At 33.9% G+C, this 57,077-nt stretch overlaps 7 protein-coding genes across 10 annotated transcripts; 2 read left to right on the forward strand and 5 right to left on the reverse strand.

The window, feature by feature from the left end:
* Window positions 1-32: 32 nt before the first annotated feature.
* On the reverse strand, window positions 33-1,447 carry LOC107458328 (uncharacterized). Its single transcript, XM_016076541.1, has 2 exons — window positions 835-1,447; window positions 33-487 (listed from the first exon to the last, which is right to left on the reverse strand). Exons 1-2 carry the CDS (start codon window positions 1,445-1,447, stop codon window positions 33-35), a joined length of 1,068 nt encoding a protein of 355 aa, XP_015932027.1.
* A 1,856-nt stretch (window positions 1,448-3,303) lies between these two features.
* Window positions 3,304-7,112, forward strand: LOC107496952 (mitogen-activated protein kinase kinase 2). 2 transcript variants are annotated; one of them, XM_016118292.3, is made up of 10 exons: window positions 3,304-3,424; window positions 3,614-3,758; window positions 3,895-3,979; window positions 4,640-4,780; window positions 5,332-5,556; window positions 5,654-5,836; window positions 5,932-6,161; window positions 6,397-6,442; window positions 6,523-6,618; window positions 6,898-7,112. In XM_016118292.3, the coding sequence occupies exons 2-9, from the start codon at window positions 3,679-3,681 to the stop codon at window positions 6,610-6,612; spliced, it is 1,080 nt and encodes a 359-aa protein (XP_015973778.1). In that variant the 5' UTR covers window positions 3,304-3,424; window positions 3,614-3,678; the 3' UTR covers window positions 6,613-6,618; window positions 6,898-7,112. The 2 variants fall into 2 exon arrangements, with proteins under 2 accessions (XP_015973778.1, XP_015973769.1); XM_016118283.3 differs by lacking the exon at window positions 3,304-3,424 and having other exon boundaries at window positions 3,451-3,758.
* A 342-nt stretch (window positions 7,113-7,454) lies between these two features.
* Window positions 7,455-10,776, reverse strand: LOC107496931 (protein phosphatase 2C 50). Of its 2 annotated transcripts, XM_016118271.3 has the most exons (7): window positions 10,633-10,776; window positions 10,069-10,157; window positions 9,681-9,917; window positions 8,926-9,548; window positions 8,472-8,828; window positions 8,277-8,382; window positions 7,455-8,043 (listed from the first exon to the last, which is right to left on the reverse strand). In XM_016118271.3, the coding sequence occupies exons 3-7, from the start codon at window positions 9,772-9,774 to the stop codon at window positions 7,703-7,705; spliced, it is 1,521 nt and encodes a 506-aa protein (XP_015973757.1). In that variant the 5' UTR covers window positions 9,775-9,917; window positions 10,069-10,157; window positions 10,633-10,776; the 3' UTR covers window positions 7,455-7,702. The 2 variants fall into 2 exon arrangements, with proteins under 2 accessions (XP_015973757.1, XP_015973742.1); XM_016118256.3 differs by having other exon boundaries at window positions 8,926-9,917.
* Window positions 10,777-13,081: 2,305 nt separating this feature from the next.
* Window positions 13,082-22,891, reverse strand: LOC107496920 (uncharacterized). The gene is made up of 16 exons (XM_052251404.1): window positions 22,594-22,891; window positions 21,471-21,539; window positions 20,347-20,872; window positions 19,995-20,271; window positions 19,119-19,414; window positions 17,886-18,028; window positions 16,990-17,764; window positions 16,808-16,902; window positions 16,664-16,723; window positions 16,485-16,573; window positions 15,737-16,288; window positions 15,482-15,556; window positions 15,060-15,130; window positions 14,872-14,929; window positions 14,239-14,500; window positions 13,082-14,151 (listed from the first exon to the last, which is right to left on the reverse strand). Exons 3-16 carry the CDS (start codon window positions 20,745-20,747, stop codon window positions 13,448-13,450), a joined length of 3,858 nt encoding a protein of 1,285 aa, XP_052107364.1. The 5' UTR covers window positions 20,748-20,872; window positions 21,471-21,539; window positions 22,594-22,891; the 3' UTR covers window positions 13,082-13,447.
* Window positions 22,892-27,747: 4,856 nt separating this feature from the next.
* LOC107496912 (protein ALP1-like) lies at window positions 27,748-29,551 on the reverse strand. The gene has a single exon (XM_016118241.3). It carries the CDS (start codon window positions 29,461-29,463, stop codon window positions 27,931-27,933), a length of 1,533 nt encoding a protein of 510 aa, XP_015973727.1. The 5' UTR covers window positions 29,464-29,551; the 3' UTR covers window positions 27,748-27,930.
* A 6,175-nt stretch (window positions 29,552-35,726) lies between these two features.
* On the forward strand, window positions 35,727-38,144 carry LOC107496902 (glyoxylase I 4). Its single transcript, XM_016118230.3, has 5 exons — window positions 35,727-35,923; window positions 36,645-36,816; window positions 36,918-37,001; window positions 37,102-37,305; window positions 37,686-38,144. The coding sequence occupies exons 1-5, from the start codon at window positions 35,873-35,875 to the stop codon at window positions 37,778-37,780; spliced, it is 606 nt and encodes a 201-aa protein (XP_015973716.1). The 5' UTR covers window positions 35,727-35,872; the 3' UTR covers window positions 37,781-38,144.
* Window positions 38,145-38,345: 201 nt separating this feature from the next.
* On the reverse strand, window positions 38,346-42,436 carry LOC107496886 (U-box domain-containing protein 34). Of its 2 annotated transcripts, none has more exons than XM_016118214.3 (9): window positions 42,206-42,436; window positions 41,895-42,016; window positions 41,669-41,784; window positions 41,184-41,311; window positions 40,839-41,092; window positions 40,626-40,727; window positions 39,975-40,403; window positions 38,875-39,627; window positions 38,346-38,782 (listed from the first exon to the last, which is right to left on the reverse strand). In XM_016118214.3, the coding sequence occupies exons 1-9, from the start codon at window positions 42,387-42,389 to the stop codon at window positions 38,591-38,593; spliced, it is 2,280 nt and encodes a 759-aa protein (XP_015973700.1). In that variant the 5' UTR covers window positions 42,390-42,436; the 3' UTR covers window positions 38,346-38,590. The 2 variants fall into 2 exon arrangements, with proteins under 2 accessions (XP_015973700.1, XP_015973706.1); XM_016118220.3 differs by having other exon boundaries at window positions 41,895-42,042; window positions 42,206-42,343.
* Window positions 42,437-57,077: the final 14,641 nt, after the last annotated feature.

Raw genomic sequence — 57,077 nt, forward strand, 5'->3', positions numbered from 1 at the left:
AGCCACCATGGCAAGGCTTGGTAAGAATCCTCTCAACCATCGAAAACGTTGGCTATGGACTTCTGCTTTGCCAACCAAGCCTTTCGATAACTGATGGTATAGTTGAACCTTGACTGGACTTCCGCAATTATAGATTTCACCTTGATGGACGGGTCCGTCTCGACCAATGGCCTTATAGCATCGGTAACTGTATCTGAGTCCAACTTGGAATGATCTTGTGAAATCGTTCCGATCGTGCACGTGTGCCTACCGTTGTAGCTTCGTATCTCCCAACAACCTTTTTTTCGTATCAAGCTAGCTCGGATAAGCCAGTCACATCCACGCCCGTACATCTTGCATTTTGCATAGAACGTCTGTGGCTCAGACTCATACACCTCATAGTCAACTCCTCTAGCAATAGTGAAACTTCTAATCGCTGCGACGACCGACTTTCTAGAACTGTATTCCATTCCAATCCGGAACTCCCCGTCCTCAGCATCGGCAACGCCTATGTCAAGAAAATAAAAAAATAGTAAAAAAACTTAAAGTTAAAATTTATAATACATATCTTTACTAACATTTTAAGAATATTCAGCTATTTTAATTTTCAGCGGTTCGATTAGACCGGTTTACCGAGTTTGACCGATATTCATCGGTCATTTCCGGTTTGACCGATTCATACCGGATCGTTTCCTTATTCGGTTTAATTAACCTCCCGAATCGGTTTTACGTTTGGTTCACCAGTTTTCGGATCGAACCGGCTGGTCCGGTCCGGTCCGCTCCGGTTATGACAACACTGTTTATTGCTCAATCAAACGTATAAACTAACAAACTTATTATTTAGTCACCACGTACCTATGTTTGTATATTCCGGAAACTCGGGGGCATGCATGGCCTCGAGATCCAACTCACGCATAAAAGGTGGAACGTCCATCGGTTGACTGCTCGGCGGACGAACCACTACATTCTCTGCTGCTACCTCAACTACCACATCACCATCCTCATCTTCGTCGCCGGCCTTATAAGTGGCTTCGAAGTCCTCTTCGCTGTCACTATTCATTCCTTCGTACACTACACCTCTATCATCATGTATATCTATATCATTCTGAACCGCCACTGCCTCTACAGTTTCATACTCAACGTACACCTCAAACTGTGGGTGTCGCATCTGAGTTTGCCGGTGAATTTGAAACATGTTCTGCATACTCGTTTCATCAGTGATCGGCATGACATCAAACTGTATTAGACCATCGAAAATTACAATCGGATTTCGGTACAAAATTCTGCTCACTCTTATTAACGTACTGTTCTCCATGCTTTTACAGAGGCTGTTCTGCAGCTCCATTAACGTCATCGTGCATGGAACTACAAATGAAAACGGATTCTGAGACACAAACCTCACTCCCTCATGAGTATTATGTATTATCTCACCGTTGCTATACACCACCAAGTTTGCAGTGCCCTCCATTGCACTAACAGTAGCCTCAAAGAACACTCAAATCTTCTTCAGCATGCAAATGCTTTCGAGCTTTGCCTTATATAGAGAGGTGCACTTAACACGCTCCCCACGTGCTGCCTGCCTCAACCAATCACGCTTTGACACGTGTCAGAACGCCCCCCGCGTGCTCATTCAGCACGCCCCCCACGTGCCACCTCAGCACGCCCCCCACGTGCTTCCCAACCTATCAGGTGTTGCCACGTCAGCACGCCCCCCTACGTGCTGATTCACCACGCCTCCTGCATAATTTCCCGTCTGGTCCATCCATGTATCGCCACGTCAGCATGCCCCCTGCGTGCTGACTCACCACGCCCCCTGCGTGCTGCCCTATTGGCACAACCACATTCTTACACGTGGTTTTCACGCCCTCCACGTGGTTCAGTGTTGCACTACCATCTAACACGTCTACATTCTTGCAATACACACAGTATACTCATTTTCAGCCAATACACCAAAATTTTTCTCATAACTAAATTAATGAGCCAAAGAAAGTCTTTGGAAGAATAATTCGATGGTCGTGGCTCCTTCTCATCATTTTCCAACCACGTGTTTCTATGTGCCTTCCTTCAAAAGATCTTTCTCTTCATTTATTCGGCAGCGATTTACTACCTCTTTCCTTTTAAGAAAAAAAAAAAAAAAATTTATATAGTTGATTGATATTAGCTTAAAGATAAGATAAATATAAAAAGATATTAATCATTTAATATTTTCTTTTCATAATTTTTCCAACTCAAGTCTAGTTTCCATGTGTTACTCGTGAATTTAAACACGAAACTAAGTTCCCAATGGCCGCAAAAAGAAAGAAGAAAAACCAACTTGTTTGTAATAACTAGTCAGATTGATGAACAAGTGTGAACCTGTGTTCCATTTTTTTTCTGGCGTCAAAAAACACAATGTCAAACAACAAGTACAATTCTTAGCCCCTTTGGATTTATATTCATAGTCACCACACAATGACATTAGGTTATTAGTTAATTAGTAACAACACGACAAACATTGAATATTCACCATTTGAAACTTAGAACTATAGTTCTATTTATGTTGAAAATATCAATACTTCTACAAATTTAATATATACATAGCTCAATTTGACTATATTTAACTGCTTAAACTTTTATTCTATGTCTTAGCAACTTAGTATTATATTTAAGAGTTTAAAAATGTATGAAGAAAGCATCGTAAAAAGAGACGGCAAAAAACCTTAAAAGTAAAAACCGTTTCAGTTATTAATTTATTATTAGATTACATTACTATATTAGTGGATACATTTGTACACTCACATATACTAAATATAACACAATAATTAAGCAGTAGTTATAAACACAAGGTGCACCTAATAACAACAATTTTCCAGGTATAAAAAAAATTATGTTTTATTTCTTCTTAAATTCTTATCCAATTTTAAATTAATAGCATAAAATAGTACTAAAAAGAATATAAATTTTCTTCTAATAGTTTTAAAATAGAATTTAATTTTAATGTATTGTCAACGTAAAATAATTTTACGCCTGTATTTAATTACATAACGTCACATAATTAAAAGTTATTATGTTATGTGTACACTAAAATTAACCATTAAAATATACTAAAATACAAATATATATTAAAAATAAATTAAATTACACATATATTTATACACAAATATATTAATAACTAATTTTAATGATTAATTTTAGTATACAAATAACATTTCTTAAATAAAAATAACTATCTCTCATATTAATCACCTAAATAATTATCTAAAAAATAAATATATTTATATGAACTGCATAAAATACTTTATATATTTTTCACTGCATCAAAATTAAACTCTATCAAATTTTGGAAGTGTGACAAGAATTAAGAAACGGAGAAAGAGAACAAACAAAAAATGATGAAAAGTCAACAAACAGTCTCCATCTTCAAAGCTGCTTCTTTTCCATCTCCCACCCTAGTTGCTCGTCAATGGTGACTGCTCTCTCACTCAACCAATCATATCATTTTCACAAATTTATTTTTTTCTAGTACCTCAATTCCCCAACAAAGCTCTCATTTTTAACTAAAATTTTAGCATATATAATGTTTTTTTAGCTGTTACTATTTATATAGAGTCTTTTACTATTAAAGTTTATTTCTTTTCTTCCTTTAAAAACCAAGTGAGAAACTCTGAAAGAGGTAGTGAGTTATCTCCATCATCAGAGAGTGCCATAATCATCATCACTATGAGGAAAGGACTTCTGGGCCCCAGTCTCAAGCTCTCTGTCCCTGCTTCATCTGATCAAGCTTCTTTTTCCAAGTTCCTGTGAGTCTCTCTCTCTCTCTCTCTCTCTCTCTCTCTCTCTCTCTCTCTCTCTGCATATGTAATTGAATGTGATTGTTATGTGTTTGTGTTTTTGACTAACTGGGATTTGTTGTATTATGGGATGTGAAAATTGCAGGACTGAAAGTGGAACCTTTAAAGATGGGGATCTGCTTGTCAACAGGGATGGAGTTAGAATTGTTTCTCAGAGTGAAATGGAGCCTGTAACTTATTTCTCTATCTCAAATCTTTTCCCTTTTTTATTTTTTATTTCTATATGTTCTTATCTTTGCACCTGATGTGTTTGTGTTTGTGTGGTTTTTTTTCCTTGAATATAATATCCAATTGGATTGGTTAGTTGTTTGTCCAACTATTCTGCTGCATTTCATATATTGGATCTATGAATTGCCTTCTGTGATGTGAAGGGATTCCTAAATTTTCTATTAAGTTCCTTGTTTCTAGGCTTCCAAACCCAAATGGAGCATATTTCTTAGCTTTTGCTACTGTTTTGAACTGAAGCAGATATTGTTACATAATTTAATTTCTGTTATAATTTCTCCTCTTGATTTATGCATTTTGCTCAGCTGAAGTCACTCAATTCACGAGCACGAAATAAACTTGTTCTAGACCTTCATTTCAATTCCATTTAAACTTTTTGAGTGTCTCAGTTCAAACTTGTTCATGTTAAACTCCACACATGTAGTTATAATGAAATCTAACTCCCAGAATTATGCTTTTTAATATAATGAGGGCATGGTTTAAAGATTGGATTCCTGCACTTTTGTTTTGTCTTTTCATATTTTTGGCACAAATGCACAATACATATGCTGGCTGATTTCTCCCACTCTATGTTAATATATGGCCATAATATGTCATATTATCAGCCACCTCCAAACCCGATCATGCCGATAGACAACCAGCTAAGTTTGGCAGATATAGACACAATCAAAGTGGTTGGAAAAGGAACTGGAGGGGTTGTGCAGTTGGTGCAACATAAATGGACTAATCAGTTTTTTGCATTAAAGGTATACTCGATGCATACTGCTACTTTTTTTCCTTTTATCTTATTGGTTTATCTTTTTGTATTGGCAATGTCTAGTGCATAACATATCATCTTTCCATCTCCAACATGTTGATTTCGCTGAACACTGGCATTCAAAACTTGCTATTTTCATTCAATTTCCATGCCACTTTAGGGGGCATGCTATGTTAAATTTCAGAAAATGTTATTTTCTTTAGAGTATGATGATTTAATTTCATCATGGGTAACTCAATTACATTCAAGTAGTTGGTTAAAGCAATGATTGGGATTTGATATTCTGGGACATGAAATAGGGCAAGTGATGGGGTAACATATCTCATGTAATGGTTTCCCTATTTGCTTTTTAGTATTTTTTAAATTTCAGTCGTTTCTCTGCATGCTTGTAAGTTAGCAATCTAGTTTAGTAGCTTGAAATGCTGCTGCTTCTATATAATAATTTTTACAAAGTAATTGAACTGATGAACTAACTTCTTCCTTAATGCTGTTATCCACTATGGTCTATTATCACTTATGCATGATTTCTTCTCAATACAGGAAATTCAAATGAATATCGAGGAGTCTATGCGAAAGCAGATAGCACAAGAGCTGAAAATTAATCAATCAGCACAATGTCCTTATGTTGTTGTCTGCTACCAGTCATTCTATGCCAATGGTGTTATATCAATCATCTTAGAGTACATGGATGGAGGGTCCTTAGCGGATCTTCTGAAGAAAGTCAAAACAATTCCAGAGGCTAATCTTGCAGCCATCTGTAAACAGGTGAGGAAGTCAGAAACTATACTTCAGTTTTTCCCCCAAAATTCTTTTCTCTGAATCCCGAATCTGATTGCGTCCATTTCTTTTATTTTTTATGTAGGTGCTAAAGGGATTAATGTATCTTCACCATGAAAAACATATCATCCACAGAGACTTGAAACCTTCTAATTTGTTGATAAATCATAGAGGTGAAGTAAAGATTACTGATTTTGGTGTGAGTGCAATTATGGAAAGTACATCCGGTCAAGCAAATACTTTCATCGGCACATTCAACTATATGTCTGTAAGTATTATATGCAATATATTTGTCATTTTTCTCTGATCACCAAGTTGTAAACTGTTGCATGGAATTTAACATCCGCTCTACCAATTTTACAGCCGGAGAGGATCAACGGTAGCCAGCGTGGCTATAACTACAAAAGTGATATATGGAGCTTGGGATTAATATTGCTCGAGTGTGCTATGGGGAGGTTTCCATACACACCACCAGATCAAAGTGAGAGATGGGATAGTATTTTCGAACTAATTGAAACCATTGTAGATAAACCTCCTCCTACTGCTCCATCAGAACACTTTTCTGCAGAATTTTGCTCATTTATATCAGCATGGTATGTGATACTTTTGACTAAGTAACATGCCAAAAGAGAATAAAATAAGACATTAAATAACACTAGTTTTTTCTTAGAAGTCATCATGAAATTAGCTTGGATGCTTGAGGAGCCTATAATTTTGTAGAATGTCTATAAATGAATAACAATAGTAAGAGTTTTTTCTTAAATTTCTTGTCATTGTGTGATTCTTATGAGACTTCTAATCTTCCTTTTCGATCTCCTCTTCGTTTAGCTTACAGAAAGACCCGAAGGATAGACTAACAGCTCAGGAACTTATGGTAGGAATAAATCTTGATTCTTAGCTTTTACCATGCACACAATCATCTTCCTGACACAATATATCTGATTGAAACTCCAGGGACATCCTTTTGTCAGCATGTACGATGACTTGCATATAGATCTTGGAGCATACTTCTCCAACGCAGGGTCTCCACTCGCAACCTTATAAAATTTGGTATGCACTAATCCTGGACTTAATTATAAGCAGAAGAGATATTTTTTTCCTTCTATATTGTTGAATTGGTAAATATATACATGGTTATGTTTTCGAGCCCTTATCTTCAATTAGAAGGATCTTTTTTTATGAAAGCATGTCCTAGTTTGCCCAGGAGGCTGAAACATTATTTTTTACGGCAATATAATTCTTTTTCAGACACAGTTTCATGGACTACAAATGATGGGATTTTAGAAACTGATATTTCATTATATATTAATGTATTTATTTATTTTGTAGGGTTGCTTGGCATATGGGCAGTGGTAGCAGATGATTCAAATTAAGAGGCAGTTCCTGAGTCATGTCTAAAAATTCTGTATTTTATTATTGAGTGATTGAATTTCAAGAGTTTGTTGAGAAGCTCTTTATGTAAGGGCCAAGAAATTGCAACAGTTGGCTGTTCATGAGGAATTTTAATTCTGAAATTCAAGTTTTAGGGATCATTTGCAACAAAATGTTTGACCTCCTAATGATTTTGCAACAAATCATATCACTAGGATTTACCAAAACTGTTGAAATTATATGGCGCTCAAACTTTTAATACACATAAGTTCTCTCGGGCTGTGCTAATGGAAATAAGAATTAAAGATATGAATTCACAATGCTTTTAGCTATTCTTTAGTCTTTTAAAACCTGCACTTCTGGCTGAAGGTTCATTCAAGCTATGTTTGTGACTTTTGTATTTGGTTAAACCTTATCAAATTGTTCGGAAATGCTTATAATCAAACAAAAGTGTGGTTGCTGCATAAGTTTAGAACTACGTTCTGATCATTTGAACATCTATGAAGAAAAGTTAGTAATTAAACTTCTCAAATTTTTTATTCTTGGAAAGCTCTGATAGTCATAAAGATAACTTATCCAAGGTGAAGGTATCATTGTACAATGCAAATTTAGCATACATAACTTACTTAGCCCTGTGAAAAACTGGCGGGCCAAATGTGTTAATACTTAATACTGCCAAAAAAAAAAAAAACTGAAAATCAATAGGATAGTAGTTGAAGAAATTACATATGTAAAACTTAATGCTAGATAACATGTATTTTGCTTATGCTTTTCTCTTAATTTTTCTTTGAGCCTTCAAGTCTATCACAATTACAGATATGTTATCTTTGCTTCCCCTTTGGAGGGCAAGTCTAGAGAGATACTCTGCAGCAGAGTGAGCTGCAGGGTCAACTCCTTCTTCAACTTGTTCGGTCATTGACGCATTCTCACCATACTTCTTGTGCCAAAGAAGGATCCTCTTCCGTGCAACTTCACAGGCTTCTTCATTTGTCACCACATCCCATAAACCATCACTAGCTAGAATAAGGCACTCGTCATGTTTCTCCCGTTGCACAAACTTCACTTCCGGTTCTGGAATAATACATGGTTTCAAGTACCTATCACCTATTGGACAAGAACTAAGATGATTAGACTAATTGCAAGGAACTAAATGCTATATTTTGTAGCAAAAAAAGAAATACTTTTTCGTAGTGTCCTATAAAAAGGCTGTACCATTTTATTCATTTTACTAGAAACCATAACCCTTAACAAGAAAAAGTTTACAGTAACTAGCATCACTTCAAATCCAACTACATTGACATAAATATGCTGCAGAGATGCCAAAGGCAGATACATACCTATGGATCTTGACATTGCCAAAACGCCAAGAACTCGGTACCCTTGCCAATGTATGACCCTTCCTCCTGCAGCTTCTATCCTTGCCCACTCATCCTCCCTGTTTGGCTGCAAACATGAAGTAAAGTCTCCTCTATCAGATGGCTCCAATTTTTAACTCATGAAAAACATTGTGAAAATAGAAAGAAGTGCCTTACTTTGTGGTCAGCAGACAATGGAATGGCTTCTTTTCCACGATACAAGACGGCTCTTGAATCCCCACAATTTGCGACTATTATGTGTGATTGACTCAATATGGCAACCACTGCAGTGGAGCCAGCAGTCTCAGGAGCAATTGGTTCAATCGTAGACTCTGCTCCACCACTGTTATTTCTGCCATTACCAGCTCGAATTCCTCCAACTTCATCATCTACTTTCTGAAAGCAACTTACAAATGCTTTCTTCCAATGGTCCTGTAAAAAATCTCCTAGTTCTGTTTCTGCCAAACTTGATTGTGCAGCTTCTATCTCCTCAATCAAAGCCGAATGCAGGCGTTCCCGGCAGTAATTGGCAACCTACCAACCAAAAAGAACAAAAAAATAAAATCCAGTTAGTGTCAGACTTCAATAAAAGTTGTATAATTTTATTTTGATAGTGATTTTTAACTAATACCTGAAAGCCTCCATGTCCATCATAGACACCGAAAAAGTGGGCTAATGAGCATATTGTGTTATCGTTCACATGGCTATCTGTTAGCATCTTTGAAGGAACTTGAAGAAGTTTAGGCTTAACAGCTATAGCATCTTCCATCTCTGGTCTTTTTCCACAGATTGATGAAAAACCACAGAGAACACGACTACTCACTTCCGAAGCATTCGGGTTGCTTGTTCTGTTAGACTGATCAAGAGGTGCAGCACAAAACTTTGGATCAGACCCATCCAATCCCCTTGGATCTTCACTCTCAAGATCCATTGCAACAGAAACTGTGTTCTCCTCTGGCTGCAGTGCTGGATGTGTCTTGTTTAATCCATACTCAGCATAGATTTTATCATCAACCCCTATGATAACTGGCGAATCTATCTCAGAATAAATGGCCTTCAAGGATGCAGCTTCCTCCCCAGAGGGGCTGCATTTGTCATTGGAGCTTGAACTATGTAGACAATGAAAATCCACAGCCAGCATGAATTCATCTTCCTTCCTTGGTGGGTTATGGCTTTCTCTCAAGACCCAATTACTGTCACATTCAATAACCATTTCTGAGACAACGGCAGCTCCAACTTCATTCTCCTTCATCTCTGCAGATACCGTAATTTGATGTTTGAGACTAACATCAGAATGATTATCACTTCCAACAGAATATGGTTGGCAACCTTCAACTGAAGGATTTAATATTAAAGCTGCAGCAGTATTTGCCATAAGCTTTATACCAGTTATCTCCACGTGGGTTGCCACTGCTGACTCCTTCTGAATCAAGTTCCCAATTGTAAATGGCACTGCAACACTAGAAGATATTTCCTCCATTTGTTTACTTTGCCTTGTAGCAATAGCCTTATCCTCTATAGTATCCAATAAGCTATGCAAGGCCTTTAACCACTTTTTCCCTTGCTTTTCCCTTAATCCTCTTTTCTATGGCTCAATCAGCATCAAAGGCACCAATAAGGCTCCTACGACAAGTAATCAACAAGTTTAGAGACAACCTTCCCTAGAGGCACTAAAATTAAATACAGTGTAACAAGACTCATTCAAAAGGCTACATTTATTGAAGCAGAAAAGCTGATGCAAGAATAACACACTAGATCCTTTTGTGAAATTCACCTGATTTTGGCCTTGATCCTATAATGTAAGAGGGCACAAGTGGTGCTCCAAAACCTTATATTCCTAACTCCACACCAGCCCTCTGATCCCTGGAAGGATACACAGGCAATTTATTATTTATTGAACCAGAATCATCATATAATTGACAAAAGTCAGTAAATGTTTTGTCTCTCTCTCTCAAACAAAAACAGGAACAAAGGAAATGGGGTCATTGGAAACAAAAATAAGAAATAAAATACGAAACAAATAGCAGAAATATGAGAAGAGAGAGGTTCCCTAGATCTGAGATATCCAACATCAGCCATTGAACATAACTCCCCATGGTATCGACAATTATGTTCCTTTCATGTGTCAACTACAACAAGACCACCTCAACCCCTCAAAAGCATATTGATTGCAAATATTGGTCATGTCAACAACTCCAATCCCACTAGGTCCCTTCGTTATATCTATCATGAACTATTCCTAGATTTCATTCCTTAGTGCTCTTAGATTTATCTCTAAGGAATAAAAACAAACAGTTAAAGGGCATAACATATTAGTAATCTGAATTGTTTTGCTTACCTTCTCAAAATGAAAGGTAGTGCATGTAAAGCCAAGGAAGGGAATGAAGGAGGAGGAAACAGAACAGAAAGCCTCAAGTATATGCAGTTATTGTTATTATTGTTGTTGTTATTGGTTATTTAGTAATTAAGTTAGGAAAATGAAATGAAAGCACAAAGTATTTATTTCCTTCAGGAGTTTTTTATTCTTTCTGATAAGAAAAAGAAAGGAGTTTCAGCTTTGGAAAATAAATAAATTTAGAAACATAAATAATTTAATACGCAACACGTGTCTTATTTTTCCTTATGTTGGAAATTTTCAAAATTCTTTAGAACGAAAAAGTAAAAGCAAAAAAGTAAAATGTATTATGTAATTAGGCATGACATTATTTTATTCTCTTTCTGCTATGGTAGGATTATGCAAGAAATTGACACCTAGCCCTATCTTTTGTGTTTTGGTTGATGAGTTTGGTTACATCATTATTTAAAGAAAGCATTTCTTTAAACTACCAATACAAGATTAAGACGTGGAAGTCATTCTAATCTTTAAATTCAACCTCTTCTCTCTTTCATCCATTATGGAGGGACCATAGTATCTTTTATTATTACAAGCATAGTCATCATTAGCTAATTTATTAATTAATCAAAGATCAAATGTTGAACAATCGACAACATCGCTTTACTTAAATACATTGCTAATCAATAATTATTTCTAATTTTTCATTAAAATATATTACTTCTAAAAACCTTTTTTTATTTTAAAAATTTTTTATTATATCAATTATATTATATATACCAGTACGAGGAGGCCACGTGCATGGGCGAGAGAATCGAGAAGCTCAGCACCAAGGGAGATGTACGAAATTATTATATAATAAAAAACAATAAAATAAATATATAGGTGCAGATGGGGTGCGTGCAAATGGAAAAAATGGAAGAAAAAGGTTTGCTGTATATAGAAAAGAGAGAATGAGGTAATGTTGTAAGAGAGAGATGCATGAACTGACAGAGACAACAAAAAACTGTGAATTATAAAACCAAACGTAACAAAGTGAAGTGAAGCAGTGACAGTTGACGCGTACAACATTGGCATTTGCCACTCCCATGCTTCCAAGAAGATATATCCTACAGATTCTAAGTCTTTAACCTCTTTCTCTTCAATGTAAGGTTGTTGGAGAAATAATTCATTCTCCTAATAATAAGTCTTTAATTATAATTATTATGAACATCTCCTAAGTTATTAAATAAAAAAATAATGTTTAAAAGTTTGTTGTTAAAAATAAAAAATATAAATATTAGAATTGTTTTTTTTCATATACAGATGATGATGATGTCATCATTCCTTAATGCTGTTAGCATTATTTATGCATATAGGTTTGTGCCGAAAGGCAGTGACAGATGAAGAGAGGTTCAACAGCCTTCAGTTTGTCTCCACGTGTTCTCTCTCTCTCCATCTTGGGAGCTGACCAACCGACCATATCATATTCACTCCTCCAATCATTCATCCCTTTCTCTCTCTTATGTCTTCTCTTTCTGCATGTTACTATGTTTAATGCCATTAAATTGAAATAAAGATTTTGCTAATTGAAACAAAAAAAAAAAAAGAATATTATTGGATAGTTAACAAGGAAGAACATGATCCCTATGTCTGTTAGAAGAAACACCAGAAAGATTCTTCAAGGGTTTCTTGGATAAATGTCAAAGGTTCTGACAGATTCTCATCAAGTCCCAATATATAGAGCAAAAACCTGACTCCAGCAGCAGCATCAAGTCAAATATATCATGAGGAACTCAAGTGTAAGGAGAAAGACAATCATGTGAGTGAAGTCATACATGGACAACATACCATCCAAGTTAACTTGAACATTTATGTTCCAACCGAATTTTTCTACAAGATCACAGCAAGATTGTTTAACTAAAATCATATCAGAACTTAGAAAATGATATGAAATTGGGAATTCCATGAAGGATTCAGCTTGCAGCTCAATTACTTAAATAAAAAAATTGTCCAAGCACTAATCCTGCCAAGAATATCTGAGTTTACTTACCAACAAGATGCCTGATTAATCTTCAACATCTTGAGTCAACAAGGATATCTGAACTCTCAATGCTTTGTAATGATCTTTTATGATTATTAAAAGATCAGGCAAAATGTGTAAACCAGGTTTACTTTCAAAACCTTTAATTGAAAAACATAGAAACAGAGCGCTTTATTCTTGCAGATAATAAATCCAACACCCTGATGATGAAAGTTAACCAGAATCTGCTAATCTGATGAAGCATAAATGCCACCGCTTTTCTGCACAAAAGTTAAAAATCTGGACTGCACCTGGATACATAAACAACTCAACTTCATATCTGCAGAGCTCAAAGTACCAACAAAAATCCTATGCTCAGAATAAAATGGAAAATGATAAAGGGAAGAAGGGGGGAAGGGCTTGAAAAGGCCAACAGAAGATTTCAACCTGATGTTACTGCAGAAAATGAAAAGCTGATTTTATTAGAAATATTAAATGTATGTACAAGGGGCCTTGTCTCTGATTTGTAAGAGCTACAACCAGGGTACTGTGGCTAACATATAATCTACTAGAAATACTAAATTGTACCTAGAACAAAAAGATCTTTACAGTGGAAGTCACGAATTTCGACACGAGCAAAATCTGAAACAGATGGAAAGGTCACTCAAAACCAACTTGGAGAGTCTACCAAAGAATCTATATAACCTAATTGTGGACAGGATTAGCCATAAGACTATCCTATGTGACTAGTCATTTCTTATAAGTACTTTGTTCCTTTGTTATTGGTATAATGAACAGGACTATACAAAGAAAGCAGCTTCAGACCATCATATTCAAGTCTGAAAGGTCATCCATGGGAATTTCAAGGCCCATGAAATCGTTATCTTGTAATCCATCGTCATCAATATTCAACCATGAACCAAGATCCTGACCTTGGTCAGCAAGATCGTCAATTCCTGGTAGCTGTAGGTTGGACAAATCTATAGGCTCGTGTTCATCCAAACCACCCAAGCCATACTCATCCTTTTCCTTGGCATTGCTATTAGTAGACGTTTCATTTGATTTTGAACTAGATGGGAATGCTGCTTTAGGCTGCTCTGATAACTTGCCAACGAGGCCATTGACTGAAACAGAATGCTGTGTTGCTTTCTGCTTAGGCTTTGCTTTGGATTTTCTTTCTCCCTTAGCACTGGATGATGCAGGCCTACCAACTTTTGTAGTTCCATTTCTAGATAGCACCTCTCTGCCATGTCCCTTTCCATCTCTATCCCTCTCACTTCTCTTTCCTTTTGCACTGCTTGTTAGAGAACTTACAATGCCAGGAGCACTTGAAGTACCTATTGTACCACCAACATCATCAAGGGACAATTCCCTCTTCTTCAACCTATTTGACCAGAGGTCCTCCTTCCCACCATTTTGTTCAGATGAATGATTTATAGCAGGGAACATATCTGATGAACTTAGATCATGATTATCTAAATTCTGACTAAATTGTGAAGGGCTCTGCTGTGAACCCATGGAGGCTGCAAAAAGAAACAAAATGATGGCACTTAACACAGCCAACGCAAGCAGATTAGAGCAGCTATTAAATAAAGTAATGCAGAACGCACCTGTTCTTGCTTCCAGAGTAAGGGGAGAAACATATGGTTTTGAGGATTCAGCCTCCATTCCATCTAATTGCCGGACAGCATTAAGCTGGGTAGCAGCAGCAACGAACATATCCTTGAACGAAGACTCACTGAAGCAGCTCTTGCCTGTATCTTCAAACTGATGGCACCGTTCCAATGTCCGCTTAACAAATCCCAATGCAGCTTGCTTGGCCATTTTGTTGCTTGAATTTCGCCCACCCGAGGTACCAGGACCCCAACAAGCCTGTCAATAAATCATTTGTCAGTACACTTTGCCATATGACCTAATGGTCACAAGTTTTAGGCACAGAAACAGCCCCTTCAATCACAGGTAAAGATGCATATCCACTGCCTCTCCAACAGGAAGTTTTTTTTTCCTAATGATAACATAAAAAGGTAATCCAAACCATCAGTATACAGAGTCCACTGAATTCCAAGGCTTGAGCCTAGTTGGCTACCACAGGTAAAATTCCCCTAATGCTCGTAATTCCTTGGAATATGTCAATATATCATGTCTGAATTTATATCTTGATATTTACTCCCTCTTTCCAGTAGTAAATGGTAATATTATATACTATGAATAAGGGGAATCACACTATATGTTAGGAAGATTACCATGTATTTCTCATAAGCCATTACAATGAGTTTTTCCATGGCACGTCGTTCAAAATCCCTGTTAACCAGAAATTAGCATTTTCATGAGCGTATTGTAGGCTAAAAATGCTTAAACTAAGCAAATGATAAGGGTATAAGTAACTTTTTTTTATTCAAAACAAATAAATCATAAATGACGCTGCAATTACTTTTCTAGAAGTTCTTTTCCCACTGTGGCAGAATTCAACAATCCATCTAGCATGCCTTTCTTCTTGGAAACCTGAATATTCAAGAAGCAAGATCAAAAAGTGAATTGCATATTAAAAATGAGGTTAATTTCAATGTTGAATGAAACTTCTGAGCCAAGCCCACATATTTACAATAAACTTGGAAAATGATAGTCCCATGTCAGTTAGTATGTGGGGAGAGTGGCATGGTAAGAATAAGATTCCTAAAAATTCCCTTCATATTAATTTCCTTTCCCTTCCCTTCCCTTCTCCCGCATGCCCCCATAAGGGCCCCGCTTCTGATTACCATCTTACCAAACTAACATAAATATTGAATGTATAACTATTACAAGAAATCCTAAGTATGGGTAAATATATAACTTGGCCTCAGCTTCATTCAGTACCTGTCCTTGGTAAAGCTCCTCTACCCTAGCAATCTCCTCCATTATTCGTTCATCATCTGTGTGTGACATTTCAGGCTTGAAAAAGAAAAGCAAATCAATAAGCATCATACTAGCATGCAAAAAGATTTAATTATAAAAACCAAAAACATCTTACAATAAATCCAATGGTTACATCAATAAGAAGACTTCCAGTTGGAATGCAGAACAAACCAGAACAGTTTAGTTAAATTCATCGGATTTGGCAGATAAGCTTACCACTGGTTCCAGGGCAATTCCAATGCTTTGAAGCTCCAAAAGAAGCTTATCATTAATATCTAAGCTATCATATTGCAGCTCTGAACATCTTGATTCTTTATCATGGAGTAACCCATTTACAGAGTTAGCAAGGCTTGAATTTAACCCAGTTGATGGAATACGAACTACATCATTTTCACCTTCATTATGTTCTGGATTCCCAAAAATCCGATAACCATTATAAGCAGAAGGAAAACAAAACTGAAAATCAGTACGTGATCGATAATCCAAGCCACTCAATTCAAACTCCCCGTCGGTCTCAAATTCAGCATCGTATGCATCAAACTTGAAATCTTCACCTCCACTATCACAATCCTCTGAGATTAATGCTGCTATAAGCCTTTGATAGAGAGGAGTTGAACTATGATCTCCTTTAGATGGTTGTAACTGCTCTGCAATAATTCCAGTACTCCTTTGAGCATCAAGGCCAACATCTCTTTCGAAGCCATTCAGCCCAAATCCATTACCAATGGTTTCATCAGTGTGCATCGGTGTGCTTGATTCAAGATTTTCCTACATGCCAAATGACATGTTAAAAAGTATCAAAATTTGATTAATTTGGTCCTATTACAAGCTTTCTCTCAAAAAATCCAACTTTTCGAGTAAATTTAGTTATGCTTTAATTGACAACAAAAAGTTTATTTACAGACCATTAGAGCATTATAAGCAAAAGAAACTTTCCACTCTTTCTAAAGGTGAAGAAAAGTACCTTCTGCTTCCAGTTAGCAATATCATCCTCAGATATTAAACTGAAGAAAGGCTCCATCTGCTTCCAGAACGGGCTGGAAAAGGCACGAGCTGCACCAATATTTTTTTTCTCTTCAAAATTACTCCACCAGAGGAACACATATGGGCAACAAATAAGATAGTATAAAGTAAGACACATACCAGAGTTGATAACAGCCTTTACAGCAGCCAACAGCTCTTCATGTCCATCTTCTGACCCAACTAAACCATTAAAACCAAAGGTGAATAACTACATGCAGTCACAGTGAAAACTTTAGTCAATTGATCTTAAACAGGAACTAGTACCAATAAAGTCTGCTGCTGCACTAACAGCAGTAGGCTTCTGACGTGCATAGGCTTTACGGTCAGAAAGTTTCCTAGTTGGTGGACGACCTGCCTTGCTGCAAGGATTCATAAAAGCAATAAAACGTTAATGTGCAACCAAAAAATCACTGAACAACTTAAACTATTCAAACAGAGAGTTTAACCTCTCATTCTTCTCTAGTCTTGCACTTCTAAGTTGTTTTGCAGTTCCAATATTTCCAAGCTTTTCAGATGTCATTGGCACCAGAGACCTTGAGGCAGTAAAACCCCGTCCTGTCCTTCCCTGCCTTCGAACACCATCTCCATGTTCTTCTCCAGATATAATCTTATTCTTTCTTGTTGGCAAGACCAAGTTAGACACCTTTTGAATGTTTTGTCCACCTTTCTGTTCAATCTCTTCTGATTTCCTGCTCTTCTCTTTTGGTGGTTTAACCTCAGCCATCCCTGACTCTTCACTTTCAGATAAGGCAGCTGAAGATGAAGTATCGCCTTTTAATTTATTTTGTTGCGAATTGCCAACCAAGCGTCTAGCAAATCCTAGCCCAGCATCATTACCAGCCACATCAGAGACAGCATCCGAAGAAGGAGCTTCATCGTTATTTGAAGCACTGGGCATGAAATTTGTTCTTCTAGCAGTGCGAGAGCTCTTTTGCGGCCTTTGCCAGTGAACAACAGGTGGGGAAGATGACCGTGCTGATGCCACACGTTTGCGATTGTTTGTACCAACACCAGCAGGAGGCTTTGTGGTGCAATGAGACAGCTCCCAGTCATTAGGAACAGCTGCTCTATGGACAACTGGTGACAACTTGGGGGCAACTCCTGAACTTGATCGTGGGGCCCGAATAGCAGAATTCATCTTTGTACCAGAGGTGGGGCTAGCAGAATTAAATTCATCTCGAACAGTTGCCCTGTGCATAGAACAAAGCATAGACATTGAATAAATTACAAAATAAATATCAAAAGACATTTGAACAATAGTCACAAGGCGTCAGAGCACACAATGAAGAAAAAACTGAACAACCCTACACAAAACAAGAAAATTAGGAGAAAGAAAGTGAACTAGCAGGACGACCCCGCCTCTCGTTGACAAGGGAACCATTATCTTGGTCATTTCTAGGGGTAGAGGTACGGATGGCCAACCCAGTCTGTTGAGAGATGCCATCTGATTTTCCACTTCCAACAGTTCCATTAGATACCCCCGGCCTACAGAAAGACAGAAAAATATTGTATTTTTAGGCTAGATCATATCAGGATAATCAAAACGGAATTGAATCATTAAAAAGAAGGAAAAAAAGCTCCTGCTCATAGCAAGAAAAACAGTACATGATATGTTCAATATGCGAATTTTGATCTTTATAATCAGAAACAACCTAGCAAAGTACTCACAATAATAATCAAAATCATGTGAGTTTTGAAGTAAATCCTTTTGCATATACACTATCTGGAGACAACCCCCAAACAGTTGTCTCCTACAAATTAATTTTATTCTTCAATTAATATAGATATCCATAAAAGGAAAATTTTAACAAATTAGCATTAACCAAAAGAAGGGGTCGCTATTCAATTTGTATCCGAACACAATAGAAAGATTCTTACCATATCAAATTTCATTTACTTTTACCATTTGATTTGACCACCTAATATCTAGCATTAGAATAAGTGAATGGCAAAGAACCTTTAAAAGAATAATGGTGTATACAATGCGGGAAAAATGTAGAAGTTTAAATTTACATTAGCAGAATAAGGTGCAAGTTCACAGGTAAGGCATTTTTATGCGCTGTATTTTCAGCATGGTTACCAATGGATCTACAATATGATGTACAGTAGTCATGGCTACCCCACAAATTTTTCTTAATTTTATAAGAAAATAAAAATAACCTTCTAAATATCGAAATGAAAAATGTATTGAGTATTTACTTTTCATCTGCTTTTAGTATATACTGTGAGCATAATTTTGTTAGTTATATATTTATATATTGCCTGTTTTGAAAAATTGGAGTTACATAGATATGTCTAGAGCTTAATCAAACACAAATTTTTGTGTATGGCACAAATTTGACACATCCTGCCAACTTACCAAGAGAACTGCTAAAAGTATTTTATTTATTTATTTTTGCCTTCTTTTTGTTTTCTTGCCTTCCAGCTCTTTTGCTTTTATCTTTTGAAGAGGATTTCATATCTTTCCACAATACATACATTTTTGACATCATTCTTTAATTTTGAAAAGAATATATTATATTGGGGAAAAAAATACTACAAGAAAACTGCCTTAATGTACACAACATATTCATACCTGAAAGAATGAGAATCGTTACTCAGTTTTGACCGGCCATCAGCAACAAGTCTTTGTTGCATTCCCTGTTTAGTTTCCTGAAAGGTGTTAACAGGTTTTGTCAATGTGTTTGGAGAACCATCTAGTTTGATGCAGGAACGCTTCTTCTTCATTTTTGACTTTTCCCAACCATCACCTCCAATAGGTAAAGTTCGTTCCTCACCCTGAACAGCACCACTGTTGGTAATCCGTAGCATTTCCTTTTCTCTATCAACAGGTCCAGATGGCCTGACGAGAGAATTGGTTCGCACATCCATCTGCAATTCATCAAAAACAAATCGGCTTTATTCAACAAGTTTTAAGGAATTCCCATGCCAATATGAAAGCTGACTCTCCATGGAAAGAATAAAGCTATAAAGCCACAACACACATATGCCATCTGAGAACAGAAAAACAGGGGGGAAAGAAAAAAGAAAGACAGAAAGAATTCTCTGTATTCCATCTTTCAGAGAACAAAAGCGAACGGCAAAAACCAACTCAAAGCACATGAAGCACTACATACAAGCTTAAAAGGATAGCAACACAATATATTAACACACAAATACTTTCATAAATTATAATTACATACAAGGATGATATCTTCCAGAGCACCAAGAAATAAATGCTCTATTAAGCAAGCTTCGCAGAGATAGACTTCAACAAAAGTAGTTTTCCATGTATATATGAAGAACAAATGTTCCAAAATAGACTACTAGAGCTCATACCAACTATAAACATGCAATATTTACTTTAGAATAGTAAAGAACGGGATAAGCAATAGGAGCTACTTAAAGGAGTCAAATCCGTTCAATGTTAATACTGGCAAAAAAGAATGGGAGGCGGACCAAAAACACATACCCTGACATCAAGCATAGAAGTTCGAGTGCGCTTGTTAGGAACAGGATTTTTGGTCCGTTCTTCTGACTTTTGCTGCTCAAGTTCAAAAGTACCTGTGGCCGCATGACCTTGAATTCCGACCTTACTTATGCTTGGCCCCAAGACTGTCCGATCACTTAAGATGGCATTGGATCGATCACTAGAAAACCCTTCAGCCCGAGATCTCTTCTTTGAAGTTATACTTGGGAAAACCTTGTGGAATACGGATAAGGCGTCACTGAACATTTTCACACGTTCCCTGTTGAATAATCAAATATCAGTACTTATTTATACATGCATAACTTTAACACATAGCAAAAACCTACAAAACTACCTCGCCTTCAAATGGCTTGCATACAAGGTATCCTTCAGTCGTTTGATTTCTTCTGGTACTAGCTTGCCTTTTGAAGAACTAGACGGAGATTCATCAGGTGAAATTCCAAGTGCAACATTTACATGACGTTTATAATCTATTTGACGATTAGACTTGTGCTCTCCCGCTAACAATTTTGAATCAAAGTTCACACAATTGAAGAAGTTCACCACATCCCCGTGTGTTGCTGAAGAGCTGCTTCTTGACATGCTTGTAAGAGAAGACAACATAGGACTTTCCATGCTTTCACGGAAGCTACCTGATCTATCTAATGAAGCAGCCATGTGGGATCCACGCTGCCCAGTGTACAATGGTCTATCTGGGCTACTGGAAGTTGGATCAAACTTGCTAGATGTTGCCATTGCACTAGTATGCACACAGCATTTGAATAAAAGTTACAAGACACAGAGCAATGCATGACAAAGATATGGCACTAAGCCACATAAAGGGCGAATCCAAATCACCAGAAATCAATCGGACAAAGCACCTGAAATGGTCAACATAATCTCAGACAAAAATCAAACTCTTCTTAATGAGATACAAAGATACTTATGTAATATTTTCAAATGAATGAATGTCTTGCAACTGCAGATCAGGACTTGACGTAGTAATTCTCAAAAGTACCATTCATAAAATGAAACAAACTGCAACCACATTGCTCCATTGTATTTTTTCTTACTCTTTTTTTTCAGAAATAAGAAAAACCATATTGTGGCAATGTTCATAAAGGTATTTCCAAACATAAAAACCAAACCACAGAAATCTCAAAGTTAAGAGCAACCGGATTCTCATAAAAAAAACTACTTAAAACAAATACTCAAAAAGTCATCAAAAGGTATACCATTAATACTTATGAGTCCACATCCTTAAATCACTATTTTATCATCTCTGTACAGTATACACCTCCCCAAGAGTTGAGACGAAAAACTCACTTTTAATGAAACATATAGCACAAGACGATGACCTAATGTTCTCATAGCAACTCTCTTCACAGTTCACATTACATAAACAATTTAACTACCTCAATCACAATGGAATGAGAAATACCATGAATATTCTTTCCAGGCGAGATGCAAAGCACTGACCTTTTAAGTCTTAGCAGCAATAATATGTCATCAAGCACTCTCTGTTGTGAGTGTAGGTATCTTTTGATGCTGCAGATTATTATATGAAGGAATATATTGTTAACAAGGACACCCATGTAAACATTGAAAAGATGAACTGAACAAACCATGAGTATAAGTTTCTCCAAATCTACATAAGCCAGTATTGTGCTCTGCTGACAAGCAAGCCCATCCCAAGCAAGTCACAAATGCAATCACAAGCAAGTCCGATTGACAGAACTTTACCAAGCATCATGATCATACACAGGAACATAGTTTAACAGAAATAAATGCTCAACTTAGAATCATGGAAAATCTATATCATCCACATTCTAAATGTTACGGAGATTTATTTACAGCATACCACATGGAAACCAATGACTACACCCAATAAACGCTATCACATTAATTATGCTTCATTAACATAAAAACAGACAGAATGCAAATCATTAAAATAATCAGCACAATTTCTAACCCCACCTAAAAATATTACCAAAAAAAGAAGTTAAAAGACCCACTTTCTCAATGTCCAGACAGTAACATCAAATGCATTCTGCTGCTTAAAATTTTTCCTTCCAAAATTCACCCATCTTCGTACTCTTATTCACTACAATACATTATCTACTAATCTATTACCCAATGGCCGCACATTAACAAAAATTACTATGCACTCTAAACTTCAATAAATTTTTTTAATTTATGAAATAGTAAAAAAAAGTATAATATAATATATAATTTTGGTAAATTGTTATCCAAAGTGGTAATCCGATAAAAATCAACAGAAAAATAAATTTGCATCTATCAACAGCATAGCTCGTGTTGCATACAGTGTAGCAACTCCATGCAAGCAAACACCCCTTCCCCCTTATATTCTTCATCTCAATTTGCTTGGAAGCACAATTTAAAAAATAAATAAAAATTAAAAGTAAGAGACGAAACCCTAGGGGTTGAATCAACCAAAAAAAATAAAAAGCAATAATAATAAATAACAAACTACCTCCACGACCCAAGTAAAAGCATTCAAAATTGCATGAGACTAAACCCTAGAAGCTGAATCAAAACTGGGAAAAAAAAATAAACGGAGGAGGAAATCAAAATTGAACACCTTTTGAATCGTTGCAATGATGAGAGAGTGGTATTGGGGAATTTTGGGTGAGGATGGAGAATTTGGGTAATTTAAGGAATCGAGGGTTTGGGGTTTTTTTTTTCGAATTTGGGAAATTAATGTTGCGAAGAGTTGAGTTGCCTGAGTTGGACCTCCAATTTCGTACGAAGCGAAGCCATGGAGGACGAGGAGACCGGTGTTTTGATCGGCAACAATTGGACCAATTTGATATTACTCTTTTGCCCATACATTCTGTTTTCCGGAAATTTGTGTTGCCATTTTTGCAGGGGCTTTTTGGAGATACCGACCTTTTAATACGGTATATATAACTGGCAATGAGTTACCAACATGTGATGTGATTATTGAGATGGTGTCACATAATCATATGCAATGTGCTATAATATGATATAATAAATTTAATCTTTTGGTATATCTCATGTTTCTATAATTCTTTAGGACTCTTAATTAAAAGTTTAGTTGAATAATAACTTGTTTACCAATAGTTTAGATGATATACAAATTAATTTAGTGCTGCTTTTTTATGTATATAAAATATTTTTGTTAAATAAAATAATAACCAATTCATTAGAAAATATATAATGCCAAATATTTTTCGGTAAATATTAATACATTATGGAGAAAGTGAAGAATGCACTTTTTAAATTTTAAAATTTAAATTATAAATACTAAATTCTGAATTTTAAATTCTAAATGTCTTATATCTTAAATTTAAAATTTAAGACATTAATGTAAAACATAATAAATAGAATATTAAAATGAGAAAATCTAGGGCCAGCATTTTTTGTATTTTGTAGCCAAAATTTAACCATCAAATTTCACACCATTAAAAATACTATTGAATTGATGGTTACAAAACATAAAAATTGTTGCCACTAACACTCTTCTATTAAAATTTATTTAATCGATAAAAAATACATGACTCCTTACTTAATAATAGAGCAGAAGAAGTCATAAATTGACTGTAAAATTTGGATAAACAACTTAAATAAGTTCTTTTGAAAAAAGAGGGATTAAAGTATAAGGATTTTTATTAATAGTAACTTATAAATAGGTTATTTTGTGTTTGGATTTTTAGTTATAGAAGTACTTATTTTAAAGTTGTAGCGTTTCGATAAATAACTCAAAATACTATTTTTTTTCCATAAAAAATGGATATTAAAATAACGATGATAACAAATACTTTTCAATATTGAATGTTGATTTTCTATAACCTAATCACTAAGATTACAATTGTTTAAGCAATTAATTCTTTATTTGCTCTCTTATTAGTTCCATTTTTTAGGTAAAAACTAGTTTTTCTACTTCATCTTCTATGGCAATAAATAGTAATAAAACTTTAATTCATAATAATCTTGATGGCAATGCCAAAGAAATTATTGTATAGTTAGTGTTTGCTGTTTTATTGTGTATGATATGGTAGATAAAAATAAAAAATAAATGTGAAATGTGTGTTAATGTATATTTTGTTGTTATTTTTTTATTTATTTTTACTTCTATTAGAATTTTCTCCTCTTTTATTGTGGTCAAGAATCTGCTATAACTAACTATAAAAATAATAACAGCTATATAAAAATAAAATTAAAACTGATATTTTATACCACACACAATGTTAAATACAAATTTAATAATAAAAATAGAGTGGTAAAATGATACAAAAAAAACTAGAAGAAATATATGCAATAGATGGTTCATATGGAACATTATTTTAAAATAGTGGTGGAGGGTCAATATTTTTAATAGATAAATCATTACCTGAAAATGATGATGGAAGGTCAATGCTTCGAACAAATGAAATCTTGGGTGAAATGGTATTGGGGTCGTATTTCCAGTGTTTTTTTTAGATTTTTTTATGTAATTTTTTTTTTACGGAAATGATAGAATGACTTCTCGAGAAGGAGAATTTATATATTTATACTTCTTCAAAAAGCTATAAATTAACTTTTCAAAAATTTAAAAGTTTTTTTTAAAATAGTGCCAAACACAGGTACTGACTTTTCATAATTCAAATGTTAGAAAAAGTAGCTTCTGCTACTTCCAAACGGGTTCTAAAAAGCTGAATTTGTCTCACAAAATTAAGATTTTTATTTGAAAAATTCTATATGGCCGCCTTTCAGTCTTTACTCAGATTCACTGTCGCTGTTCATCTACATCGTCAATATGTCCCTACTGTCAGAAAATAACAGAGACGATCACTTACTGTTTACTTAACTCGTTAAAAAATGCTGATCGAAATCCTCAATTGCTTGCTATGCTAAAAAATATGCAACCAATTAGTCTTTAAAGACTACACTTTAATATCATCTGTTATATTCGCAAATTCTGCCAAATTGCCTCGTAAAATCTAAAAAATCTCCATTTAGCTTGCAGTCCCCGTGAAAAAAATATCTTAGTTTTACTTAATTTACTTTATTATTTTCTTTCTTTTAACTTATATTTAATTTGACTATACACTATTAAATGTATATCATTAGTATACTTTTTAAAAGATTTTATTTTTTACTATACTATTCTGTTTTGGACATTCTTATATTTTATTTTTTATTGATTAATGAAATATAATCTACTTAAAAAAAATGCACCTTTAAGGAGAGCCATATTGACAACAACAATATAGTGACTAGTGTAAGTAATATCATCATCGTCTTAAGAGGTGTTCAAATATAATGCAATCAAAACCGTTAAGAAAATCTTATTCAAACTAAAATTTGATTGAAATTGTGAAGAATCATTATATTGGATTGATATTTGAATATAAACTTAAAAAAAAATCAATTTGAAACAGTTGAATACCTATTCGTTGCTTGTGATTATATGTAGCTGGTGTGATGTAGGTGGACTCAAAAGTTTAGTAAACATTGCTTGTTATTCTGTATTATAAAATAACACTCTGAGAGATGAATTGCCGCCCCAATGAAAAAAGAAGCTATAACGAAGTGGTTATTGGTTTTTATGTTATAATTTAGAATGTCTAACTGAGTAAAAATGATGGAAGTTTTTGACACTTAAAACGATAGATGCAAAAGTAAAGTATTTGTAGTTAAGTAAAGTGTATAAATTCCACTTTATTATGTTAAGACCTTAGGATTTGTTTGTTCTAAAAAAAGATATTTTTTAATTTTTCTAATCTTTTATTATTAATTTTTTTCCAAAACACACTAAAAAATATTTTTTTAATAAATTAATGGCATCTAAACAAACTAATCCGAAATTCCATGTTATCATATGATTTCAACTTTTTTACTCAAATAATTTTTTCAACTCATAGGCGTCATCACAAATTCATAATTGCTATTCTTATGCGCTTATAAAACTCTTACAAATGTGAAGAAAAAAGTAGTGAGTTCTTTTCTTATAAAATGTTAAAAAACACAAGTGGAATCATATAGTACTTTCACAAGAAATTCTGACATATGTGGTGAGCTTTGATAATTGTTTAGGACGAAAAATAGCATAGTTTGAGGATACCCCGTTCTGAAGAACATGACACAAGAGTTAAGAGTAAAGAGGCATTTGAAGTGTTAAAAGTGGTTGTGTAAAACAAGCTAAGATGTTGTTAGGGTTGGTGGTTTAAGAAGACTTTAAGGTGAATATGTGAAGTGGAATATAATGTGCTTTCATTATGATTGTCATTTTATGATGGAATAAATTCTTATTTCATCGAAACTCTGCATTTTACAAAGTACACTTTTGTTCCAAGATTAAAATAAGGATAATGCTCCATTCTATTATTAACCATCAATCCAAGCATAGGTTAAAGCAAAGTTATGTGCCTCTGTGGCTGTCCCTCACTAACACTAACATCTCTTTGCAGTGGGACAAGTTTGGTTGGACCTGTGTCTTGGTAGAAGCCAACATTGATCTTTTGGGACCAAACATGTGTCTCAACTCTTTGTCTTTGGTACTATTATTAAGTAACCAAACCAAAGTCCTAATCCTGCTGTGGCCTATTGACTTTTGGGGTTAGTATTCTATTCTATTTGCTGCTGCTGCTAACTTAGGACACCAACCAGATTTAATACTTTACGGCGTTGACTAAGTTATGTTGATCAGGTCCTTGTGTGTTGCATCATTCAATGGAACCATGAACTGGATTTGATGAATTTATGTGAGTGAGTGACAAGATTGACTTGAGGTGTTGCTTCTATTTGTAGTGTTTTCTTTTGCAAACTCCAAGATCATGGTTGTGCACAAAGACTAAACTATGTCTTTGAAAAAACCATGGTCTTGAGAGATTATAAACAGGAAGCTGAACATTTTATCAATGCTTCTACAGTTCTAGTACTAGCTAGTGGTAAGAGGGAGGGGTAAAATAAAATAAAGATTAAGTTTACGTATACTTAAACTACTACAAACTACAGAGTCAAGGTCAATGCACTTACTATGCATATTAAATGTCTTTTGCAATTAATAATGGGACGCCTTAGTCAACCACAATAGTCAATGCTACCTTTGATAATGTCTATGTCATCAGTTTGCAATTTCCAACCATGGTATTGAGGGGAATTAATTTAAGCCCTGAAAGCAAAGTGGGAAACATCCCCATTGGCCAATCTCTTCAAAGAGATTGAGCTTTCTGGTGTGAAAAGGTTGGAGCAGGGTGTGAATGAAGCAGAGAAAAAATAATAGAAAATTTTATAATGTTTACAGTGGCAGATGGAAATTTAAACAGAGAGTGGTTGGTATATAAAAAAAAAAAAATCAATCCAGCTGAAAAATTATTTACATATATGACTGTTCAAAATGCTTGCTGAATCAATGATACAATAAGTAGATATCACCCTCAGACATGACTCTTTTGGTAATAGGTACATTTCAACATGCAAAATTACCAATGATAATCAAGTGCAGATATGAAAAAAGACAATAAGTGAATAAGCAATCAACTTCAACTTTAGACATGATTGTCTGAGATTGGAAACCAAGCAAGACAAAAGCCAAAAGCACATCAATTAAGTTTCCATCTTCATATAGGGTCAAACATTGTGGGACAAGGTAGAACAACTCATAATAACGGAATCAGATATGAAGGTTAACACATGCCATGCCAGTTTTACTATCAACTGAGTAGAAAAAAGAGAGGGGGTGGTGAAAGTGAAACTTTGCCAACATAAGGAAGAAGAAGGAACAATCAAATTCAGTATCCAAACTTTTCTTTTTCTTTTTATATATTGGTTGGGCCTATACATAGTGCTACAACATTACAATATTACAACCTTTTTTATTTATTCCCAAATGTGACTATAACAAAACATAGCCAAAAGAATCAGCAATAATCTAGAGAAAACAACTAGAAATGATGATAAACAAAGAAAGCTTCTACAAGAAAGTGGTGCCTGCCCGGCCATGGTGTAACAGATAGTGAGCAATCTGATCCCTAGCCTGCACTGAAGCAGCAGACCTAACACCATTCTCTGCCACCATCTCATCATCAAAGAGATCAAAACTCCAATCAGGATCCATCTCCTCATTCCTCATCTCACATATATTGTGAAGAACACAACAAGCACCAAGAACAACAGGTAAATCCTGAAGCTTCACTTCAGTCCTCTTCTGAAGACAAGACCACCTACCCTTAAGCCTGGAGAATGCACCCTTAGCTACCTTTTGTATGTCTCCAATCTTCTCATTGAAAGCATGCTGAGTCCAAGTTAGATTCTGGTGAGTGTAAGGTACCAAGATCCAATCCATGAGAGGATGTCCAGAGTTTCCAACAACCCAAACATCCTTCAAGCTTCCCTTGCTAGCTCTCTGAAACAATGCAGATTTTTCAAGAACTTGATCATCAGGCATTGAACCAGGCCAACCAATACACACGTCAGTGAAGACTCCTCTTGGATCAACCACTCCTTGGACGGTTATGGAGTAAGAAGTCTTCTGGTTCCTCTCCGTATGGCGCTTGTTGAAGTAAGCAGCTACATTAGTCTTTGGAGCAATGATCGGAACATGTGTAGTGTACATTGATCCACCAACATCAGGGATCCCAAAAACCGATTCGAATTCTTCCTTGTTCTTCTTCATAACAGACTCATCAGGCCAATGAAGGAACTTAGGCATCAGAACCGTTTTAATGGCAGAACAAACCTCAAGAACAAGCTTATGACACGTGGATATCCCGAGTCCGAACCGCTTCGACACCAGTCGGAGCGGGTCACCGGTGGCGAGCCGCCAAATGCAGACGGCCACGCGCTGGCGAACGGGAATCGCGTCGCGAAGCATGGTGTTCTTCTTCGTAACCGCGGAATCTAACTCTCTGCAAATCATCTCGAACGTTCCTTTGCTCATACGGAACGATCTTCGGAACTCTTCTTCTGGAAAATCCGGGTGGCTGCATCGCTCCCACCAGTCCTTGGACCGGTCCTTAACCCATAGCCTCCGCTGCGGCCCCATGGAACTCGACCCTGCACTCGCCTGCACCTGATTATTATTATCCGGAGAATTCGCAGATCGCCGAGCCTTCTTCGTTGGTGAACCAGAATAATCATTTTCCAATCCTTCAACTTCAAGCTTGAATTCGTTGAATTGACCTTGGAATTGCGACGCTGTTGCGAAGTAGTTATGATGATTAGGATTGAACGGAATCGTTGGCTTCATTTCTTCTGGATCCATCACTTCCTTGTTATCAAAGTGAATTAGGGACGAGAGTAAATCGTTAAGTGAAGAACCGGTACTATTATTAATAATATTAATATTATTATTAATATTAATCCTTCCTTCTCCTTCTTCTTCTTCTTCGTCTTGTTCGTTCCTGTGACGTTTTTTGTTGAGAGAGAGAAAATTAGAGTCCATATCGGGGAACAAGTAAGAGTAATCTTCGAGGGTAAGAATTGGAGGTGCTGACCCAATTTCCATGTGAAAGAAAGGATTAAAAGGTGGCGAAGTTTGGGAGTGTGAACAAAGAATGTGAAATGTGAATGGTGAAGAATTTAATTTTGGAAGAGAAAGAGGGGGTTGGTTTTACTTTTTATACGAAGCAACAAGAGAGGAAGCGTGAGTGCAAATGTGAACGCGTTCTGCTTAGTGAAACCTGCTTTGACCTTCTGACTATGACTCGCGTGTATTACTACTCGGTGGAACAAAAAAGAAAAAAAATGAAACATGGTGGTTTTGGAGTTATTTATATATTCGGATCCGAACGCGTTCGAAATGAAAAACGTTGGGATAAGGGATAATAAGAAAAGGGGGAGAAGCTTCGGTCAACTGGTCAATGGGGAATCTTGTAAGGTGGATGAGGCAAGCAACTGTAAGGAATTATAAGGATGAGGACAAATGAAGGAGTTGCGAAATTCAGTTTCTTCTTTTTGGATCTTACTAATTACTATAGCTTGTACTAATTGCTAAAATGCTAAGTTTTTAGTTCTCTTGGTTATTGTCATGGCTTAACTTGTAACTTTTACTCGTTTTTACTTCTTTTAGTCTTTTGTACTCTTAAATATACAAAATTTCATATGAAAATAATATTTCAGACTCGTTAAATTAATTGACATATTTGACTAACAATTTAACATAATATTTACTAGAGTGAAAATATTTTATTAGAGTGACACTTGAGATTTTTTATTTTATTTTACTCTTTACAGTAAAGTATCGTTTTTGTCCTCAACGTTTGGGGTAAATTTTATTTGTGTTCTTAATTTATTTGTAACCCTAATATTTATAAAAAAAATTTAATATTATCCTGCCGTCAATTACACATCATGAACGTTTTAGTACAAATATCTCGAATAGAATCGATGATCCACTCCGAAAAATAATTTAACTAATTTCTACAAAATTTACATAATTCACTTTTCTAGAGACATAATTGAATCTAAACACAAATAGTGTGTATAATATTAAAATTGAATCCATCTAACTGAGACCTAATTGAGAATGAATACATCCAAGTGAGAATAATTAAAAATATAATCTGATTTGTTAGTATAATTGATAGTAGGATAACATTGAATCACTTTTATAAACGTTAGGGATACAAATAAGACGATTTAAACGTTAAGGACACAAATAGAATTTACTCCAAACATTGGGATAAAAACGATACTTTACTCTACTTTTTATTTGTGTGTTATCAATCAGAGTCCTGCTAGTAAATTATTGGAATATTTGTACTATGTATACAATAAACAATATGAATTAAAAAATGAACATCACTCATACTATTCAGAGTTATTAGGGATAATAAACATCTCATTCCAAAAGTTTAAGTTAATTTTGAGATTCATCTTTATTATATATATTGTATAGATATTTCATTAACTCTCTATATTTCTTCTATCAATAATGAAGGTGTTGACATGTGTCAGCTACGCTTATTGTTATGGGAAAGATCGGGGAGTATCGGGAACTTGTGGGAATATTGCTTTTTTCAAGGGTTGAATTTTATTTGTGCGAATATTGATCAATCAGTAAAAAGAATCATGCATACCTCCGTGGAAATTTCGTGCCCGTTTTCATTTTCACTGTTAGAACATAAATCAACTATTAGTAAATTTAAAATTTAAATAATCAGTCATTGTTTACTTATTGGATCATATATATATATAATTTTTTATATTTTAAAGCATTTTGGTTACTCAATATTGACAATAAGTTGCTAGCAATCAATATCAATACGGTTAAATTATTCTGTTAATTTTTATAATTTTATCTACAAAAATTCAAATAAAAAAATATAAAAACCTAATTAAAAACTTTAAGAAATTATAAAGACCAGCAAAATAGTTAAACCCTATACTAACTTGCTTTTTAGAAAAGAAAACATAATTTGCCATTAAGGTTTTTCTATTATGAAAACAATATCATCTAGCTTATGGGTATTTTATATGATCAGTTTTCAATGTTTTGATTATAATTTTATAATTTATCCTTCACTTTTATATTAGAAATAATTTAATTTTGATATATTAATAAAAATAATTATATTTTATATTAATGATGTGAATATAATTTAAGAAAATAATTATAATTATATAATTATATAAAACATTTTATATTATCACTACATCAAAATTAAATTTTTATATTATCCATTCATTATGATATTTAATTTTTATAATAATTTCCTAAAAAAATTATGTACAAAATATAATATCGTTTATTAATGATGTTATAATTATATTGACGAAATACCAAAATTACCTATATATTTATTATTTTAGTAAACAAATAGTAACTAAATTAATTTTGTATAATAATAATATTAATAATATAAAGATTATTTTAGAAAAATGGTATAAAGTCGTTAAGTTGTATTTTTAGTCGTTTAGATACAGGTGTGTATATTTTAATATGATACAAAAAACAAACAATTAATCATAGTCTAATGGTTAGAAATTCTGTGTAAGCAACAACTTTCATGATTCAAATGTATTATAGTTTCCTACTATACTTAATTACCTATTTTGAAATGGTTCATAAAAGCTTATAAAGGAGTGAGGTTCAATGGATTGACCGAATTAAATCAGTTCACTCATATTTATGACCAATTTGAATAGGTTTATAAATAATTTTTTTAATTTTTAATTTATAAAAAATTATAATATTAATATTTGATGTAATTTTTTAAATTAAATTATAATTTTTTAAAAAATTATTTAAATATTTATAAAAAGATTAAAAAATAACTTTTTTATAATAATTTTTTTATTTTTTTAAATAAATATTTTTAGGACTAAAAATCAAAATATAAAATAAATGTAAAATTCATCATTAAATCAAACCTAACTCAATATTATACAATTTATTCAAATAAAAAAATATTACATGAATTTTTTCAATCACCTCTTTATGTAAATCGAATGAGTCAGATTAGATTTAGTTCTTTATATAAATCTAATAAATCTATTTCGATTTATGCAAGCATATATGATTATATGCTGTCCTATACTCCTAGTAAATCAAAATAAAGTGATTAGATTTATTAGGACAGTATGCATGCATAAATCAAAATAGGATGATTAGATTTATTAGAATAGCATGTATGCATAAATTAAAATAGGCTGATTATATTTAATTATGTTTTTTATTATTTTAATTATTTTGATTTATGTATTTTTTTATTTTGATTATTTTTTACTTAAAAAAAAAGAATTTTATTCTAGTAAGAGAAATAAATATAACAACTTTAATCCCTTTGGACGTTGATTTTCCTATCGTTTCTCACCTTTGTCTTTGTTTGATTGCATTTTTTGTTTCTTTTAGATAGAAACTTTGTTTATTTGAATGTAGACCAAAATAAAGTTGTTGGAGAAATTATTTCATTCTAAAATATTTGTTTAATTATTAAAATGAAAATTTAAACTTTAATGGTAGAACTTGTATTTTGTTATCCTTGTTAAGAAAAATTCAAAAAAATTTTGTCGAGAAATATATTTAGATAGTATATGAGTTCTGATTAGATGTATTAGGACAGTATGTATGCATAAATCGAAATAGGATGATTAGATTTACATAGAGAGCTAAATCTAATCTAACTTGTTAGAAACAAGAGACTAAACTGGAGAAAAGATTTGTGTATTATTGAATGTATTCAAGTTGTCTGTTCAAGTTGTCTGAAATAATACAATATGAAAGGGTATTTATAGGTACTAAGAGAATCGTAATAATAAGGACGTAATCTCCTATAATAAATATTCAGATGTACTAAATAATATTAATTATATTCTAACATCCCCCTCAAACTCAAGTGACAACTTGAGTTTGAAACTTATTTAAAACAACGAAATAAAGAGAAAAAAACTGCATAAATTGATAAAACGGGTGCAGACGAAACTGTCAGAAAGAAGCGCAGACAGAACTGCAGCTTGTCTGAAGGAAGCGCAGACGGAACTGCCGCTTGTCTGCGTAGATGGAATTGCTGCTATCTGAGGGAAACGCAGAATTGCCACAAGGAAACACGCAGACAAAACTGTCACAAGAAAAGGCAGACGGAATTGCCACGAGAAAACGCTGACGGTACTACCACGAGAGAACGCAGATGGAACTGCCACAAGAGATTGCAGACGAAACTGCCACAAGAGATTGCAGACGAAACTGCCACGAGAGGAGGCAGACGGAACTGCCATGAGAGAATACAAACAGAACTGTCACGAGAGAACGGAGACACAACTGCCAAAAGAGAGCGAAAACTATATGATTTCTTCATGAGAATAGGTAAACAACGGATGACAATGGTGTTGATCATTCGACTCGAAAAAAATACAAAACAGAAAAAATAGGCTAGTCGGTGAGGTGAAAAAACAGTAAAGGAGTGACAAAAGAGAGAGAAGAATGTCATTGAGAAAAAAAAATACAAAGACTACGGTGATTTCACCGCAAGAAAAATAACCTATCCTCTTCAAGGAGGATACCATGGCTCTGATATCATGTTAGAAACAAGAAACTAAACTAGAAAAAAGATTTGTGTATTATTGAGTGTATTCAAGTTATCTGTTCAAGTTGTCTGGAATGATACAATATGAAAGGGTATTTATAGGTACTAAGAGAATCGTAATAATAAAGACATAATCTCCTATAATAAATATTTAGATGTACTAAATAATACTAATTGATCCTAATTGATCCTAATTATATTCTAACATAACTTATATAAAGAGGTGATTAGAAAAATTTATATAATATTTTTTTATTTGGGTAAATTATGTAATATTGAATTAGACTTAATTTAATTGTGTGTTTTATCTTATTTATTATTTAAACTTAAAAAAAAATCAATTAAACTGTTTATACAAATTAAACTTTAATCTGATTAAATTTAGTGGCTTCGATACAAAAGATAATTTTCATTCTATATATTAATGAATTAATAGATACTACTATCCATCTTTTTATGTGCTAAATGTGGATAATGATAATAAAATTGAAATTAGTCAAGATGGTAAAAATATTATGCTGAAACCAAATGTCATGGGTTATAAGTTAATAAAATATTTTTGTATAAATTATATATGATGAAGAATATTTAAAAAAATTATACATCAATTCTCTTTAACGCCCACCCTTTATATCTTCGTTATATATAATAAAAATAAATGTACATATTAAAAATACTTGAAAACTATAATAAATTACTTAAATCAAAGTATCAAAATATATTAAAGGCCTTGAAAACCAAACTAAATAATGTAGGAAGGAACTTCAACAAAATAATTTTAGAAATATTTGAACCTAACTCAAATTTGTTTTAACTTTTTCTTTTACAAACAACAAAGCTAAAAGTGGCAAATTTTTAGGGAAAAAAAACTATTTAAGCCTTCATACTTTAATTTAAAATTTGTTGCAGTCAAAAGACTATTTCAAGCTTCAACAACTAAAATCTTTTGAATATTTTATTTTGGTACTATGATATATTATGTCAAGTGTGAATGATTTTCTCATATGTGAGAACCAAGAAGAAAATCAAACTTTAGGTCTATTAGTAGTAGGAACTAGGAAGTAAGTGGTCGGTAGCATTATATTACTAGCAAATAAATAAATCTTCAAATGTTTGAACATCAAAAAAAAAAACATTCAAATGTCAAAAATTATTTTTAATATAAAATTAGAAATGGTATTTTAGTTGAATATTAATATTTGAAATGTATTACAGTATTACAGAAGTCATTCAATACGTTTCTCACGTGTTGACTAATATGCTACAACGTGTTTAACACGCTTCTCACGTATTGGCCAAAATACTGCCACGTCTCTAACATATTCCTCACGTATTGCAACATATTCCCTACATGTTGACTTCTCAAGTATAAAATTCACCCATCTGTAATTATACTAAATAATCTCATTTCTAAAAAAAACACCAATATATTTTTCATATAAAAAAAATCAGCGTTCAAATGTTTAAGAATCTGGAGCTGAATTTTGACCTTATAATAATTGTAATAAATAATCGTAATCACATGCATGCTCATCATGAGTGAATGTCTTCAAAGTTCAAACCGCGGTTTGAAAGAAAAATGATCTATCCCAAATTCCCAATGCTGTTGTCATCATTGCCTACGTCATCCAACGTCAGCATATTTTATTTTATTGAAAAAGGAAGTATTTTTACTAATTTATGAAAAAGTACCTGTAATGTTTTGATTTTATAATTGTGCCCCAAACCCGAAATCAGTGGCTGGTGTTTACTGTTCTTCAATTTTCACTCTGGAAATTTGTGAGCCCCAGAAAGCAAGGAGGGCACTGTGTCCACTCGTTCCTCAATATCCCCGAACATTCACAGAATCATAGGCCACACTAGCTTCAGTTGTTGTTCACTTGTTCTGCCATGGCGTCCCTTCTTAAAGCACCTTCCTTTGTCTCTCCTCTGCAGCAAAAGGTGATTTTTATTTATTTATTTATTTGTTTTCGGAGTTTAGTTATGTTGCTTGTTGTACCCTTATTGGGATTTTAGCAATGTGGCCTCGAGTTGTAGAATTGCTTTATCTAATAAATTGGTACAAAGGGGTTTTTAGTTTGTGTGTTTTGTGCCCTAATTGAGGAGCTCTATTATAAGATGCGAATTGGATTCTTATAATGCTAAGTTACTCATGTTGTTTAGCTATTTTAATTTAACGTTCCAAGTTTAGGAAAATCAGGAAATAGATTACTATGTAAGAATCGGAATCTGATCATTTTGGATTTCGTTGTATGTGGAGATACTCAAATAATATCATGAAAGCTTGAGTTTTTAGGTCCTTATGACATGCTTTGATGTTTATTGTCTTCTCTGTTCTTCGTAGTAGTCATGGTTGTCATAAAAAAAAAAAAACAAGGAGGTGAAAAAGTGAATGGCGGTAATTTTGTAACTTTCAATTATCTGTTTGAGGAAAAGATAAAAAAAAGAACACATGTTTTGGTTGGTGTTTCCCAATCAGATTGGTAAAATAAATAAGGCATCAATGAATGGATCATGAAAGGAGGTTTACTCCCAAGTAGATTGGAAGTGAACTTGTCAAATACAACTTTAGCTTGTAATTGCAGCAATTTCTTATGAGTGAGCCTTCAGCCTTGGCTCTGTATGTCATGTAACATGCTTTATTGACTCTCTTTTGTTCCAGTTGAATTATGCCAGCTTTTCACCCATGACCACTAAAATTCAATCCAACTCTTGTCATGCTAACGTGAGAAATGGGAGATGCCATGTTCCTAACATGACGATAAAAGCTCAGATGAGCGTTGGAGGAGATGTACTTGACAAAGAATCAGTTGCTACTAACAAAGACGAGAACAGTATGTTACTTTTCATTTTCAGCTTTATTTTCATGTTTAAGGGTTGTTTTTGCCTATCTGTCTTTTCCCCCCTTAATATTTATTTTGTTGCTGCTTTTCAGATTATGGTGTTGTTAGCATTCACCATGTTGGAATTTTATGTGAAAACCTAGAAAGATCCCTTGACTTTTACCAAAACATTCTAGGTATGCCATCTCTTGATTATTTCACACTAAAATGTGTTGTATATATGTACCTGTGTAGCAAGAAAGAAGTTTTTGAATAACTAGATTCAATGAAATTTAGGCCTCGAAATAAATGAAGCAAGGCCACATGATAAGCTTCCATATAGGGGTGCTTGGTTGTGGGTAGGCTCTGAGATGATTCACTTGATGGAGCTTCCAAACCCTGACCCGTTAACTGGACGGGCAGAACATGGAGGGCGAGATCGTCACACGTGTATTGCAATCCGGGATGTTCTCAAGCTGAAAGCAATCTTTGATAAAGCTGGTATTCCTTTGTTCCTTGCTTAAATTTTAAATGCTCATACTTCATCATAGTTCACTATGATTTGGAGCTTTTGAAATGGTAAAATTCCAAAAGAGATCAATAAGAATAACTAAGTCTTATCCTACTAATGGGGGCCAACTATATAGATCAAACAACACCGTAATGACTTCTCAATCATATTTACATCAAGAATTACCAAAGATATGCTCCATATTTAACCTTCGCTTTCTTATTTGAATTTAATTTTGATACGCTGAGTCTTTACATTATTATTCAATCAAATCCTTCTGTTCGTATGACAATTCAAGTAGTGGATATGAGATTTTTTTGTTGATGTGTGATTGATAGTGTGCTAAAATTAAATTCTTTTTATTTTATAGGTATTCCATACACACTTAGCAAATCCGGAAGACCGGCAATCTTTGCACGCGACCCTGATGCAAATGCTCTTGAGTTTACACAAGTTGAAGGCTGAAGGTTTTGGGGTACCATTTGCTATTTCTATACCTTCTAGTCACCAGGAAGCAGAAATAAATGTACAGATTATTGTATATATGCAGTGGCACTAGCAGCTAGCAGAGTACTGCTTGATATAACTTTTCTTATTTCCAAGTGCCAACTCAAAAGAGATGATATTGGCTTATACCAGCAAAATGTAATGAAAGGCAGTGTTGAAAGTAACAAGATTGAGCAGAGTGATTTTTCACTCAGAGCATCAGAGAGGATGATATATATAGATACGCACACACAGGAGAAAATGATTTTAAGAAGTAAAATTGAAGGTTGTGTTTGGATTGCTGATAATAAAAAAGGATAAATTCTTACTTGATTTTGATTTATGGTAAATTGGTTTATGTTTACATATCTTATCCAAAAACAAACTTTTAAAATGATATTATACTATAAACTTTAAAATGGCAATGAAATAACAAACTTGTTCCTAGTAATATTGAAATCATATTACATTAAACAAATACGAAATAACAGTCCATTATCTTATGATTGTTATATTTTGTCGATGGTAGCATAATGGGAAAATGTCACGATAATTACAAATATCATAATATTTTATGCATCATAAATCTGCATCTTGTCCAACACATCTCTATATTGATTTGAACTATGTACGCTATAATCCAATGGGGCAAGGAAAGTTTATTTACAATTTTTTTGTATAGGGAAAAAATGCTTTACCTAAATTCCAAAAAATGTTATATAAACCCTTTGTGCAATTCAAATGCTAACTAACGGTTTCAATGCAGCAAGTAAAAGTCATATATGTTTTCTAATCAAATGAGGACACTCCTGACTTCCACTCTTGAATGGCAGAACGTAAAGTATGGTTCGGAATCAACATAGAATTTCTGAGTTTATGCTTTGTCACCGGTGAAACGTTGTGTCTGCTAAGCCATGCTTTGATTGCTCTGTACTCATAGGTGAAACCATCCGCAGCCACGTGCGGATCATCCATTATTTCCTGCGTTACAACCAAGAAGGATAATGTATATCTACATACAAATATCAACACTCTAAACATATATGTTCATCAGATAAGTGAAGTTCTTTTACCTGAAGGATTGGACAATAATACTGGCTTGGTGTGTGTATACTCTTTCTTCTTCCTATCCTTGCACCTGCATCTGCCACAACAGAAAGTCTTTCAAGCTGTGGAAGAACTTCAGTGTCAAGATCTGGTCTATCCCTGCATCTAAGTGCAACACATTTAAGGGCAATTTGGGCCAATTCCAATGTCTCATTGAGAGGCCAATCACCAGCTGATTTATCTAAAATATCACCAAGGGAGCCCTTCATAACTGCATCTTCAGCAGCCAAAATGAGTCCACGCGCGTGGCGAGAAGTAATCAGCTGAAGAGTTATAAGTCCAAAAGCATATACATCTGATTTTGTACGGACTGTGCCAGTCCTCTGATACTCTGGATCCATGTAATGGAGAGTACCGGCAAGCATGGATTCTCTGTACTCTGTGACATTGTCAGGCACGACATCTGAAAGGAGTTTAGCCAGCCCTACGTCCGCAATTTTGCTCACATAATTCCTGTCTAACAGGATATTGCCAGGTTTGATATCTCGATGAACAATAGGCTCTGGCTTTGTGTTGTGTAAGAATGAGAGCCCACAGGCCATCTCAAAAACAATATGGAATCGAGTAAACCAAGGAAGAGGCTGTTTCTCATTTCTCTTGAAAATATAGTCTTCTAGACTTCCATTGTCCATGTATTCATAAACAAGGCAACCGGTATCAGGACAAGCTCCAAGTAACAAAACCATGTTTGGATGGTGTAGTTGACTAAGAATCTCAACCTTCAAGAAATGGGAGAGAATAATATGAACGACTTATATTTCTTTAATTGCAGCATACAAGTATTACATTCATTTAATGCGTTAAAAACTACTACTGTTCAAGACAATTTAATGAAAAATAATGGGTCAAAAGCTACGAGCTTGAAACTTTTGAATAATTTATCAGCAAGAATCAAACGAGGGCTTTTGGATACTTGGATTGCTAATGCGATGTTCACAGTTTAAACCTTTAAAAAGTGTGAAGAACTGGGTTAGATGGAATAACAATTTAGTAAAGAATTTGATTTGTATTAAAACTCTTCTAATATAAACAACTTAAAAAGGAAGAACTAAAGAACAAGGGAAACCTCTTTCAGAAACTCCTCTTTCTTGTTGATTGCATCTGGATGGAGAACCTTTACTGCTACTGGTGTGTGATCCAGAGTGCACTTGTAAACTTTCCCATACCCTCCTTCACCAATTACCAAGTCCTCAGAGAAGAAATTTGTTGCTTCCTTGATTTCATCCATGGTGTAAATTCTGTATCTCTTGTCATGTGAGATCAATGTATCGACTATTCTCTTTTTTTCTATGGATTCTTTAAGGACATCAAGTTCAGCAATCTGTCTTTCATACGACTCTTTGGCAAGCACGTTTTTTGCCTCCTCAAGTTCCTTCATAACTTTTAAATACTTCTCTTTCTCTTCAGCAGCAACTTTTCTCAAAGTCTGCTCGTTTTCAAGGGAAGCATGTACTCTTTTAGCTTCTTCAAGAGATTCAGAAGAAAGTAGAAGGGTCTGCAAGTGAAGGCATGGATGTAAACATAAGATACTTAACAATTAGTACCCTATGTTTGAAGGTAAAACCTTGCATTTTCTTTCACCAAGTTATATTCAGTGATACCTTTTGTTGGCACCAGCTTAGGCATTGAAGTTGGAAATTAGAAATGATTAAAGATTGAGCAGAGCTAGAGAGGATTTCAAACTATAAACAAAGAAAAATAAATATTATCATCTCACCTTGTTTCGAACATGAGCTAGGTCTTCACAGGCTTGTTTGTACATAGCAATAGTATTCTGCAACTCCAGCTGTAGCCGATCCACTTCTTCTTGCATTGCTAACTGCATAAATACACATCATGTGAACATCACTGCTCTCATGTGAGAACTGCGAAATCTAACAATTCCCGGTAAATCACAAATCATTCATCTGCTAGCAAGAGAGGAAATTACCTGTTCACGTTGCGCAGAAGTTACATAGTCGAATGAGTGGAGGCTAATAGCTTCAAAATCATCACCACTGCTAGAATTATCAAATGAGCTCCTGCGACTGGATGTTTGTAGACCAATATAACTACGGTCTGATATCGATAAAAATCGAAAATTTTTTAGAATTGGAGTATTAATTCCGGACATTTCTCTGCAAATCCCTACACCACTTTCCCCTTTATTTTCTTGAGAATTCACAGAATACCTTGAACTACTCTCTGTTGGAAGAAAAATATGATAATGAGAAACTAACAAATTCTTCAATAAAGAATGACACAAAGATCTTAAAATGAAATATTTCTATCATACCTTGAGAATTAAAAGATGAAGAATCAGCTAACTTCGACATAATTTTATCTCTAGCTACAAGATATACATCACAGCTGTCAGGAGCACTTCTTAGAACGGTCGCTGATATCCCTGGTCCTTTCAATTTTCTGGGACAAGGGCCAGAAAAAAAAAAAAGATGAAGAAGTTACTTTAATCTCGTTTATCCAGGAAAAGATTTTGGTTGTCAAACTACTGATTGCAATAACTCAACTAGAAAAGATGCAACCTACAAGAATTTAAAAATCCAGTTGATCTATTATAGAATAAAGCTAATTCATATTTATAAATTATAAGTTCCATTCAAGATATATTATCTAGTAGCAAAATTTATGAAACCTGTCTTTAATAGACACAATAAGATACTGCAAAATTATCAAGAGGGTACTAACAAGAAGAAAACCGAAGAATTAACACATCTGGTTTTTCAACCCTGAATATTTAGAACACATATGTATAGTACATGCCTTGTAATAAAATTTGAGGAGTCAGGACCCATCACTAGTATCTGGATGCCAGATTCAGAGATAAAGCTTAGAAGTGCATCTGCAGGATTGTCATCTTCTAGTAGCAAGGTTTCCATCTGCAAGATTCCAGTTTAATTTGGTTTCGGTCACATAATAACTTTCTCAATGTCAAAGTGAATTTAAAACAACATTAAAACAAAAACCGAAAACAAACAGAGTAACTTACCCTGCTTGATTTGCATAGTTCTTTGAATGGAACGAAGATTTCTTCAGATTTTTGCTTCACATCCTGCACATAAGCTGCTAAGACATCCGAATCTGCTTCCGAAATCGGAACACACTCTCCAGCTGGGAATTCCAAAACACCACCCATCCTTGTTTTCAGTAATTCAGTTATCAAATTCAAAAAAATAAAATTAGAATACAAAAATCTTCAACCTTTTTTTAGCTAAAATTTTGAAAATTGTATCAATTGCAGTGAACAGCACTAATCAACGGCTGAAGAATCCAAAAGCGAAAAGTGAAGGAAGCACATACATGGCGTTGGAATTGAAGTGACTCTAGGGATGACGTGGACTAAGATGAACCTATCGGCTTGAGGCACTAGATTCTCCGCCGCCCATTGCACGGCTCGCCTGCTTCCCCTGGCGCAGCCGGAGCTTCCACTGACGGCGACAGCAACCGATCTCATTTCAGCACCGGCGACGGCGAAGCTTGACATCGGAGGAGAAATGGAAAATGGAAATATGTATTATGATTATTATCTTGTTGGTTATTGTTTTGGTCAAATTATGTTATGCTCTTGGTCAAAGCAAGACTTGAATTTAATTGGTCCACGTTTCTCACTCATTGAACCACTTCTTTAGTTTCAATTTACCGTTTTCTGTTATATTCACACTTTACACGTCCTGGATAAGCACCCTTTTGTTATTAATAAAAGAAATGTGGAAAAGCGCATGTATTATTGTGAAATTGATACATAAATATCTTAGATAATAATTTAATTAAATATATTAAGTTATTTAATAATTTTTAATTGTATCTGAATTTTTACATAAACAATTATTATTAAATTGGTAATCTTTTAAGTTGGTTGAATAAATATTTCCCTCAATTTCATGCCATGCATTTGTTAGTAGGATGCACGGTGCTAGGAAATAAAGTCCAATGGATATTCCAGTCCGCCAATGATCCTCAGCCCATTAGACCCAACAATTTATTGGTGTCTTTGGAGGAAAAGAAAAGAAGAAGAACTAAGTCTGAAAAAAAATATAGTAAATACTGTTTTCGATTCTTGTTCTTTTTTTTTGTCCTGACACATATCGCACCTTAATTATTCTTAAACTTTAATCAAATCTACCCATCAATAAAATTAGACAAATCAATTTGTGCAGGCAATAAATTGCCCGTCAGATGAAGTATGATGTGTCAATGTCAAGTATTAGGTGTTAACTTTAAATGTTTATAAAGACTTAAAAATTCTTCCCCGCAAATAAAAAAAAATAACAAACAAAACCCCTCTTTTCTCTTCTCTTCTTTTTTTTTCTTTCTTCTCTTCTTCTTCTTTCTATTCGACCAGTCACCATTATCTCCATCACCATCGTCATCAAGCTTCACATTCACAACCATCACCATGGCATCACCATTGCCAAACCAACCTCTCTTTTCTTCTTCCTTTTCTTTTCCTTTTTTTCTCTTTTTCTTTTTCCATCGTGTCATCTCTAGAACCACCATCTTCTTCCTCTGTTTTGCCACCAACAGTCACTACCACCGTGGTTCCCTCTTCCTTCTCTTCTTTTCCTTCTCATCCTCACCCAACCTCCCTCAATAACTCACTCCAAATCTTTTCGGCGTTACTAAGATCCTCGTTGTCCTCACCGTCCTTTAAGCTGTCATTGCTAACAACTCCCTCCCCTGACTGGTACACTGTCCAAAGCCTTTTGCCCTGTCTCGTCCTCCGCAAGCGCTATAAGAGCCCCACATGGCATCTGGTGAGACATTAAAGTTCGTCGCCGAGGCCTTTTGGTTGCCCCCCAATTCTTCAATTATTGTCTTCTTGTATATACAAAGTGTGTGTTAAATTCTTAATAATATATGAATTACTAGTTGATTTAATTACTCTGTTGGTCCCTAAAGTTTCACCAAATTTTTAATTAGGTTTTTATACTTGTTTTCCTTTCAATTTAGTTCCTACACTACTTTTAATTTTGTAATTACGTCTTTTTTATGTTAAAAATGTTAAAATTAACATAATATTTTTACCAAAATACATGTGGTTGAACATTCAATTAAGTTTTTAATTATAATGCATTCAATTTGCGAAAAAAATATTCAGTTAACTCTAATATTGTTTATACTAGGAAGGACTTAATTACAAAATCAAAGCAGTGTAAGGACTCAATTAAAAGAAAAAAATATAGAGACCTAATTAAAAATTTGGTGAAACTATAGGAACTTACAGAATAATTAAACTTTACTAGTTTTATGATATTGTCAAGGTTAATGCAGAAAGAGTTTTAAAATTGTGGAGATAGATAGTAATGATAATAGGTCTAAAAAAAAGAAAAAAGAGGAGGAGGAGGAAGAAGACGGAGAGGAAGAGGAGGAGGAAGAAGTGAAAGGATTTTTCAGTCCCAATAATCATTTGGAGTTGACATCTAGCACTTGGTATTGATACATTATACTCCACTTGATACATCAAACAGGCAATCCATTGTCAACTAGTTGCAAGGGTCAATTTGTCCAATTTTACTGATAAGTGATGGACCTAGTTGAGATTTAAGGATGATTAAGATGCGATATATCTCACGAAAAAAATGTCAAGGACCAAAAAGAGTATTTATCTAAAATAAAAAGAAAAAAAAATTATAAGAAGAATAAAATGTCACCAGATTTTAATTTTTGCTTATGGGTAACACATTAGTCCAATCATAAAGGAAATAGGATAAATTTGTATATTTTCTAATAATATGCATAAATACGTCAATGCTAGCAGATTAATATTTTTATTTTTCTAATCTTATATTTAAATTAGTATTAATTACTTTTTTTATATTAAAAAAAATCGATCCTCTAATATTCTCCTATACATCTTCATTTTATAATTTAAAACATAAAATTTTTATTTATTTATTTTTATTTCTTTTCCATCACTTTTCTTACCAAAAGTGAAAGTATACAAAAACATTATGTACAAGAATAGTAGTTATACATTTCTGGTAATTCAATACAAGAAACAAATGTCACAAGCAACTTAATTGCAATATTTAACTACGTACAAGGTTTAGACATTTAGCACAAGTAGCAGTAAAATTCATGATCGGTCTGGATCGGAAATAAAGGGGAGCTTAAATTGCAATAATACTCCTCAAAGCACAAGATTCTCAATCCAAAAATATCTAGCGCCATCACAACACCTCACCATTATTATTCATAACGAATCTATATATATAATGAAAAAATATAGGTAAATAATTTTTAATTAGTCAATTTTAAATAATTATAATTAATAATAATTAATTAATATATAGTGTAATTCAATAATATTTATTAATTTATTGTTAATTAGATTCTTATTAATTATCTAACAGAACTGATATATAATTAGTGCAACCTAATCCGCTTTATGCTTTCCCGTTAATGCAACCCAATCCGCTATACTTAGTGCTGGCGATTGCAGTAGGAGAATTTTATTTTGGAAATTACTTTAATAAAGATATTGAAAATATCTTTTTTTAAAAAAGTAGTGATAATAGGTGAGTGCCGAAATTTATGTGAATGCAGAAATAATAGTGTTAATCGATACTTCTTAATACGTGCTATTTAGGTTTTTGGTCGCTTCGAACAAATTCATTCCTCTCTTTAATATTTTTTTTTCTTTCAATTTTTACTTATCTATTTCCAAAACATGAATGTTAGTACAAATTACTTTTAGATTTTGTTGCATCTATACAAACAAGTTTTAGAATTTTAATTTATAATTTTAATATGTATTTTTAAGATAAGTAACAAAAAAATTAAAAAATAAAATATTTTTATTACCATGAAATTAATGTCAGAAACAATTTTCAGAAAAGTAGTGGTGATCAGTGAGCACTAAAATCTATGTTAACGCAACAACAATGCTAGTCGATACTTCTTAATACGTGCAATTTAGGTTTTTACTCGGAGCAAATCTATTTAATTTCTCTCTTCGATATATTTTCTTTTCTTTTAACTTTTACTTTTCTTCTCCCAAAATATGAATGTTAGTACAAATTATTTTTAGATTTTGTTGTATCTATGCCAACGAATTTTAGAATTTTAATTTATAATTTTAATATGTATTTTTAAGATAAGAAATAGATAAATTAAAAAATAAAATATTTTTATTATGATGAAATTGATGTCAGGCCCAATTTTTAAAGTAGTGATGACTGATGAGCACTAAAATTCATGTGAACGCAAAAAAATGCTAATTGATACTTCTTAATACGTGCCATTTAAATCTTAACTCGATTCTCTCGAATTCATTCCTCTCTTCAATATTTTTTGTTTGTTCTTTTAACTTTTACTTTTTTTTTTTCAAAACATGAATGTTAGTACAAATTACTTTTAGATTTTGTTGCATCTCTGCAAACGAATTTTAGAATTTTAAATTATAATTTGAATATGTATTTTTAAGATAAGTGTTTGATAAATTAAAAATAAAATGTTTTTATTATGATAAAATTAATGGCAGGTACAATTTTTAAAAAAGTAGTGATGACTGGTGAGTACTAAAACCCATACGAACACAAAAATAATGCTAGTCGATACTTATTAATACGAGCTATTTAGGTCTTTATTCGTTTCTAACAAATTCATTCCTCTCTTCAATATTTTTCTTTTCTTTTAACTTTTACTTCTCGTTTTCCAAAACATGAATGTTAGTACAAATTACTTTTATATTTTGTTGCATCTATCCAAATGAATTTTAGAGTTTTAATTTATAATTTTAATATATATTTTTAAGATAAGAGATAGATAAATTAAAAAATAAAATACTTTTATTATGATGAAATTGATGTCAGCCACAATTTTTAAAGAAATAGTGGTGACTGGTGAGTTCTAAAATCCATGTGAAGCAAAAATAATGCTAATTAATATTTCTTAATACGTGTCATTTAAGTCTTTACTAAAGTCCATTCCTCTTTTCAATATTTTTTTGTTTTTTTTTTTTATTTTTACTTCTCTTTTTCCAACGCATAAATGTTAATACAAATTAATTTTAGATTTTGTCATCTATGCAAACGAGTATTAAAATTTTAATTAATAATTTTAATATATATTTTAAGATAAGTGAGAAATAAATTCAAAAATAAAATATTTTTATTAAGATGAAATGGATGTAAAACATACACAATTTTTAGTCAAAAAAAAAAAAAACATACACAATTTTTAAATAAGTAATGTAGGAGAGTTTTCCATTTCTTTTCATAAAGTTTCGAGTGTTGTGTAGAAGTTAGTAAAAACAAAGAGCCTTGCTTTAATTCATATATTTTCTCTTGGAGTTCGACAATGCAAAAAAGGTTAGTATATGAAAACTTCTCACGAAGGTGAAGAGAAGAGGCATTAAAGAAGTAAATTACACTCTAAATTATGGATGGTGACAAAAAACAAAAGAACTAGGAGAGGACAAGATTGTTATATCTCTCCCAAATAGAGAACAAAGGGTCATCAGAAGAAGGAAGAAAAATTGTGCCGGTAAAGAATCCATATGTTTTTGGTAATTATTTTTAGGTTCTTACTTGGATGTATGTAAAAGAGACTAATTGGATTTTGAGAGGGGTTGACATCATCCATAGTAGATAAGGTGAAATATTAGAAGAGCAAAGTTGAATGGTTCAATTGATTATTTTAATCTTGTATGGCCAACAGAGCTACTAGAAACTTAGATATCATAATAAAATTGTAGGAGTATGTAATAAAATCGAAAAAACACGTAAAGATAACTATATATATACACAAAAAAACAAAATAAACTTACAGAATTTTAAATTTTAAACTTTTTTATAAACTTTTAAGGTGGGGGATTTAATACAAATAACATGCCGTGGCTAAACAATTTTTATCTCCTTACCTGAATGCCAAATCAAATGGCAGCCGTCATGAAGGGCGAGGCCGCCGCAGCTGAAGCGAGACTCCCTAGCTGTCAATGAGTTATTAATACCTTATATATTATGTATTTTTTATGTACTCTCACTCTAAAAATATTAAAGAAAATAAATTTACATCTACTATTGATACAAAAAAATAATCTTAGGTAATAATTTATTTTAAAAAGAATAAGAACTCTTTTAAAAAATATTTGTTGAGTTATTGCACCTTATACCCTATATATTTTTTATATGTTTTCATTATAAAAAAAATTACATCTAGATAACAGAATGCAATCACTCTTTTAAAGAAACTCAAGTGTTAAGCTCTTGATGAGAGAGAAAAGAGAATGAGATCTGAAAAAGAGAGCAACGTGAATTTCATTATGAATGAATGAATATTGCAAATACTAGAATTAATGCAAAATTAGTAGATAATTAATACAAAAAAATTTTTAAATATAGAAATAGAATTTATAATAAATATTAGATAATAAGACAAATAAATTTTTAAATATAAAAATACAATATATACTAAATATTAGATAATAAATTTACAATTTTATTAAAATAATAAATAATTTTTTAACATAAAGATTGAAGACAACATAAATAACTAAACTCAGATTTATATTCTTTTAAATTATAATCCACTAATAATACAAAATATTCAAAGTAAAATAAATAATCCTACTCGTACTTATCTAAATATTCTTTATCATCGTCAAAATAATCTTTTATCTGAAAATAAGAGAGAGAGATTGGTATTTTAACATTTCAAGCTGATCATTTCCTTGTACTACTACTCTATCTTCTATCTTCGGTTCAAAAGATGCATTTCATCAACCAACATGTTAAGTCACTTTCCATAAAAATGAAAATGTACAAGTAAAATACATAATTTTACATTTCATAAAAGTATTTACTAACTACAATACAAACTCAATTATTGAAAATTTTGATTTTCCTTATATGAAAGGATGTAAGATATGGGAGGGTAAAATTACAAAAATAAACGAGACACACATGATAAGAAGTAACAAGGGTGATTAATAAAACCATCTCCGACCAAGCTCTTAAGCATGAACTCAGAGCATCATAAAAACAAAGGAAGCACCAGAAGTCCAGAACCAAATGACAACAAAAGGAAAAGAAAATAATTTCACATTACCTCTTGAAGCTCAAAAATCACTCAATTCAGTGCATCGTCATCTTGTTCTTTTCTTGTTGGCAAAAAGATGCTCATTCACTATACATAAAAGATGCTGATCTATATCTGGTACATGAATAACAATATACTTTTTTTTAATTTTAAAATAAACGGAAATGACAATTTATTCAAAGTTAAGTCCTTGTCTTGGTGGATCGAAGTGGTGCTTTAGCTGGACAAATCTTATTGGATCATTTTCTGATATATCTAAACTTCTAAGCATAGACTAAATTTAATTACATTAATATATAAAAGCAAATTTAAATATGTATTAGTTACATTAATATATCTAAACTTCCAAGTTTCAAGTGTAATCAACTACGCTAGTACACTAATGTATTCGTTAATGACGAATTCAGTTAGGAAAATCCACTCTAAAGTTTAAACATGCATGCATGATACTAACCCAGTCCACTAAGCTATCATCCATGGCACCTGAGAGATCCACAGGGCGCTTCCGACTTAGGATTTCTAACAGCATCACTCCAAAGGAGAATACAATCGGACTTCTCTGTCAATTTTCCACTTGATGCATATTCAGGAGCTAGGTACCTGCGTGCGTGTTAGCATGTGAAGATCAAGACATCAAGCTATATTCATTATTTATAAGAATACCCCTTAATTTGATTAGAAGTTATGTTAGAATTATTTTTTTTATTAGCTAATGCAACAGATACCTCCACAACAATAACATCAAAGTCTTATCCCACTAGTCAGGTCGGTTATATAAATCAAACGATGCTATTGAGTTCTATCATATATCATGTTTACAGAAAGACCGTTTACATGTAGATCTCATTTGACTACCTCATGGATGATATTCTTAAGTTTTTCTCTACTTTTCATCTATTATCCATCTTTCTTTTCATCTAACATCCTGACTGAGTGTTCTATCGGTCTTCTTCTCACATGTCTAAACCACTTGAGATGCGATTCTATCATTTTTTTCGCAATAGGTGTTACTCTAACTCTCTCTCTTATATCTTCGTTCCTTATTCTATCCAATCGCGTATGACCACTCATCCATCTCAACATTTTCATCTTTGTCACACTTAACTTATATTCGTGCTCCTCTTTGGCTGCCAAACACTGTACCATAAAGCATAGCTGGTCTGATAGTAGTACGATAGAATTTGCCTTTAAATTTTAAAGACATTATTTTGTCACATATAAAACTAGACGCACTCTGCCATTTTGACCAACCTGTTTGGATCCTATGATTTACATCTTGTTTAATATCTCCATTATTATGTATGATGCACCCAAGATATTTAAAATTTAAAAACTTTTTGTAGGCTGTTTTTTCTAATCCTCAGATCTGTATTAGGGTTTTTTATTTGGTAGCCGAACTTACATTCCATATATTCCATCTTATTACGGCTTATGCGCAGACCATACACTTTTAGAGGTTCTCTCCATAAATCCAATTTTTTATTTAGGTCTTTCCTTGACTCTCCCATAAGGACGATATCCTTGCCAAAAATCATGCACTATGACACAAGCTCTTGGATTTGCTCTGTAAGTACTTTGGACTTAAGGATGATCCCTAATATAATCCTATACCAATAGAAAATTTATCTGCTACACCACCTTGAGTTTTCACACTAGCCCCATCATACATGTCTTTAATTGCACGAATATATGCGATCTTTACTCTCTTTCTTTCCAAAACCTTCCATCAGACCTCCCTTGGCACTATATAATACACTTTTTCCACATCAATAAACACTATAGGTAGATCCGTTTTATTATTATGATATCTCTCCATCATCCTTCTTAACAAGTATGTAGCTTTAGTGGTGGATCTGCCTAACATAAAACCAAATTAGTTCTCTGTTACTTATGTCTCTTGTCTCAACCTCCGTTTTATCACCCTTTCTCATAACTTCATGATATGACTCATGAGCTTAATGATGACCGGATTTTTGACGGTTTAGAATTTCTCAAACAAAATCTCGTCGAAGTATAGTTTCTAAACCAAACAATAATCCTTTCATACAAAAAGTTGTTTGTCACTAAAACAAACCCCTAAATTTATAAACCGAAGTATTCAAACCTCGGGTCGTTCTCCCTAGGAATTACAATAGAGTGTCTTGTTATTGGTTGTGAGTTATTTTGGGGTTTTGATATGAAGCATGTAAGATAAATGGCAAGAAAGTAAACTAAGGCCTAAAAAGGTCTTGGCAAGGGTTGGTGGTCAAGGATCTCTATCCTAATCACTAACCACAATATGAGAATTGGCAAGGATTAATCTCATTAAATCATCCTCTAACTAGTAGTAAAGGAAAGGCAAATGAGCTATATCAATCCTAGTCCATAAGTCCTAACTCTCCACTAATTCAATTAGTGAGAACTAGAGTAAATGGCTCCCAATCATCAATTACTTGGACATTAGTAACTCAAGAGTTCCTAAGTTACCTTTCCAAGCCAAGAGTATAAAATCCTACTCTAAAATCCAACCAAGCATTTCATCAAACACTTGGAAGGCATAAAAGGAAAACATAGTAAATGGATAACAAGAACAAAATCTAACAACAATTATTGAAAGGAATTAACAACAGTTTCCCTCTTCATTTCTTGGGTTAAATAGCATCAGAAATGAGTTGGATTGGGCCCACAAGGCTTTAGAATTCGCTGGCCATGTTTTGCTTTAAGTGAACCAGGTGGCAGCAACGGCGCGTGCGCGTACTATGCGCGTGCGTGCAACCATACGTGTAGCAACTATGGCAAATCTTATATCGTTTCGAAGCCCCGGATGTTAGCTTTCTAACCCAACTAGAACCGCATCATTTGGACCTCTGTAGCTCAAGTTATGGTCGTTTAAGTGCGAAGAGGTCGGCTTGATAGCTTTCCGGTTCTTTCATTTCTTCATGAGTTCTCCAACTTTTCATGCTTCTTTCTTCATTCCCTTGATCCAATATTTGCCTCCTAAACCTTAAATCACTTAACAAATATATCAAGGCATCTAATGGAATCAAGGAGAATTAGATTTAGCTATTTTAAGTCCTAAAAAGCATGTTTTCACTCTTAAGCACAATTAAAGGAGAATATACAAAACCATGCTATTTCATTGCATAAATGTGGGTAAAAGGTTATAAAATCCCCTAAATCAAGCATAAGATAAGCCCTACAAATGGGGTTTATCAACCTCCCCACACTTAAACCAAGCATGTCCTCATGCTTAAACCAAGAATGAAGTAAGGATATGGCATTTATTCAATGGGAACTAACTAAATGCGCCATGCAATCTACCTATATGCAACTATCTAAATGAATGCAATTGCTTGATCAAAATAAATCAATTCCCAAGAAGCATATATGCACAAGGGCTAAGGACTAGCAACTCTAATCCACAATTGATTCGAGTTATTAAATATTTTTACAAACTTGCATGCAAATTGACACTTATGGGTAGAAACATGTAATTGAGCAATCGAACCCTCACCGGTAGTGTTTGCACTCTATTCGCTCAAGTGTTTAGGGTTGATTCACTCAATTCTCCCCTAATCATGCTTTCTAAGATTTGTTTTTCATCTCACAATCAACATATATTTCATGTATGCACACATTTATCATGAGGTCTTTTCTTTAGGTTGTAATGGGGCTAGGGTCAAGGTATGATGCATATATGGTTAAGTAAGCTTGAAATTTGAATCTTTGATAAGCTTAAACTTCCCACCTAACCTATGATATCCTATACAATTAAATTCTAACCTAACTACCTATTTTTCACTCTTTCACATACTCATGTATTCCTTTTTAATTTCACAACACCTATGCATTGATTTTATTGGACTATACTTTGATTTGGGGCATTTTGTCCCCTTTTTATTCTTTTCTTTTTTTTCTTTTCTTTCTTTTTTTTTTCTTCTTTCTTTTTCTATATTTTTTTTCATATTATATTTTTTTCTTTTTCTTTTGTTTTTGTCATTTTTTTTCTATATACAAGAATCTCAATGCATAAGGTTTTACAATTGATCAATACATGAGTATGTACCCAATTCCCAATATTTTCAATAACAATACAAAATTACCCTTTTATTCACCCAATGTCCCACGATTCCCACACTTGAATGGTACTCACACACACTAGTCTAAGCCAATCGAAGATCCAAATTAAGGACATTTATTGTTTTCCGCTTTAGGCTTGTAATGTGCTAAAATAAGAACAAGTGGGTTAAGCGTAGGCTCAAATTGGCTAACAAAGGAATATAAAAGGTTGGCTATTTGGATAAGTGAGCTAATGAAATGATGGCCTCAATCATATAAATGCATGAATACACAAAATAATGGACATAAAGAATCAAACAAATCAAAGATCACATTCATAGAAAGAGAATAGTGCACACAAGAAAGGAAAATAAGTGGTTATAGGATGTAACCACACCATTAGGCTCAAATCTCACTTGCTTGTGTTCTTAGCTCAAAAATATGATCCACAATATATATATTTCAAGCAAGTTTGGGGTACGAGTTACTACAATTGATGAGCTCCATCAAAAGATTGTGCGGATGACTTGTTTGTTGCCCCATTTAAAGCTATTCATTTCTCCCTTCTTGGTGGCCAACCTAAAAGGATAGAAAAGAAAAGGATATGACAAAGATATCAAAGCAAATAGAACATAGGCGGGGGTTAATGCCAAGTAGGAGTATGGTTCTCTACTACATGGTAGCTACAACATGTAGAGGAGAAAACAATGTAAGCTAAGGCATATCATTAAGCTCGATGCAAGAGTAAAGTTAAAGCATGAAGAGTGTATTGAGCATCAAGTTCAAATGAGAAGAAGTGGGTCATGAAAGACAATATAAGGTCATATCAATGCACAAGGACACAAGAGTCATACAAGATGAAGCATTGATTTAAAAGTTTCATCACCCAACAATATCAAACAAGTCAAGAAGCACCAAAATAATGCAAGGAATCCTCAACAATTGAGTAGGAAGATGCAACACCATTATTAAAATGACTTAAAAAAAAACGAAAACATGCTACGAAAACTAAATGAAAATGGGAAGAGTAGAAGTATGCGAGTGTGATAAGCAAAAGAAAATGGAAGGGGAGAAAAAAACTCTTTTTTTTTTTTTTTTTACCGACGCGTGCGCGTCATGCATGTTTACGCGTCGATGGGTATATTGGTCGAAGGACGCGTACACGTGCGTCGAGTTAGGCGATAGGCTTAGTGTTGGCCCAAAAATGTCACAACTCTCTGGTAAAAGTACCAGGAATGTGGATCGTGCAATCGACGCGCGCGCGCACAGCGTGCGTGCGCGTGCATTGCGAACTTAAGATCGTGTGCGCATACGCGCCAGGTGCACGCACGCATGCATAGACTTGTGCCTTAGGCCTAATGTTCGCGCACTGCAGGCCTAACTCTCGGGTTTTTGGCTGGGGTATAATTTTTTTGCATCCACGCGTACGCGTACAGTGCGCGTCCGCGTGGATGGTCGAAAATGCTCAGGTGTGCGTACGCGTCATGTGCGCGCACGCGTGGATGGTGTTCTGTTTTTCAAAAATTTTTGCTATGTTTTGCACCAATCCAAGCATTCCAAACCTCCAAACAGCTACCAAAACACCCTAAAACCTTATTTATCATATTATACTTCTAACTAAACTTAACAAACCAATAAAAACATGAAATTAAACTAATTCTTACCAATATTTACAAAAGAGAAAATGAAAAGATTTTACCATGGTGGGGTGCCTCCCACCTAGCACTTTTGTTTATTGTCCTTAAGTTGGACATTTGGGGAGCTCCTCTCAAGGTGGCTTATGCTTGTATTCATCTTGGAACTCCCACCAATGCTTGGTTCTCCATTGTGCTCCAAGATTCTTTATGGATTGAGTCAAGTGTTGATGGAGTTCTTCACAAGCTTGGGGTTCCCAAAGTTGATCCTCTTCTTGTGATCCGGGATCCCACACTTTGTTTTCACACCCGTCTTGAAGTTGATCATCATTATTAGTCCATCCGGGTGGTGAGTAAGGTGAATTCTCTATGAAGTGGCCAACAATCCTCCTAGACCCATCTATTTGAGCACTACTCCAACCTTTATATCTCAGTTTGATGCATCAACCATAATGAGTCTTGATTTGCAACGCCCACCACAAAACCTTTTTCGCTTACGCTTCATCCCACAAACTTCCCTAAGTTGGCCATCCGTTTCAAGCAAACCATATTCAAGTGGGATAATAAAGCTAATAGAAATGAATTTCACCCACTCAAATGAAGGTGTAGATGGCAACCTAGGCAAAGATGCTTCCAAAGATCTTGACAAAGCATAACCAACCCCCGTTCTTCTATTTCTACGGACTTCCACCTCTTCACAAGATCTCTTAATCTCAATCCTTTGTTCAACAATTTTATCTAAACCTTTTCCTTTACTCAAATCATAATAGGGAGTGTGAGAAAAATTTACCTCCTCAACGCTTTCAAATCCAACCGGAGAAGGTTCTTCATGTTCAAAGGATTCTTCACGACTAAGACTTGATGCTTGATCTTCATCACCAAGGGAACTCAATCCTTGCTCTATCCCATCCAAGTCTTCATATGGAGTATGCCTTGGAAGGTGTGCACTTTCCTCCCTAGCATCAATTTCAATCATCTTGGAGGGGTTTTCTTCAACTCTATGTTCCCATGGAGGCTCCGCATCTCCTAAGTGTTCTACCACTTCTTCCTTGTCTTCAACACTTAAAGCTTCCTCCAATTGTTCCAATATAAAGCAACTTCTCTCATTTCCCACCGGAGTTTCCAATCTCTCCTTCATGCTATGTTCTTCATTCGATTCTCCACATGTAGCCATGGGAGTTCCTTGAGTGTTCAAGCATTGGGAGGCTAATTGATTTGTTACCGCATCCAGGGCGGCCATGAAATTTTGGACATCTCTTTTCATCTCTTCTTGCCCTTGAACAAGAACACCAAGGATGTCATTCATTGGAGGTTGGGGTGGATGGAAGGATTCATCATTTTGGGGGAATGGTTCATAGTAGGAAGATGGTTCTTCTTGGTGGAGTTATGGTGGTTCAATATTTTCTACTCTTTCCACTTGTTGCACAACACACTCCATGGTTGCTTGAAATTGATTCAATGCTTCCTTGAGATGATCCCTTGACTCTTGTTCCTATTGGATAATATGATTAGGATCATGTGGCTCTTGGATCAATGGATATGAGTATTCTTCCATAGGAGGTTGTGGTGGAAAGTAGAATTTATCTTGTGGTTGAAAATTTTCATATGTTGGGGATGGTTGATCTTGGTAATAATGTGGAGGAGGTGGCTCTTGAAAATGTTGATGTTGAAGTTGTGGTGGCTCTATATGTGGTTCATATGGCTCATATGGTTGTTGGTAGGATGGATATGGATTTGGGTCATATGAAGGTGGTTGGTGAAAATGGGCTTGTGAGTGTGGTTGAGGGCTATGTTGAGGATATGATTCATAGGCATATGGTGGTGGTTCTTGAAAGTCACAAGGTGATTCACCATAGCCATTGGATTGATATGCATCATAGAATGGCTCTTCTTCATAGTGCATTGGTGGAGGTTGTTGCCATGAAGTTTGATCATAAGCATATGGCTCCTCCCATCTTTGGTTGTCCCATCCTTGATACACATTCTCATTGAAGTTCTCATCACCTACAACATAGTTGTAATCACACTCATAGCCAAAGTGAGAATTCATGGTAGCAAGAGAAAATAAGAAACAAAAACTAATAAGAAATAATGAAAAACAAAATACTAAGACTAGCAAAAACTAGCAAGCAATCCAAAAATCAAGCTATTCACAATATTCACATATATACAATAGCCAATAACATAACACCATTGCAATTCCCCGGCAACGGCACCATTTTGATGACCGGATTTTTGACGGTTTAGAATTTCTCAAATAAAATCTCGTCGAAGTATAGTTTCTAAACCAAGCAATAAACCTTTCATACAAAAAGTTGTTTGTCACTAAAACAAACCCCTAAATTTATAAACCGAAGTATTCAAACCTCGGGTCGTTCTCCCTAGGAATTACAATAGAGTGTCTTATTATTGGTTGTGAGTTATTTTGGGGTTTTGATATGAAGCATGTAAGATAAATG

Source organism: Arachis duranensis, chromosome 1 (assembly GCF_000817695.3).
Source record: "Arachis duranensis cultivar V14167 chromosome 1, aradu.V14167.gnm2.J7QH, whole genome shotgun sequence".
NCBI lineage: Eukaryota > Viridiplantae > Streptophyta > Magnoliopsida > Fabales > Fabaceae > Arachis > Arachis duranensis.

Excerpts from the sequence above, each read along its gene's own strand:
- LOC107458328 (XM_016076541.1), bottom strand. The coding sequence starts at position 1,447 with ATGGAGGGCACTGCAAACTTGGTGGTGTATAGCAACGGTGAGATAATA. Across the intron at positions 488-834 it reads TCCGGAATATACAAACATAG|GCGTTGCCGATGCTGAGGAC; the intron begins GTACGTGGTGAC and ends TTCTTGACATAG.
- LOC107496952 (XM_016118292.3), top strand. The coding sequence starts at position 3,679 with ATGAGGAAAGGACTTCTGGGCCCCAGTCTCAAGCTCTCTGTCCCTGCT. Across the intron at positions 3,980-4,639 it reads CTCAGAGTGAAATGGAGCCT|CCACCTCCAAACCCGATCAT; the intron begins GTAACTTATTTC and ends TCATATTATCAG. Across the intron at positions 5,837-5,931 it reads GCACATTCAACTATATGTCT|CCGGAGAGGATCAACGGTAG; the intron begins GTAAGTATTATA and ends CCAATTTTACAG.
- LOC107496931 (XM_016118256.3), bottom strand. The coding sequence starts at position 9,774 with ATGGAGGAAATATCTTCTAGTGTTGCAGTGCCATTTACAATTGGGAAC. Across the intron at positions 8,829-8,925 it reads ATGGACATGGAGGCTTTCAG|GTTGCCAATTACTGCCGGGA; the intron begins GTATTAGTTAAA and ends TTTGGTTGGTAG. Across the intron at positions 8,383-8,471 it reads CATTGTCTGCTGACCACAAA|CCAAACAGGGAGGATGAGTG; the intron begins GTAAGGCACTTC and ends TCATGTTTGCAG.
- LOC107496920 (XM_052251404.1), bottom strand. The coding sequence starts at position 20,747 with ATGGCAACATCTAGCAAGTTTGATCCAACTTCCAGTAGCCCAGATAGA. Across the intron at positions 18,029-19,118 it reads AACGATTCTCATTCTTTCAG|GCCGGGGGTATCTAATGGAA; the intron begins GTATGAATATGT and ends GTCTTTCTGTAG. Across the intron at positions 14,930-15,059 it reads GGAAAAGAACTTCTAGAAAA|GGATTTTGAACGACGTGCCA; the intron begins GTAATTGCAGCG and ends TCTGGTTAACAG.
- LOC107496912 (XM_016118241.3), bottom strand. The coding sequence starts at position 29,463 with ATGGAAATTGGGTCAGCACCTCCAATTCTTACCCTCGAAGATTACTCT.
- LOC107496902 (XM_016118230.3), top strand. The coding sequence starts at position 35,873 with ATGGCGTCCCTTCTTAAAGCACCTTCCTTTGTCTCTCCTCTGCAGCAA. Across the intron at positions 35,924-36,644 it reads TCTCTCCTCTGCAGCAAAAG|TTGAATTATGCCAGCTTTTC; the intron begins GTGATTTTTATT and ends CTTTTGTTCCAG. Across the intron at positions 36,817-36,917 it reads TACTAACAAAGACGAGAACA|ATTATGGTGTTGTTAGCATT; the intron begins GTATGTTACTTT and ends GCTGCTTTTCAG.
- LOC107496886 (XM_016118214.3), bottom strand. The coding sequence starts at position 42,389 with ATGTCAAGCTTCGCCGTCGCCGGTGCTGAAATGAGATCGGTTGCTGTC. Across the intron at positions 42,017-42,205 it reads CACTTCAATTCCAACGCCAT|CTGGAGAGTGTGTTCCGATT; the intron begins GTATGTGCTTCC and ends TGGAATTCCCAG. Across the intron at positions 39,628-39,974 it reads AAGAGGAGTTTCTGAAAGAG|GTTGAGATTCTTAGTCAACT; the intron begins GTTTCCCTTGTT and ends CATTTCTTGAAG.